The sequence below is a fragment of the Ochlerotatus camptorhynchus genome, unplaced genomic scaffold (genome assembly GCF_037179485.1).
Source record: "Ochlerotatus camptorhynchus isolate MF236.1 unplaced genomic scaffold, CSIRO-AGI_Acam_v1.1 ptg000115l, whole genome shotgun sequence".
In the NCBI taxonomy this organism is placed as follows: Eukaryota; Metazoa; Arthropoda; class Insecta; order Diptera; family Culicidae; genus Ochlerotatus; species Ochlerotatus camptorhynchus.
In genome coordinates, this window is record NW_027040605.1 from 95,449 (window position 1) to 167,537 (window position 72,089).

General features: G+C 39.1%; 1 long non-coding RNA gene and 1 pseudogene across 1 annotated transcript; both read right to left on the reverse strand.

The window, feature by feature from the left end:
* Window positions 1–25,254: 25,254 nt before the first annotated feature.
* On the reverse strand, window positions 25,255–25,565 carry LOC135699766 (uncharacterized). Its single transcript, XR_010517531.1, has 3 exons — window positions 25,515–25,565; window positions 25,383–25,450; window positions 25,255–25,319 (listed from the first exon to the last, which is right to left on the reverse strand). It is a non-coding gene; the product is annotated as an uncharacterized LOC135699766 (long non-coding RNA).
* Window positions 25,566–28,219: 2,654 nt separating this feature from the next.
* On the reverse strand, window positions 28,220–37,471 carry LOC135699769 (protein quick-to-court-like; annotated as a pseudogene).
* Between the last annotated feature and the right edge of the window lie 34,618 nt (window positions 37,472–72,089).

The following is a 72,089-nucleotide window of genomic DNA, read 5'->3' on the forward strand; positions in this document are numbered from 1 at the left end:
ATCAGGAATTCTTCCGAATTATCATATATTATACCGAAGGCCTTCGATTAAAAGAAGAATTGAAATCGAGCTCTCCATATATATCCTTTTTCCATCAAATTGAACAGAAATTGTTCTAGACATTTTTGGTCAGTAAGAATGTATTTACAAAATGTCATAATGATCAGGAATCATATAGAAGACTTTCAAATCATCAAAAATTTGAATAAAACCCGTTGAATACTATCCAACAATGTCAGTTTCATCAATAATTCATTCGAATTATCATAAATGATACGAAGACCTACGATCGGAGATTGAAACCGAGTTCCCCATATATTCCCTGGTCATATCAGAGTGAGTCCTGCTGCTTATCTTTGGTCTATAAGAATGTATTTTCAAAATTTAGCATTGATCAGGAGCCATGTAGACGATCTTCAAATGATCTTGAAATAAAACCATTTGAATATTCTTACATCATATGAGATTGGTCAGGAATTCTTCCGAATAATAAGAAATTATTTCGAGGATTTCCAACTTATAGAAAAATTTATATTGTGTTCTCCATATATAAGCTTCTCATATCAAGTCTTCTTCCGAAGATCTTCGGTCAGTTAGAATGTATTTTCACAATATAAAGATGGTTAGTCGAAGGCTTTCAAATAATCTAAAATTGAAATTCAATCTTTTGAATATTATCGCCCCATATGAGGTTGATCAGGAATTCCTCCAATTTATCAGAATTTATATCGAAGACTTACGACTTACAGGAAATTGAAATCGATTATCCATATATTCGCTCATCATATCAAAGTGATCAGGAATTATTATGATGATCGTCGGTCAGATAGAATGTAGCAAAAATTCGAATATTCAAAGGATTTTATTTCAATTTCTGACCGTTTACAGATCTTCGGCATGATTCCTGATCAACACTATATTATGAAAATACGTTCTTATTGACTGAAGATCTTCAGAAGACTTGCTGATCTATTTGTTATAAAAGGGGCGCCGGTGGTGTAGTGGTAAGCGTGATTATCTCTCATCCCAAAAGGCCAGAGGTTCAATCCAAGTCGGCACCACCGGGGTTTTCTGAGGAATAAAATTTCTTATCACACCTTCCTTCGGAAGGGAAGTTAAACCGTTGGTCTCCAGTCCATGAGTTGATGGGTCGATATGTAGGGTCCAGGGGTGGAAACTACCTCCCTGGTGTCGGTAGCACTGGTACTCAGTACGGAAACAAACCAAGGATTTTTTTTTTGTATGAGAAAGAAATATTTGGAGAACTCGATTTAAATTTTTTTCTATTAGTCCAAGGTCTTCGATATAATTTTTGATAGTTCGGAAGTATTCCTAATCAACCTCATATGATGAGAGAATATTCAAAGGAATTATTTTTAATGTTTAATCATTTGAAAATCTACGATTCTTATATTTTGAAATGCATTCTTACTGACCGAAGATCTTCATAAGAATTTTTAATAATTTCGATTTGATAAGGAAATATTATATTAATTTATCAATTTATTTATTTATTTAGTCGTTAATCAAAAGCAAAGATTATATTATGATATCCTTACTTATGATCTATGATTTCGCAGTGCTTGGAATTATTTTTCAATTTTAGCGGTGACATATTTAGGTCTATCATTTCACAGTTTTCATTATAAATAGATATCATCTGACTTATCGGTCCATATTTCGCGTAGTTAGTGCGGTGGCGATCTACCGCGAACAAATGTCTATTACGAAATTTTCGAAAAGGTGCATAAAAATTAAGTCTTGATAATAAATAACCTGAGTCAATGCGTTGCGAAGCTATATTGTTTACGGAATAGACCATATATGTTATACCGATGCTCTTTCAATACCTGAATGTTGATTAACAAGCAACATGCTTCATAAGATAGGAGAAGAAATGCTGTCCATCCCAATTAACTCATATAGTAAAAACTACTTTTGGATTGACTCTATTCGTTCAATTGTGTAAGGTGTCAAGTGGAAACCAAAACGTTTTCTAAAATAAAATTGCTTTATAAAATAAATATGAATTGCCTGCACTAAGAATTATTGTGTTGTAATGATCCACAAATGCTTATTTAGAATCTAGAAACTTTTATCAAACAAACTTTTACAACACCACGTCTAAAAAAACATGTACTTCATCATAAGCACTTTGAGCTTTTTCAAAATAAGAGAGATATCGTTAACGTACAAAATGAAAAGAAGAGGTCCCAAGTGCGAGCCCTGAGGAACTCTTGACAGGACTTGAAATGAATTAGATTTTTTCTAACAATTTTCTGACGGTCCGTTCCCAAGTATCACTTGCAACATCGTTCTTGACAAATAAAAGAAATCCCAGTTGTGAATAAGTTCTCTATTAATTGCTTGCAAAACGTGTTGTTTTATACCCGTTGTATTGTTTTTGTGAAGTTTTCAACCTTTCTAACATGCTGTTTATCTTGAAGTTATAATTCGGTATTGAATGTCTCAATAATCTGTTTATAACATATTTATAAAAAAAAATTGGTGAAAACTTGCTAGCCTTATATACAACATCTTTTCGTATGTCAGTTTTAGAAACGTGAACAAATATGAATACATCTTATATATAACTTATTTAAAACATGAAAGTAATAAGTTATATTGCAGTGGTACACATGACAAGCAAATTTTCATCAAATTCCATCAGTTATAAATGTGTTATAAACAGGTAATTACACAGCAAAAAAATAATTTTGATATCACGTCAAAGTGGATGCACTACAATCATGTCGAAAATATGGTGTAATGTTACTTGCTAAAAAGGACAAAATTATCATTAATACAATGCATGAACTGACATTACGCTGCTTTTACTGCATTTGTTTATTTATGTGGTCATAAAAATTACATGAAATTTTCGACATGATTGTAGTGCATCCACTTTGATGTGATATCAAAATTATTTTTTTGCTGTGTAGGAGTTGCAATACCGAATTATAACTTCATTATATGATGCAAATAATGTTCTTGTTTTTCGAATACATTTCATTCATGTTTTTATCATCACAAGTACGGTGTGTAGAATAGAAACGTAAGATAACTAAAAATAAGTTGACATTCTATTTTTTCCCAAAAAAAAAGATGTTTGCAAAAATTGGGAATTTTATCCAGAATATGATGTACAATTCTTTTAATAGTATCAAGCTTTTTCTAAAGAGCCCATGAGTTTTTTGAAAGTAGAATGTAAAGATTCACCAAAAAATTGCATCTGCATTGGGAGTATGAGATCTCATTTTATGCCCTTTTTTCGCACAATTAAATACCCCAGAATAATAACTTTTGTTAATTGATGATGGAAACATAAACAAAATCCATTCGTTGGAAGGATGAAATTTATTTACAACATGCCCAAATTAGTAGTTTGCGTTATAGTTATAATTGAGTTGCGCTAGTCAATTATATATACCATGACATATGTGTTTTATATAGACATCACCTTTTGCGCTTTTATCGTGTGACAAGACCAAGTCAAAATCTTGAAAGCGATTCTGCTGATTTTTACTTGATTTATTTGGTTTAATCTTAAAAAAACATTTTTTTTTAATATACTGCAATGTCTCATTTACACCAATGACTGCGAGCAGAATGCTCTCATTTTTTGAATCAGAAATGAATGATATCAGCATTGTGTTGATTGAAAATGCCATAGATATGAATTTTAATTTCAGGAGGAAATTGAGATACTATTTATTCGGCTATTTGGAAGAATATTTCAATAAAAGTATTACAATCATAATCTGTGGCGAATATAAAAGTTTCACCTGCTATATTTATTTTCACCCACACACGCTCAAATTCTTTAGATTCAGATTGGATAATGAATACCTAATTATTTTTTTATGAAATTGCGACGTACTATTCATGTGATTGAAATTCTTACAATAAACCAGAATTACAATAAAAAGTGTTTCGAAGGAAATTTTTCTGATCAGCCGTAAGGCTTCTATATAATTTCTGATGATTCGAAAGAATTTTATATGATGGGAGAATTTGGAATAATTCCTGATCATTCTAATATGGTGGGATACGATGTAGATTAAATTTTTGGTTATTTGAAGGTCTTTGGCATTATTCCTGAAATTTTTAAATACATTCTAACTGAAAAGATCTTTAGATGAATTTATGATCAATTTGACATGATAAGAAAATATACGGAGAACTCGATATCAATTTCCGATCAGCCGTAAAGCTTCCAACTAACTTCTGATAATTCGGAAGAATTTCGAAATAATTCCTGACTATCGTTGTATTTTGAAATACATTCTATCTGCCCGAAGATCTTCAGAAGGATTTCTGATCAATTTGATATATTGATGGAATATATGGAGAACAATTTCAATTTCCGATTAGTCATACGTGTTAGTTACAATTTCTGATAATTCGGGAGAATTCCTGATCAATTTGATGTGATGAATATACGGAGAATTGATTTCAATTTCCGATCAGTCGTAGATTTTCGATTTAATTTCTGATAATTCGGAAGAATTCCTGATCACTTTGATATGATGAAGAAATATACAAAGACCTCGATTTCAATTTCCGATCAGTATTTGGTCTTTTTTTATAATTTCTGCTGATTCGGAAGAATTCCTTATAAATCTAATATGATGAGGGAATATATAGGGAACTCAATTTTAATTTCCAATTAGCCGTATGTGTTCGATATAATTTCTGATAATTCGGAAGTATAGCCGATCAACCTGATATGATAAAGATATACTTATATGGAAAAATCGATGGCAATTCTTCTATAAGTCGAAGGCCTTGAATATGATTTCTGATAATTCGGAAGAATTCATGATCACTTTGCTAGGGTGTATATGGATCATTCGATTTCAATTTCCGATCAGTCGTTGGTCTTCGATATAATTTCTGATAATTCGGAAGATGTCCTGATCAAACTCGATTTCAATTTCCCACCATTCGTAAGTATTCGATACAATTTTTGATCATACGAAAGAATTCCTGATCAATTTGATATGGTAAGGGAATAAGGAAAACTCGATTTTAATTTCTGATCGGGAAGTTTTTTTTTATAATTTCTGATAATTCGAAAGAATTCCTGATCAACCTGATATGATAAAGATATATATGGAAAACTCGGTTGCAACTGTTATATTAATCGAAGACCTTCAATTAATATTTTTTCTGATAATTCGGAAGAATTCCTGATCACTTTGAAAGGGTACATATGGAGAAATCGATTTCAAATTCCGATCAGTCGTAGGATTTCCATATGACTTCTTATCATTCGGAAGAATTCCGAAATAATTCCTGATCATCCTTGTATTCTGAAATACGTTCTAACTGCCCGAAGATCTTCAGAAGGATTTCTGATGAATTTGATATGTTGATGGAATGATATAATTTCTGATATTGAAGTTGATATCTGTGATTTCAGTTCGAGACAATTTTGAGATTTTGGTTTCCAGTAGTTTCAGGGAAAACTGACTCATTCCGGTACAGAACCAAGTAAATTAGTTTGCAAGTTTTATTGAATGGATAACCGATCCCTTCAAATACATAATCCTATGGTTCCTATTGCCATTCTTGAGTTTCGCAAATATGTTGCCATATTTCTGAACACTGCAACGATAAAAATTGAAATTATTGTACTTTCATCTTGAAACTATTGTATAATTGGGGTTTTCATTCCCAAGTTTCGATATTATTTTCCCAGGTTTCATGAACTACAAAAATATAAGAATTGAAAGATCGGTGATTTCTGCGCAAAATATGTTTTGAAATTGCGATTTCTAGCAGATTGATGTAGAATAGACTCTTGCCAGTACAGAACCTTGCAAGTTCGTTCCTATAGCCATTCCAGATTTTTGAAAGACCTCAATGGACCAGCAACAACAATATAAGAAATAGAATATCTGTGAATTTATCCCGGAACAATGTTGAAATTGCGATTTTCAGAAGCTTTATGAAGAACTGCCCTTCCCGAAAACCTTGCAGATTGGTGCCTATGAACATTCATGAGATGGGAAAATATTTTTCCAGGTTTCTGGAAAACCTAAGAATCCACTGCAAAGAATTGAAATATCTGTGACTTCAGTCCGAGAGTATTTCGCAATTTTAGTTTCGGTTTCGGTTCAGAACCCTGCAGTATGTTTCAAATAACTATTTATTAGTTATGGAAATATTTGTCTTCAGTTATGTGCGTTTCTTTTTTCTTATGATCGATTATTTATTACGTGTTCTTTGGCTTAGAACCTTTCAATATAACGTGTCTATATATAATGAAAACTGTGAAATGATAGACCTAAATATGTCACCGCTAAAATTGAAAAATAATTCCAAGCACTGCGAAATCATAGATCATAAGTAAGGATATCATAATATAATCTTTGCTTTTGATTAACGACTAAATAAATAAATAAATTGATAAATTAATATAATATTTCCTTATCAAATCGAAATTATTAAAAATTCTTATGAAGATCTTCGGTCAGTAAGAATGCATTTCAAAATATAAGAATCGTAGATTTTCAAATGATTAAACATTAAAAATAATTCCTTTGAATATTCTCTCATCATATGAGGTTGATTAGGAATACTTCCGAACTATCAAAAATTATATCGAAGACCTTGGACTAATAGAAAAAAATTTAAATCGAGTTCTCCAAATATTTCTTTCTCATACAAAAAAAAAATCCTTGGTTTGTTTCCGTACTGAGTACCAGTGCTACCGACACCAGGGAGGTAGTTTCCACCCCTGGACCCTACATATCGACCCATCAACTCATGGACTGGAGACCAACGGTTTAACTTCCCTTCCGAAGGAAGGTGTGATAAGAAATTTTATTCCTCAGAAAACCCCGGTGGTGCCGACTTGGATTGAACCTCTGGCCTTTTGGGATGAGAGATAATCACGCTTACCACTACACCACCGGCGCCCCTTTTATAACAAATAGATCAGCAAGTCTTCTGAAGATCTTCAGTCAATAAGAACGTATTTTCATAATATAGTGTTGATCAGGAATCATGCCGAAGATCTGTAAACGGTCAGAAATTGAAATAAAATCCTTTGAATATTCGAATTTTTGCTACATTCTATCTGACCGACGATCATCATAATAATTCCTGATCACTTTGATATGATGAGCGAATATATGGATAATCGATTTCAATTTCCTGTAAGTCGTAAGTCTTCGATATAAATTCTGATAAATTGGAGGAATTCCTGATCAACCTCATATGGGGCGATAATATTCAAAAGATTGAATTTCAATTTTAGATTATTTGAAAGCCTTCGACTAACCATCTTTATATTGTGAAAATACATTCTAACTGACCGAAGATCTTCGGAAGAAGACTTGATATGAGAAGCTTATATATGGAGAACACAATATAAATTTTTCTATAAGTTGGAAATCCTCGAAATAATTTCTTATTATTCGGAAGAATTCCTGACCAATCTCATATGATGTAAGAATATTCAAATGGTTTTATTTCAAGATCATTTGAAGATCGTCTACATGGCTCCTGATCAATGCTAAATTTTGAAAATACATTCTTATAGACCAAAGATAAGCAGCAGGACTCACTCTGATATGACCAGGGAATATATGGGGAACTCGGTTTCAATCTCCGATCGTAGGTCTTCGTATCATTTATGATAATTCGAATGAATTATTGATGAAACTGACATTGTTGGATAGTATTCAACGGGTTTTATTCAAATTTTTGATGATTTGAAAGTCTTCTATATGATTCCTGATCATTATGACATTTTGTAAATACATTCTTACTGACCAAAAATGTCTAGAACAATTTCTGTTCAATTTGATGGAAAAAGGATATATATGGAGAGCTCGATTTCAATTCTTCTTTTAATCGAAGGCCTTCGGTATAATATATGATAATTCGGAAGAATTCCTGATCACTTTGATATGATGAATATATGGAAAACTCGATTTGAATTTCCGATCAGTCTTAGGCCTTTGATATAATGTATGATAATTCGGAAGAATTCCTGGTCAATTTGATATGGTCATGGAATAAGAAGAACTCGATTTCAATTTCTGATCAGATATAGTTTTTTTTTTTAAATAATTTCTGATAATTCGAAAGAATTCCTGATCACTTGATTTGATTGAGATACATATGGAAACTCGGTTGCAATTGTTCTATTAGTCGAAGACCTTCAATATAATTTCTGATAATCCGGAAGAATTTCTGAACACTTTGATAGGGTTCATATCAGGCATAACATTTGATAACGGCACAAAAGCATTTGTAAACAAACTTTTTAAGACCCTTTACACGCGAACCAAAGTACGCCCACGCAAACCAATACCACTTTCGAACAGGTGCCCCTATCCGATGATGTTGTTGGTTTGCGTGAGCGTACTTCGATTGTTTACAAAAGCTTTTGTGCCGTTATCAAATGTTATGCCTGATATGGTGAAATCGATTTCAATTTCCAATCAGTCATAGGGTTTCCATATATCTTCCGATAACTCGGTAGAACTTCGAAATAATTCCTGATCATCCTTGTATTTTGAAATACATTCGAACTGCCCGAAGATCTTCAGAAGGATTTCTGATTAATTTGATATGTTGATGGAATATATGGAGAACTCAATTTCAATTTCCTATTAGTCATACGTGTTCGATATTAATTCTGATAATTTGGGAGAAATCCTGATCAATATGGAGAACTCGATTTCAATTTCCGATATAATTTCTTATTATTCGGAATAATTCCTGATCAATATGATATGATGATGGAATTAAAGGAGAATTTGATTTCAATTTCCAATCAATCGAAGGGTTTCCATATAACTTCTGATAGTTTGGAAGAATTTCTGACCATCCTTGTATTTTGAAATATATTCTAACTGCCCGAATGTCTACAGAAGGATTTCTGGTCAATTTGATGTGTTGATGGAATATATGGAGAACTCATTTTCAATTTCCGATTAGTCATACGTTTTATATATAATTTGTGATTATTCGGAAGAATTAATAATCAATTTGATGTGATGAGGGAATATGCAGAATTCGATTTCAATTCCCGATACGTCGTAGGTCTTCGATAGATAAGATTTTGAAGAACTCCTGTTCAGTTTGATATGATGAAAGAATACATGGAGATCTCAATTTCAATTTCCGATCCGTCGTAGGTCTTCGATATAATTTTTGACATTTCGGAAGAATTCCTGATCAATTTGATATGATGAGCGAACAAGCGAAAAAGGACACGTGGACCTACGAACATGTGATCCGGTAGCAAAGGAACAAGAAAATGTGGCAACGTTGTAAAACAAATGCGTAATTGCTGATTGCTTCTTTACTATGTTCGTGACGAATTTACAGCGAGAATGTTTGGCGCATGGTTTGGAAATTGAAAAACCATGCTACAAATTTTCGAGAATCATATGTTTATGTATACCATCATGTTGTGCAGACTCTGCAGAATGTCTTGGTATAAAAATATGGTATACTTTCTTGGGAAATTCCCGGGAAAACATAGGCGCAAGATTGCATTTCCTTGCGCGCACATATACACTCACGTGCATATTCTCTTTGGGTGGAAATGCCACTTTCCCGGAAAAAGCACACGACTTGAAGTTGAATGCACTTTTCCACCCACATTTTACACCACTAGGATAACAAAATCCTTGGCTACAATCGGACGGAATTCGTTTCCCGATATTCACTTTCCTTCACAGGATTTTCGGGACGTTTCCTGGAAAACCACCCAAATCACAGACAAACGGCTCAAAATGTCCGAACGATGGCCTTAAGCTTAAGAGCATAGATCCGGAAATTTCGTAGAATTTCAGGAAATCCCATAAAAATCATGAACATTTATAGCAGTGTAAATGGATGTAATGTCAGCCTTTAATGCCCCTAATTTGGGCCCATATATAAATTCAGCAATCGACTAAATTTTCAATAGCAACCAAAAATATCCATTAGTACTGTCCCAACGACGCGTTCATCTAGATAAAATTGATAAATAGCAGAGTTCTGGGATTTTATTTAAATCTTCAAGGAATTTTGTAGAAGTCCTACCAAAATTGTACAAGCTTGTCGATTTTCAACATACTTCATAGAACTTCAGGGTTTACTTGGGGAACTTACTGAAAGTTTTGGGAACTTTGTTTCGCCCAGATGTTTAAGAAAAATACGTAGAATAGGTTCAAGTTCTTCCGTGAAGCTTGGAGAAGGTTCTGAGATCTTGGTCAAAATAGATATAAATTTGAAAGAAGTTTATGCAACTTCGTAGAAGTTGACATAATTTTCAAGAAGAAAGGATAAGGGAACTTTGTAGATCATTAAGGGGGTATTCCCAATCTTTTGCCTTTTTTCGGCCTGTTTTTCAATTAATTTTTTTCAAGGAAAATGAATAGTAATGCGCCTAACTCTTTGGGATTCTTGTTTATTGAACATTAAAGTTTACAAATAAAAATTTTTCGACATAAAAAAAGACATTATTGACGTCACAAAATGGCGGCAAACAGACCCCTGTTCGCCGCAAACGCCTGGACGGGCGAAGACTTTTCTCGGAACGGCTTCATCTGAAACAGATTTCGTGATGAAATTAATAATCTGCATAAGATTCTCTGGAGCTTCTCCCGTTGGCAGCAAAAAATCTTGCAAATTAACAAAATGGCGGCCATATGAAAAAACAGGCGATTTTTAGCCCGCTTTTTTGCAGCTTTAAGGTGCTTCAAACAATGTTAAATGTTAATATTTTTGGCTGAAAGTGGGAGAAGCTCCAAAGAATTTAATAAGGAACAAAATGCGCAAAGATTCAAGTCAATATCTCTTATAGTTTCTGAGAAAAATCTTCGCCCGATAAAAAAATGTGGTTTCGAGAAAAACGCGTTTAAAGTTTTGACTTTAGTTAAAACCATTTGGGGGTTCTTGCCATTAGTCAGCTATGCCTGGACACCGAATTCGCTGATCGGAAAACGGCTTGGGGGGATGAAAGTATATAGTCTAAAGTACAAAAAAACGTGAAAAAAAAAATTTGATTTTTTGAAAAAAAAGATCGGGAATACCCCCTTAAGAAACATTAGAGCATCTGCTCCTCAGGATTTTTTGGTGGCAAATGCGACCACGGGGTGAAATGCTACGGTGCTCCTCCCAACATCCTTCAAACCCATTCTCGAAGTCCTGTCCATAAAATGCTTCAAGTTTGACGTTAAATTGGCATATTTTAATAAATCAAAACTTTCTGCATATGTGAAAAAGAATGAATTCTCCATGTTCCTACGACCAGTGCCACAAGGCGTGGGATAATTTCACCGATCAGGTTGATTTATGTAGCAATATACACTTTGCAACCATTATAACCTGCAATTATCGATGGTGTGGGTGTAACCGAAGGCGTAGTCCCGACAAACCAATTTAAATAATTTCATACAACTTATTGAGGATGGCTAGTTTGCAGAATGATTCATGAGCTTCAACTATGGTTGCAATTATGGCACACACCCCAGGACCGGGACCGGGACAAACATCTTGATCTTCAAAGTTCACCACTTGCCATGTGGATTCCGTGTAGTTCTTTGATGTTGTGTAGTTTGAAAGTAGGTTTTCCTCGACCATATTTTTTCCCCCTAACCGAAGCACTAATCGTAACCGCAACCGGCAGAGCCAGCCAACTTTGAAATGTGCATAAAGTTTTCCGCTCTCGAACGCTACGGTTTTCCGCTTTGCTTTCACCCGTACGCCGTGAATGAGAATAACTCAATAGGTGGGTAAAATTTTCCTCGCATTTCCAAATCAACGATCTTTTAGGATCTTGATTTTCCTCACATACAAGAAGTTTTTCCTGGAAAAACGAGGAAATTTTTTCCCACTCACTGAGCAACTCCACTTTTTGCATTTTTAAGTTGAATTTGGCTCAATTTTGGGTAACTCTCATCGACCGTGTATGTACGTATGGCCGACGTTTTATGTGGTCCATCAAAGTCTCGTCCCGCCGGTTGTCGTCATCCTCGTCGTTGGCATCGTGCAGGGAATAAATGTATATGTTAGTGTAATAAATTTTGCACCTTCTCCTGCCAACTGCTACATCCATCGTCATCATCATCATTGTATCCACGGAGGAAGACTGCTGCCATTGCTACTCAAAAGAACATCGTACATAAACATTACTTCCCAAACAAGAACAGGCAGCTGTATCCGGTACTACCGATGGATGTGCCGGGGCCGGGATCGGGTCATGTGGAAACACATTGGCTGCTGGCTACCGTCGTCGCTTCGGGGCACATTAGCGGTTACGCTTCGAAGAATTTTCGCTCAACCGGTATACTAGGACACAGGACACACAGAAACACCGCAACAAGATTTGAAAATCGATACATTGATGGCGTGAAGTGGATCGAAACCGCACACATACAACATCTGATGAGATGGACGGAGGAAGAAAACACGGTAAAAGTCTTTGAAACTGACGAATGGCTGACGACCGTCGGACCGTCGACGATGACGACGATGGACAGTCAGTGGAACACAAACGGGTTCAAGCTCACGGGCGAGTGCAAGGAGCAACGTTGCTGATCAACTGACCGAGATTGAGCTCTACACCGCACCGGTCGAAGTGAAGTGGTTGCTGTAGCTAATATCCCACAGTCAGTCGTGGTTGGAGGCGGTTTCGGTCGTTGATTCAATCTGCTCGGATCCTGGAACGAGGGGTGTTTTAGTGCGGGTCAGTTTTGTAGTAAGCTTAAGCATGGTTGGGCTAAGGATGGAAGAGATTCGTTTGAAGTGTTCCAAATTTTTCCTAATAGAAATTCAGACCCATCGATTTAATTTAATTGAATAAATTGAGAATTTGATCGGTCCTAGAAAAAGATATCCAGTTGGATTATTGTTGAAATAGCATGATAGGGTTACGGGATGTAATGTTAGCCTAGCCGCTCACTTCGGCCTATCAAGTAAATAACTAATTTATTCAGCAATAATAGAGTAGAGAACTACTTCGGCCTAATCGCTGATTTTGGGCCTATCGAGCAGAAAACTTCAAATAAATCCATGATTTCAGAGTTAACAAGTCAATTAGGCGTTTGGTACGATAATGTAGTTAATAAGCCATCGAATGAAGTCAATGAGAACGCGTAATATGAAGGTTTGCACACATAATTCCCAAAAAACAAAAGAAGTTCTCCGACCGAATCAATTTTTATCTTTATCCGATAGGCCGAAGTGAATTCATTGGCATTTCAAAGGCGTTTCAAAGCGTTAGGCCAATTTTAGAATCCGTAGGCTGGCGTCAAGAAGCAGTGTTAGACTTTTAACAATATCTCAATAATTTGTTTCTCTTTATCAAATCTTACGTACCGGAAAGGTAAATAAATTTGGAAGCCATCAGTAATAATAACATTGCGTTTGGTGCTTAAAGGGCGAACACGAAATTATTGCGACACCGAAAATGTCATGCCAATTCTCTTATAATGTTTAGAATCAAACCAAAATTTTAGGGTAGTTTTATACATATATTTACTTCAAAAATCAAAAGAAAAGTTAATCGATGGAGCCTTGAGTGTTTGAACGCATTTTCGCTTGATGCCCTCCATCAAAGTCTTTACAGTGTCATCCGGTACCAGTTTCTCAGTTTTTTTTCCATTTTCTTAACATGTCCTTCTCGTCTTTGACTGTCTTCTTGCTCTTCCGAAGTTCCCGCTTCATTATTGCCCAGTACTGCTCCACCGAGCGCAGCTCCGGACAGTTTGGCGGATTCATGTCCTTTGGAACAAAATGGACAGAATTGGCCTCATACCACTCCAGGACACTTTTAGAATAGTGGCGTGATGCCAAATCTGGCCAAAATATCGGAGCTTTGTCGTGCTGCTGCAAGAACGGCAAAAGGCGCTTCTCAAGGCACTCAGATTTGTAGATCTCGCCATTTACTGTGCCCTTTGTCACGAAAGGCTCACTCCTCAGTGCGCAAGAGCAGATGGCCTGCCAAATGAGATATTTGGAGGCGAACTTCGACATTTTCTTCTTCTTAAATTTGTCGTCCACATCGAACTTGCTCTTGCCGGTGAAAAACTCCAACCCCGGAATTTGCTTAAAATCGGATTTTATATACGTTTCGTCGTTCATCACACAGCAGCCATATTTTGTCAGCATCTTCTCGTAGAGTTTCCGTGCCCGAGTTTTAGCCGTCGATTGTTGCCGCTCATCGCGGTTTGGGAAGTTCTGTACCTTGTATGTATGTAGTCCAGCTCTCTTCTTTGCATTCTGGACGTAGCTCTGCGACATGCCTATCTTTTTAGCCAAATCACGGCTTGAGACGTTGGGATTTGCTTCAATCATCCGCTTCACCTTTCCCTCCGTCTTTTTGTTCTCCGGTCCCGGTTTTCTTCCAGCTCCTTTGCCGTGGTCCAACGTCAACCGCTCCTGGAACCGCTTCAACACTCTGGAGACGGTTGAATGGTGAATGTTCAACATTTTTCCCAACTGCCGGTGCGACAGGTCAGGAAATTCCAGGTGTTTGGAAAGAATTTGTTCTCTCAACTCGCGTTGGTTCACCTCCATTTTCGTTGAATCGAAAAACACGACATCGAGTTTGACAGCATGTACACAATACACATCAATGAGAAAGTGTGCAAAATTTGGTTGATTTTTACCCAATGGTAAAAAAGTTATGCCCTGTTGAATGTGTCGCAATAATTTCGTGTTCGCCCTTTAGCTGCGCTAGATTAAGAAAGACTAAGTGCGGGTTGTGCTTAATGGTAGTTGACCCTATATAAAAGTAATGAAAAACTAATATCACATCTGCTGTAAAATTGTAATCCGTAAATTAATTGCCTATTTTTGGGACACATTTAGTACGTTTATTGCTCTGTTCTAAAGAATTTTTATCAGCGAAATTTTCATATTTTTCGATTTCTAGCCGCCATGATCTTGCCGTATTATTCCACTAACGAAAATCTACATAGCGGTGGTCATCAAAAAACCTGATAATTTCGTGAATTGAAAGGACTTACCTTTTTGTAACATTGTATTTTCATTGTGAGATTCAATACAATATGCCCTTTAAAACTATGGGCCGAACCTTAGGGACTTCATTTTGAGACGTGTTTTTTAATTATGGCCTGCGAAATTTATATGATGACTTTATATTAGTATAGGTGAAACCATTTGGGCAGACGACGAGTCTGCAACTCTTCACTCATGTAGGAAAATCCCATAATTAAATGTCGGTTGGTTTTTACCTTTTCACTCCACGGAAAAGTCCCGAAGGTAAAACGGTTCCAAACGGCACGTCAATTCGCGTCTACAAAGCTTCTGTAACTGTTCACTCCTGTGGAGGAAATCCGATAAGCAAACGTCATTGGATGCGTGAAACCTGGCGTTTTTTTTTCTTTTTCGGTCGCTCTACCGAAAAATCCCATAGCCAAGTGTCAATCTACGCGGGAAAATTTCATGACCGTAGGCGAACTAGTTTTCTAAAAGTTCGCCTCCCCGTGTCATATGATAACAAAAGACTACCAGCTGAAACATGGACACAGCTGGGTGGCGTAGCCTGGGCAATGTTGCCAGTCCAGCAATAGCAAAGTGAAGAGGTGCGATGCGAACACTGGCGCAGTAACCATAGTACGGTAATAGAGGAAATGCTTCACCAAAGCCGGCGTCTGTTCACCATGGAGGTGCGGCTCAAACGGCGTCTGTTCTCCATGTTAGGAGCGGCTGATCACCGTCCTAGTGGCAGCGTGGGACTCTAAACAGAGCTGTTCACGATGGTCCCCCAGCGAGACAGGGGGTTGGGGCAGGCCAAACAAGCCGCCCTAAAAAAAACAAAGTTGCAAATACTTAAGAAAGAAATACGGATCGGAAAAAATCGGCACAGACCTACGCGACGAAATAAGGACTACGATTGGAAACTCGGAACATGGAACTGCAAATCGCTCGGCCTTACGGAATGCGATAGGTTAATCTAAGACAAACTTCAACCACGCAACTTCGAAGTTGTAGCACTGCAGGAACTTTGCTGGACAAAAGGTATGGAAAAGCGGGTATCGAGCGGCTACTTTTTACCAGAGCTGTGGCACCACCAACGAGGTGGGAACCGGCTTTGTAGTGCTGGGTAAGATGCGCCAACGCGTGATTGGTTGGCAGCGGATCAACGCGAGGATGTGCAAGTTGATGATTAAGGGCCGTTTCTTCAACTACAGCATCATCAACGTGCACTACCCACACGAAGGGAGACCCGACGACGAGAAAGAAGCGTTCTATGCGCAGCTGGTGCAGGTGTACGACGGCTGTTCGCAACGGAACGTCAAAATCGTCATCAACGACATGAACGTAAGGATATCCACAAAGCCACCTGGAGATCACCTGACCAACACACAGAAAACCATATCGCCGCCAAGCTAGCCGAGCTTCTCAATTAAATTTTCTAGGTCTGATCTACAAATATTTGAAAAAAAAAAAGGTTTGATACATAGGGGAAATGGATGTAATGCCGGCCTTAATGCTTCTAATTTGGGCCCATATATAAATTGTTGTTGTTGAAATTGTTGACTATAGTTGACTTGTTCAGGGCGTTGATGATGGGTTCATTGGAGTCCCTCTGATTGATTAGGTGAAGTCATGACACATGCTTGAGCCAGTGCTTGGAGCAGCGATTGTTCCGCCAGACCTATCCAAAGCTCCCCAGCAAGCGAACGAATGACGAATCGATCCTCCGAATGCCTACTTACCACGAACATCGATTGAATCTTGTCCATCGAACCCGTTCCAGTTATTTTGGCTATCTCCCTTAGCTGCCCAAAAGCACCAAAACCAAAACAAAACAAAACCTCAACAAAACGAATCATAACCAAGATGAAGATATGATTTGGCAACCCGTGGTGGGAATTTGAGTTTCTATAATTATACCAACCCAGTGGTGGAAAATCGAGTTTTGTTGGGTTTCTAAACTAAATAGAGACCCGTCCGGGGCGTCATTTAACGACCGAAATGAGAACTAGCGGTGGAGATGCTCTTATAACTTAAAAATAATCATCTGGATTCACTGCCAAACATTCCGTGTGTGGCACATAATACATTTAGATAAAAAAGATACACGGCAAATGAACCCAACTCACACCCGAGTCCCACCCACTCAAACTCATTTGAACCAATTTTGCTACTTATTTGATAATTACTCCTCGTGCTCCATCGGTATCACCCAGAATTTCTGTTCTCTTCGATGATTGTGCTAAATCCACACGGCCATGTTGGATATGCGATACGCTGGTCCCATCGTGTTACCCTCAGGCGTTATGCTTATTGTTGCCCATTTACTTACACGCCATTTTACAAGAGATCGATGCTCCAGCTAATTCTCAGAATTTTAAATGTCGCATTACACTCAACCATAGTGCGTACTAAAAAACACTGGTACATATTTTAAACAATTATAAAGCACTATAAAGCTGAATTTCACTGAGCCCGATATTCTCCACCACTTTCACTGGGCATGGTTGCCAGATCTCCAATAACAGAACTCGGTGGAACGATTCAGGAAAGTAATTCATATTTTCTTTTTTTTTTTCCTTTATTTAACGTCGGTCTCTGTTCCGCAATCTAGTGCCAATCACCGAAGGACATCGATTGCCATCCATTGAGGGCAATCGAATGTGCAGGAAGGCAGCTTCCACACCTGCGTAGGATATCGCACCCATTCAACAACACACATGGGCCGGGACCAACGGCCTTACTTCCCTTCCGAAGGAAGACGTGACCAGAGATTGTTTGCCTCAGAAAAATCCCACCGACCTCGGCTGGGATTGAACCAGACCCATTGGGGTGAGAAAGCAGTAACGCTTACCACTAAACCACCGGCGTCGGCAAGTAATTCATATGTTAAGACAAAAGTGACGTATGCCTTAGCCGGTTCGGAAGACATTGTTAACTGCCTTCGGGGATTTAATTTCATTTTAGTACCTTCATGTAACCGATAATGATCGATCGTCGCACGGAGGGGTGTTTGGTAAATCTAGCTGGCCACAACCCATTTTTTTTTCGAAGGGGGCTAACTGTAAATGAAGTAGTACATTGAACACGTTAATAAAAGGTGAACAATACCCTATACTTGTTTTATCTTTTACGTATCTGTTCGCTTGCTGTAGCAGTTCAAAGTTGACTTTCGAGTTGGTCGTGTTATTTCGTGCAATTTTGTTTCGCGTCGTTGAGGATTCTGTTCTGCTAGTCAATTCAAGTTATTTTGTTGAAGAGGCATCTAAGATGCACTCTATTCAGGCAGGTAAGAAGAAGTTTTGGAAGCCTTAATTGTATAAAACTCCATATGGCATACATAGCTAAGTGAACGCTAGTGAATTTGAGCATCACTACCCAGAAGCGGCGGCAGCAATCATCAACAATACATATGTCGATGACTTTTGGACAGCAGAGATACGATCGAAGATAGTTGATAGTTGAAGAGGTACGCATAATATACGGCAAGGCTGGATTTGAAATCCGGAATTGGCAATCTAACTCCGAAGAAATTCTGCGACGGGTCGGGGTAGACGCCAACGACGCAGCGAAACGTTTTTCTGTGGAAAAGTTAACGATAGCGGAACGAGTTCTGGGAATGACGTGGAATCCTGTAGATGGCATGTTTATATTTACTGCACAGTTCCGTGACGACCTGCTTTCTCTACTATCGAGGGAAATTGTGCCAACAAAAAGGCAAGTTCTCCGAGTGGTCATGAGCCACTTTGATCCGCTTGGTATAGTGGCAACCTACACAGTACATGGCAAAATTTTGATCCAGGACGTGTGGAGATCAGGTGTGAAATGGGACGACCCGATTACGCATGAGGATTTCACAAACTGGAAGCGCTGGGTAAAGTTGGTGTCGAACCTATCGGAGGTTCAAATACCGAGGTGCTACTTTCCAAACTATAGTGTGGAAAGTTACAAGTTCATCGAAGTTCATATTTTCGTTGACGCGAGCTTGATGGCGTATTGTGCAGTAGCGTACTTTAGAATTGTCGACGGTGGGATGCCACGTTGTGCACTCGTGGCCAGTGATGGAAAAGTTCATCAAAGTTCCCTATGACTCGCGAACTTTTCCCTTGGTGAACTTCGTGAAATATCGCGAACTTTTCCAACACTGCTCGTGGCTGCAAAAACGAAAGTGACTCCGCTGAAACCTCAGTCGATTCCACGCAACGAACTGAATGCCGGGGTGATTCGAGTAAGACTTCTGAAGAGCGCCGAGGAGAATCATTCAATACCAATTAGAAAACGGTACATCTGGACCGATTCAACTACTGTTTTGTCTTTGTTGGTAGCGGATCCACGAAAATACAAACCATATGTAGCCTTCAGGGTAGCAGAGATCCTATCGGAGACTAGTATCGATGAGTGGAATTATGTCCCCTCGGGATTGAACATTGCAGACAAAGGCACCAAATGGGGAAGCGGTCCATGTTTCGATCCTGAAACTCCATGGTTCAATGGTCCGGAATTTTTGAGTCGACCGGAAAGCGAATGGCCAAATCAGAAGATCACGTTGTCGAAACCTCAAGAGGAAGTCAGAGCTGTTCACCCCCATAGAGCAGCACTACCGTTCAACGGAATTCTCCCGTTGGGAAGATCTACTGAGAAGCATAGGTTACGTGTACCATTTTGTTAACCGCTGCAGAGTGAAGGAGAGAAAACTGACACATGGTAGAGTTACATCGTTAGAGCTGGAAGACTACTCAGCCGCTGAAGCAAGTCTGTGGCGTATGGTTCAAATCCAAGAGTATCCGGAAGAACTCGCCATTATACAGAAGAAGAACTCAGAATTGCAGGGGGATCAGCAGAAGTTCCTGAACAAATCCAATCCACTTGCCAAGCTATCGCCATTCATAAATGAAGAAGGTGTGCTGCGGATGCAAAGTCGGATTAACGCAGCTACGGCTTATTATTCGTTCGATATTCGGAACCCGGTGATCGTTCCAAAGAATAACCACGTTACCAAGCTACTGATCCACAAGTATCATCAACGTTATGGTCATGCCAACGCGGACACTGTTGTTAATGAGCTACGACAACGTTATTACATACCCAAAATACGCTTCGTCGTTAGGAAGGTGGTTAAACAATGTATGTGGTGTAAAGTTAACCACGCGAAGCCGGAGGAGCCGAGAACGGCTGCCCTTCCACATCCGAGAGTTAAGCCCTATGTTCGGCCATTTACATTCACGGATCTGGACTATTTTGGACCCATGATCGTCAAGTGAGGACGGAGCAACGAAAAACGGTGGGTGGCGCTATTTACCTGCTTAACCGTTCGCGCGGTACATGTTGAGGTGGTGCACTCTTTGTCAACAGTTTCATGTAAGATGGCTATTCGTCGGTTTGTGGCACGAAGAGGCGCTCCACAGAAAATTTACAGTGATAATGGCACCAATTATCGAGGAGCTGCCCGTGAGTTAGCGAATGAAATCAAGGTTACAATCATGACATTGCAGTAACGTTTACCAATGCAGAAACTGAGTGGATTTTCAATCCTCCTTCCGCTCCACATATGGGTGGAGTATGGGAGCGGAAAGTACGTTCCATTAAGGAGACTTCAATCTTTGCCACAATAATCGACTAGACGATGAAGAGTTGGTGCCCTTCTTAGCGGAAGCAGAGATGATAGTGAACTCTCATCCTCTTAAATTCGTTCTGTTGGAGGATTCGACGGAAGAAGCGATTACTCCGAACAACTTTCTCCTCATGAGCTCAAGTGGAGCGAATGCCCCTTCAAGAATTCCCATCGATGACGAGGTTTCTTTAAGAACAAACTGGAAATTGATGGAGAATCTACTAAATCAATTTTGGAAACGGTGGATTCAGGCGTATCTACCCACAATAGCCAGGAGGACCAAGTGGTTCAACGACGTTCGTCCACTACAGGATGGAGATCCAGTCGTCATTGTGGACGAAACGGTTCGCAACGGATGGTTGCGAGGTCGGGTCGTTAAGACATACCCGGGAACGGACGGTCAGGTGAGAAAGGTCGATGTTCAAACTTCGTCGGGAGTTCTACAAAGCCCAGCGATCAAAGTAGCCCTTCTGGACGTCCTAGATAGCACTAAGGCCAATCAAGGGTAAAGCATTACGGGTGGGGGTGTTGCGGAATTTGATCGATTCAGTATCTACTCAGCTCGGACGAATGTCGACTAGCAACGTCGAATATTTTTGATAGCGAACCGATGTAAACAGAATAACGCGTGCAATTACAGATAAAATATTTCTATGGAAGCACCGATAGAATTAGTTTAAACTTAACTGCAACTATTAAAATACTTGATAAATAATTTGACCCATATCATCATTAAATAACCTAACCTCAAAACTAAATAATTGGCTTGGAATTCTCACGAACCGAATTGTTACTGTTAGAAAACTAATTTGTAAGTCTAATAATTGTTATGCCAGAATGTTGAACTAAAGCTTAATATAATTACAGTCGAGTTGCGCAAAACCGAACTACGGAAATACATCGTAGTAATTTAAATACTTTGACGACAGTAATCATTTGATTTTAAATACTTTAATCGGTATTGAAAGTCATCAACATATAATTAACGTATTAATGTATTTATTGCACTTTAGAGTGTATTTAAAGCTAGGGGCATCCCACTCTACACTTCATACCTATTATCAATAAAATATTTGTAAATCCCGCGTAAGTATTCTTAGGTATTTTTAAGTATTTTAAACCATGGCTATAAATTTCCATCGAAGTAACACTTATTTTTTGATGACCGGTTGCTAGTGTATGTGTTTGTTGTTGACTTGTTGTTTTCGGTCGACTTGTATTTTTACAAATAGGAGTGTTAAGTATTTTCATTATGAGTATAAATTAGTATTATTTAAGTTATATTTTTCAGCGATTCAGCTTGTAAAAATGCTTCAAGGGCTGGTTACAAATAATAATGTTTTCAATACAAGTTTAACGGTATTTACCGATCGACTGAACTCAAAGTGTGTATTGGCTCACAAATACCCTCTCGGTGTACAAAGATGATGAGTATTGGTATATTCAGATACATGCGTGCATTAGCTGACCGGAGCAAAATTTGCGATGGCATGAGAGAGACAACTAGCACTTGTCTCTCTCTCTCTCTCTCTCTCTCTCTCTCTCTCTCTCTCTCTCTCTCTCTCTCTCTCTCTCTCTCTCTCTCTCTCTCTCTCTCTCTCTCTCTCTCTCTCTCTCTCTTTCTCTCTCTCTCTCTCTCTCTCTCTCTCTCTCTCTCTCTCTCTCTCTCTCTCTCTCTCTCTCTCTCTCTCTCTCTCTCTCTCTCTCTCTCTCTCTCTCTCTCTCTCTCTCTCTCTCTCTCTCTCTCTCTCTCTCTCTCTCTCTCTCTCCCTCTCGTACCTTCGCAAAATCTCACGTTGCGCGTGAAACATCGCTCAGGGCGGAATTCACCTTATTTCTAAACATGTTAATTACCTAGCAGTGAATCATCTGACTACGATTTTGTTTTTGTAGTATCGAGGATCTGAAGCCATGAAAACGTGTTGCAGGCCTGAGCAAATGCAGGAAGAAAAGTTTGTCGATCTACCGGGTGTTGAATGGGAATGATCGTGATTCGTTTCTGACCGGAAGGTTTTGGCCCTTTTGACTCTCCTTTTGAATTAACTACTGTATTGATTATTTTGAAAAATTAATGCAATTATTATATCACATTTAACACAACGTTTTACTTGTTTAAATTATACGTAGGAAAATAAAGAAAACTAAACCCGTTCATTTAAATAATTCTGACTATGTTGCTTATACTGTGTCCAGTGGCCTTTATGGTTTATTATCTACTGTAATAAGCATGTTCTGCGTTTAGAAGGTGGAAAGCTACGAGATCTGCGTTTCCGCAATACGCCCATATTCTCGTTTAAAATACTGTCCGGACGTAAACGAGAATATGGGTGATAGTATAGTCACATGGTTTCGTACATCCAATTATGTTCTTATCAGGCATTGTCATAATCACACAGCGAAGAACCGAGCGGAAAAAGAACAACACAAAATTCACTATTAGATTGGATACACAAATCATGGAACTCGAACGAGTAACAACAAAAGGTTTCAATGCCTATCAAAATTAATTCTTTCTGGTACATGGTGAACAGATTACACCGCAAATGGTCCAGGAAACCTATAGCTGTTCACGCTTCTAATCAAATTAATGCTAATTGTTTAACAAATTAACCAATATCCACACAAAACGCCTGACATTGGATAAACAAGCAAATCACATTGACATAGCAACCAAGCAAATAAACTAACGCTAGAAATTTTTCTTAAGTATTTTTAAGTATTTTTGGGTATCTTAGATATCACTAAGATTTTTATATGTATATTAGGAAAAATACAAAGTTTAGAGTGGGATGCCCCTAGATTTAAAGTAATGAAAGCAATAATGACAAGATTTTAAATATCTGGTCAGTAGGCTGCGTTGTATTGAAAGACTAGTGCGTGCCCCTCGGCATGTGGTCATAGTATCATTAGATAGGTGGCAAAACATCATAAGTAGCAGTTTAAGGACTTTTTTCGGTGTATCAAAAAGGAGAAAAAAGTGGTGAAAAGTTGATCTCAATATTCAAAGTTACACCCATGCACGGTGCTGATAGTTGAGTTTTTGAATGAAAATATGCCATGGTCTTAGTACTATTATGAAGGTGTCAACACATGTTCGGTAATAGTTTAACATTATTTTTTAGTGTAAAAAAGGAGGAAAATGATGGACAGCTACTCTAGCTACTCCCATTTGCGGAACTGTGAACTGGTATAAATCTTAAAATGTACCATGTTTAGGCCATAGTGCTGCTTAAAAGGTGTCAAAATACCTTTCGTAGCAGTTTTAAGCATATTTTTCAGTGTAACAAGAGGAGGAAAAAGTGGTGGAAAGTTACGGTCATTATCGAATGTTACACCCATGAACGGTACTGGTAAATGGTTTTTAGTCTGAACATATTCCATGTATATACCGTCGTACATAGTGATATTAAAATGATATCTGAAATAGATACAACGTTAAAACAGTTTTGACCTGCTAGATTTATCAAATAACCCTTTGTGCGTCATTCGTAGCTTGGTACGCCACAGTGGTTCCCCTTAGAACAAAAGTTGGCCAAAACCTCAAAATTGCTGTAAATAGGCAAAAAACAGTTGAAATAGATGTTTTTTATCTGTACGAAGAAAACTTGACAATCAAGACGTCACAAAAAGGAGTATAGTAGAACAAAAACCAATGCACAATGGTCCCAAAGCCGTATTTAGGAAGACAAATATGTTTGCGCCCAAACCGTCAGTTTTAGGAATATGGTTTATTAAGGAAAGTTGCTTCATATTTTTTGTTCAATCTTTTTATGTTCGTAAAATTAGGGTGGTCCATAAAATTGGTGAATTAAGTATACAAACTTTTTTATTCTTTGAGATAGACCAAAGCAGTGCTGTAAACAGTTGTAGAACAATCAATTCAAACCAACTTTGTTGAAGACACATTGTTTTTATCTGTTATGGTTCATGAGTTATGATTTTTTTAAACAAACAGGTTAGGGTGGCTACTAAAATCGGTTTTCTTTGAATATCTTTTCATGCGTTAATTTTTCGTAAAAACATTGTTCTGATTACATTTAGAACTTTTGAAGACGCATATTTTTGCTCAAGAAACTAGGTTACTATCTTTTTTGATTTGAAAGTTAAAGGCTATTTTCTTCGAAAAAATGGCTCTTTTCAATTGGCAATATCTCAAAATGGAGCAAACCAATTTTCAAACATTTAATTTCATTGGAAATTTTTTTTTCTTTATTATAGAGATTTTTAGCTATATGGCTAGTTCATCTCTTTATTGGAAACATCGTTTTTTCTTCATTTTTGGTAAAAAATAAACAGCAAGAGCTTTTTCTGTTTAAAGCATTTAATTTAATTTAAAAGAAGTAAGATTTTTCAGCATAACTAGCCATAACTTTTCAAATAAAACAGATATCAACTTAACAAAAATATGCGTCATAAAAAGTTCTTGAAGTGTCACGCATAAAAATTTCACGAGAAATGAACGTATAAAAATATATTTAAAGAATGCCGATTGTCTAGGGGCCACCCTAACCAGCTTGTTAAAAAAATATAACTCATGAACCATAAGAGATAGATATTGTTCGCACCCCTCCGGTGCGAATGAAAAACGATTTTCAAAAGTAGGTCTTTTGACGGACAAACTCAACTAAAATATATTCAAAATTAACAACTATTTACATTAAACAAACTTACAATCGACAACTTACAATTTAGTTTTTCAACGCCTGCAACTCCTCAATGCCAATCAACCTTCGGCGGGCTTAGCGAGGTCCTATCAATTAATTAAATAAAAGACACTGAACAACATGTCACCTTTACATAATATTTAACTTACGGTAATTGAACAGTAATACACTAAATGAAAACATATCTGCTTCCCGCGGTACAACAGTGGCGAACAATCTATGATTTCACAATATTTAAAAATCTACAAATAAACTAACAAACTACAAATTACACAACTTACTAGGTACAATAATCGGCACAAAACATATTTAGCAACAACAAAAACACATCTATCGCGATGGAGTCTATACTCTCCTGCTGGGGTAAAACAGCTGCTGGGGTAAACAAAACAAAGTAGTGCGAAAGCGATGGCCGTGTTCAGCTTATCCCACTCACTATCGCACCTCTGTGTGCATACATTCATATATGCGCCTCACTGCTACAGCGACGGCAAGAAACGTCAAAAACGGGCGCATCATTGGGGCGCGTTCACGGTAGTTATGCTACCGCAACCCTTTCAGGCCTGACTGCAACGGCAACAGATATATATTGCGTGTGTGTATGTGTGTGCGTGTTGACGTGCTTAGAAAAAGGCATTGTGAAGCTTACTACGGTATACATCGCAGATTATATAACTTAGAAACGGATATTTTCCAAAGAACACTTAACTTGTTATTCCTAATTTCAACACTTTTCGCAAAAAATAGCAAAACACATAAAAGCCTATCTGAAAGCTAATTTTTCTAGCTATCTTTTGATTACTAAGAGATAGTGGGCGGATGTGTCCGTCATATGTTTTGCTTAGTCTAAATGTGAAAAAAGTATATTTGTGCAATTTTTTTATTAGAAACCATCACTTAAAACAGCGCAGACACTCTTTTGTACCATCCATTTGATGTGAAATAAGCCGAAGAACATTTCTTCTGAAGCAACGAAGTTGATAAACACATTATTTTTTGCTATATTTGAGCAAAACAGTAACAAGAAACATTACGATTTTTTTCAAAAATGTGTGATATCGCTACACTATAACAACCATAAAAAAATATGTTATCAACAGAACTGCACAAATCATTCAATTTAAGATACTCTTAATTTGTAAAAATGATAAAAAAATATTGAATTAAAAAAATATCAACTTTAATGTTTGAGGTTTTGGCCAGCCAGGAACCACTGTGGTACGGTAGCCTTAGAGCGACCGTTTTTGCTTACTGAGCAGAAGATCGTGGGTTAGAACCCAAGCCCCTTTACATTACTTAGTTGATAGGGTTATCTTTATGTATTATAAAATTTGCTACATGTACCCCTGGAAGAAGCTCTTTCGACTTGACTACACAGTGTAGATGTAGGTTTTTTTTTATAACTTCGCAATGGGAAGGAACGATGTAAAAATGATTGTAAAATTTTTTAATAGGAACTTCTATATTATTATTACTTGATCGAATGTTTCATACTTTTCACAATTATTAGGTTTTTTGATACGAATAAACCGTATTAATTTCATAGCAAGTGTTGCAATGTTTCATAAAATACAAGAATGTTACGAGCTGCATAATTTTGCCAATTTGAACGAAACGCTACTTATATGGTACGAATTTATTTCGTAGCAGAAAACAACGAATGGTTTCGTGGGGCAAACGCACAAAAAGCATAAAAGAAATTTTATTTTCAGTGTAATTGAGGAACTACCCTCTAATAAATACTGGAAAATGGTAGAGCTTACATGTATTTTTGGCTGTAATATTTTAGTAGACATGGATCAAAATTCGACGCAAGCATTATTGATCATAGAAAAAATAAAACGTATGTAACTAACGGGAAAGCTATGCAGTGCAGCGATAAGGCATTCACCGAACGAACAGTACGCTCGAGGGTGCATAATGAATCGTGATATAATTTTCCGGTCACAGATTTTACAATTTTATTACACGTTCCTGCCGTGCATCCATAACGGTGGAAAAAATGGAAGCACCCAGCAACAACGAAGCAGGAACTCTTTTTTACTTCTTTGAAATAAAAATTAAAAACAGGAAACGGGGCCAAACCTCGGAGAACAGATGCACCAGCCAGCTGTCAGCTCGTTTTAGGAAATGATCACAGCTTGAGTCCCTTATCCACCCAATGCATTGGATTAAAGTTTCATTGAAATGAATTGAAACAGAACCGTGTATTTATGTTGCGCATTTCTGAAAATATCCACTCCAAATCCTGTTAGCAGTTCACCGGTTGGTCACATTGGGAAAAGTCCACCACTATTCATTAATTTTGCTGTTTTTATAACCCTGTTCAAAACCCATCCAAGCCGAGTGCCGCTATGTAGCACCAACTCCACAACCTGTAACTTTGTCTACAGAAAAGAACAATATGAATGTATGTGACCAAATCTGACATTCCGTGCTGCTAGAGACACAGCCATCGACAGGAGCCGGTGGCTTCAGCGAAAGCTTTGAACCAAAGTAGGAAGGAAATCCAACTTGTGAAACAATCCATACCAAAGAGACGACGGATTTTAAAACATGGATAGATCCACCTAGTTGCTCTTTTTCAACCTTTCTCAGACAATCATCATTCTCAATTTGCAATGTTCAGATCAGCGGTTTTCAACTTCGGTTGATCTATTTCCGGGTGTTAATTTTTCAATCATCTTCAGAAGTAACTCTTACGAAACGTAAGCAGCAAACGTGAGCCGATGGGCGCTTTTTTCCTGCTTGATTCCTACCAGCAGAAAGAGTGCTCTTTCAGTTTTACACTTGGCCAACCGACCGACAACCGGCGACCAACGATGGATGGCGAGGGTAAAAGCACTCTCGGTTGCGTTTTGCCGAGCTTGTACCTACTTCCCTTATGCGTCCGACGTTTTCTCCCCCAACGTTGTTGCAGTGCTGACTGCAACCCAATTCAACGCCAGTGGGTAATTGTGAATGCACTGAGCTGCATAAATTTAAATTACGCCACCCATTTCGGGTTTCTGAGGTACGATCCTAGCGGAATCCAGTGCTGGAACAGGAGGAGGCTGACGGAGTGGATGTTTTGCGCTTCGTTAACCGGACAAGCACCCTGGTAAAGGCATTCTTGTGATGGTAAAACGATTGAATTTGGGTTGGTGGATGTTTTTTTTTATTCTTCACCGGGAAAGAAAAATCGAGGATGGCTAATCAAACTCGATGAAGCTCTTGAAATTGAAATTAAATTCCCAGCCCCAGTAAATCAAATTATGGCTTTGTGGGCTTTGATTGGCATTCGGGCAATCAAGCTTTGTGCCTTGAAGGGGATCTTCTGCAAAGAAGTTCCATTTCCATGGATATTCGTTCACAAAAGTCTGCTACTTTGCTTGATTGTTACATCCTTCGCTCTCTATGATGGTTAACTACTCTGCAGAAAAAAAAATCGTTTTACAGTAGCATTCATGGCAGTTCATCACCAGCAAAGGAAAGGGGCGAAACATTCTGATAACATCCACCAAGTCAGCCGCGGCATGAGGTTTCTCTTTATGGTTTCAGACTTCATGCGATGAACCCCGGAGAGTATGTAGACTAGTCTGGAGCCATTGTTGGTTGAAGCAAAACCATAGTAGAATAGCAGCCACATCAAACACTCATCGCGCTGCAACTGCAACCACTTTTGGCCTCTGCAGGTTGTTATTATTGGTGTTATTGTTGTTGTTAACATGGACCCGTTCGGATTTTGCATAACGCAAGAGCGTGTTGGGAATAAGCTAGCTTCACATTTGAGGTCGTTTTTTTGAGGGGGTATTCAAAAATGCAATGTTTGTGTAGCGTAATATTAGAACGACCCTTTCTTAAGATACTCAGGCAGTTCCACGCCAAATAGCGAAAAAAAAACTAATTTTAGTTTTAACTCTCCGAATTCCATGAAACTTCGCATACACTTTCCCCTCGAAGAGCGCGATTAATACGTACAGCGTGAAACGAATTCGCGTAAATGGAGTACACGTAGCAAATGGGATTTGACCTAATAGGGACCAACATGGATTAATATCTCGCGATCCTGAACATATAGAAGGTTACTGTCTTGGGCAAAGTTGTTCAGTGGATCAAGAACTATAGGTTGAAGGACAGAATTTTGGAATTTTCTCACTACGCGGCGCTAGTGTGCATGAATTAATTTGTTTTTTTTTTTATATTAATTTATTTGTACAGGCTCAATCGAATAAACTTTACAGAGCCGAGTTATCATTTGCATTATACATGATTAATGTCTTAAATCTAGAGTTAAAGGAATTGAACCGATTACTCGCGGTTGTCTCGAGGTTAGTGGAGATTTACAATTTTTTGGATGGGGAAAGGGAGAAGGAGGTTTGAAATATGATTTATTATACAAATATTTAATTAATCCTAAAACATGAACTTATTTCTATTCATCTTGAAAACAAACATAAAAAAAACTACACGCACAATACACAAACTAAACACAAGGTTAATCAAACTTACAATCTAAGGTTAGTATTCTTAAAGTAAACATATATGAGTTTCATAAACTCCAGATCACGTCTAGCCAAAATATCCCGAACTGGAACATTAGGTTGTCTACCTCGAGCCCGAAGGGAATCGCACAGCTCAGATCTGACTCCACGATGCTCAGCACAAGACCAAAGGATGTGATCACAGAGATTGCTGTCTCCCAGCCCAACACGAAACAAGTGAGCGTTTAACGAATAGTGATTGGACATGAGGCGAGACATCAGACGAATGAAGTTTCGACCCACATCCAACCCCTTGAACCAAGGACTCTTCGACACCTTAGGGATGATCGAGAATAGCCATCGTCCCAAACTTCCTTCACTCCATTTATTTTGCCAGCTGGCGAGCGACTGTTGACGATAAATGAAGAAAAATTCATTGTAGGCGATTTGTCGATCGTAAATACCGCCTTGCATAGCGCCCACCTTAGCAAGTGAGTCCGCCTTCTCATTGCCCGGAATCGAGCAATGAGATGGGACCCATGCAAAGGTGATGACAAAAGATCTTAAAGATAAAGCACTCAGAAGCTCTCGTATTTTCATGAGAAAATACGAGGAATGCTTTACCGGCCTCATGGATCGAATAGCCTCGACAGAACTGAGACTATCCGTAAAAATAAAATAATGATCTGGTGCAAGTGAGGCGATCGTTTCTAGCGTATAATGTATTGCCGCCAGTTCAGCAACATATACGGAACAAGGAGCATGAAGCATTCGAGAGGCGCTATGAAATTCGTTAAAAATACCAAAACCAGCGGACGACTCTATTAGTGATCCATCTGTGAAGAACGATCTTGCGGAATCAACTTGGCCAAACTTTGCAGCGTAAATTGACGGAACAATCATGGAACGATGATGTTCTGGGATCCCACGAATCTCCCGCGTCATAGATAAATCAAAACTAACTGAATTGCCGAAGTCGGAGAAGCATACACGATGAGGATTATGCTGTGAAGGGCTGACATCCTGTGTTATGTACACGTAGTACAATGACATAAAACGAGTTTGAAGGTTCAGCTCAAGAAGCTTTTCAAAGTTTTCGATTACCAGTGGGTTCATAACTTCGCAACGGGTGAGGAGCCTGAGGGACAATTCCGAGAACCGATCCGATAGTGGCAACATGCCCGCCAACACTTCTAGACTCATCGTATGAGTCGAGTGCATGCATCCTAACGCGATACGAAGACAACGATACTGTTTACGTTCCAGTTTGATGATGTGAGTTTTAGCCGCCGACTGGAAACAAAAACTACCGTATTCTAAAACCGATAAAATCGTTGTCCGGTACAACGTTAGAAGATCTTGCGGATGGGCTCCCCACCACGTTCCGGTAATTGTTCGGAGAAAATTGATCCTTTGTTGGCATTTTCGTCTCAGATACTCAATGTGGGATCTCCAGGTGCATTTTGAATCGAACCAGACCCCAAGATATTTGAAGGACATAGAATGAGTGATCGGCCCAAAAGTTGAAGCTTCGGTTGTGCTGGGCTATGCTTCCTAGAAAAAACGACCAACTCAGTTTTCTCCGTGGAGAATTCGATACCTAGCTGGATAGCCCAAGTAGACAAATTGTCTAAGGTATCCTGTAAGGGTCCTTGCAGGTCGGCCTCTCTGGGCCCTGTCATAGACACTACGCCATCATCTGCAAGTTGTCTCAACGTGCAGTTGTCATGAGCCCTGGGGGAGACCCATGTAACTAAATCGAGAAGCTGTAGAGTTTCCATGAGAAAAGCTCATATGTTTCTCTGACAGTAAATTGTACAAACAGTTATTAATTAATGGGGAAAGTCATGAATTAATTGTGCCCTTGTTTTTGTGATATCTTGAAATCCTTGCCATCTAGGAAGTTGCTGTCTTGGGCGAAGTTGTTCAGTAGATCAAGACCTAATATTTGCTGTACAGAAGTTCGGATTTTTCTCACTACGCGGTGCTAGTAAGCACGTATTTGTGATTTCCTTGTTTATTGATATCTTGAAATTTTTGCTATCTAGGACGTTGCTGTCTTGGGCAAAGTTGTTCAGTGGATCAAGACCTTATGGTTGGTGGACAGAGGTTTGAAATTTCCTCACTACGTGGTGCTAGTGTGCTTGAATTTGTGATTTCCTTGTTTATGTCATATCCTGAAATAATTTCCATCTAGGACCAATGCACCAAGACCTCATGGCTGATGGACAGAAGTTTTGATTTTTTTTTCTCACTACGCGGCGCTAGTGTGCATGTAATAGTGATTTCCTTGTTTTTGTTGATATCTTAAAATCCGTTCCATTTAGGAGACCGCTGCCTTGAGCAAAGTTGTTCAGTGCATCATGAACAAAAGGTTGGTGGACATAATTTCGGTATTTTCTCACAACATGGCGCTAGTGTAAATGTGTTGATGATGTCCTATTTTACGTGAAATCTTGAAATCCTTGCCATCTAGGAAGTTGCTGTCTTCGACAAAGTTGTTCAGTGGATCGAGACCTAATGGTTGTTAGACAGAAGTTCGAAATGTTCTCACTACGCGGTGCTAGTGTACTTGAATTTGTGATTTCCTTGTTTATGCCATATCCTGAAATCCTTGCCATCTAGGAAGTGGTTGTCTTCGGCAAAGTTTTTTAGTGGACCAAAACCTTATCGTTGATGGACAGAATTTCGGAATTTCTCTGCTTGAATTTGTGATTTTTTTTATGAAATCCTTGCCATCTAGGAAGTTTATTCGGCAAAGTTGTTCATAGGATTAAGACATTATGGTTGGTGGACAGAAGTTCGGAAATTTTGCTTAAATTTTAAGTCCCTTGTTTATATCATATCTTGATATTCTTTCGATCCAGGAAGTTACTGTCTTCGACGAAGTTGTTGGTGGACAGCAGTTCGGAAATTTGTTGTGGGCTTGAATTGGTGATGTTACACTTTATTGTTACACGTCACATGTTACACGTTACATTTTACATGTTATTTGTTTTATGTTACGTGTCGTATGTTACTTGTTACATGCTAGATTTCAAATGTTACGTGTCATATATAACATGTTTCATTATACACGTTGCATGTTTCATGTTTCTTGTTACATGTTTCATGTAACATTTAACATGTTATATGCTACATATTACATGCTATATGTTACATGGTTCAAGTTACATGTTACATGGTTTATGCTCTATGCTTTATATTTTATGATTTTGTATCTGGTTTTTTTTTGTTATGTTTTTTGTTTGATTTTTCATGGTTCATGTTTTGTGTTTAAACGTATATTTTACGTTTTGTGTTTTACTTTATAGGTTCTTCGTTTTATGTTCAACGTTACATAACAGTTATATATAAAATGTTATTCGCTAAAAGTGAAAAGTTTGTTTCCTTGTATTTTTTTCTATTCTTCTAGGTGTAGAAGAATTTAAATTTTTTTTTTGATTTTTCAGTGCAAAATTACACCTAAATGTTGACTCTCTATGCCTTTGAGACCCGAAAATGTTTGGAATGAGACCCCAGGTTAAATATTTTATTGCTGGTCTCATATGAAAAGAGAGGACCTAAGCTTTTGTTTTTTGGGTGTTTCAGCGAACTATTTTTTATATTTTTTTTTCTACCAGGAAAACCGTGCGTATTTTCATTGAATGTTATGTTCTTGATATATTTTGATTTTTCAACCATCACGTTCACTGTTCGCAGTATGAGCTGTCCATATACCAAGTGGATAACTTAAGGGGGATCGGAGGTTGGCAAATGTTCACGGTTGGTACAAAAATGTTTGAATGTACATGGATGATTATCCATGGAGGACGAGGAAGGGGTCTAAAACCTCTCAAAAACTGTTGAACGTATGGAATATTATGCTAACGTGACGTAATCACTTGATTTTTAAAAGTGATGTTCACAATATTTTTGCTTCCAGCACCAGCACGCTGTCTGTCTTGGGCCGGTCCTCCTAAAAGGGCATTAGGTCTTGATCCACAGCACAACTTCCCCCAAGACAGCAACTTTCTAGATGGCAAGGATTTCAAGATATAACACGAGCAAGGAAATCACAAATTCAAGCACACTAGCGCCACGTAGTGAGAAAATTCCGAACTCCTGTCCACCAATCGTTAGGTCTTGATTCAATGAACAACTTCCTTATGGTTTTCATGCCATGGATTTCATGTCGCTTTGTCAGAGTGGGGTTATACAACAAGCGGAGTGAGGTGAAGATTTGTCGGTGGTGTGTGCTGGAAAAGGTGTGCGTGCTGAGATGAAATGGAGCGATATGAGAAAAAAAGGTTTGCTCAGGCAAATTGCCGTGCAGCTGTGAATTTGGTTGGAGGAAAATATGCATGGAAGCTTCTCTAATACACTCCCGGACAGTGTGTGGTCGGGATACATACATGTATTGATTTGGTGAGTGTGGTCCAGTTGAGGTTTGTATCATGATTTTCGTTTGCTTCCCGGCGGGTTTGATCGGTTTGTAAGGTCTGATGTCGTGATCGCCGCCATCGAAAATGCAGGTTTGACACTCGGTCGATTAGATTTCGATGCGTTGTATGTAGGTGTGTGTTAGTTTTTTGTATATTTTCAGCCGCGTGTGATCCGTGTGCTACGCTTTATTTGTAGTAAGGTTTAGTTTGAAGTTTTATTAATAATGTATTATGGTATTATTGAGGTACGATATTGCTTTCGAACGTGCGGGCAAACGGTTTGAAAAATGTGAAATACAAAAGCATTCTTTTCGGTAGAATATGACTTTTGCTCGACCCAGGTTGAAACACATGTTTGAGTCTTGCTGGGAAAGGATGATAAAGGGTGATACGGTCAAAATTTGGTCAATATCAACTTGACGTATTTCTTTCAATTTTGCATTTAAAAAACCTGAACACCCCTCATTTTGAAGGTGTGTGTGTGTAGAATGTTGCTCCTATTTTGATTTTGGAATTCACTCTTCAGTTGTCAAAATGCCGTCCAAGCAAGAAGAGCAGCGTATCAAAATTTTGCTCGCGCATCGCGAAAATCCGAGCTACTCGCACGCAAAGTTGGCAAAATCGCTAAAAGTTGCCAAATCAACCGTTACAAATGTAATTAAAGTGTTTGGGGAACGTTTGTCGACAGCCAGGAAGTCTGGATCGGGGGGAAATCGAAAACCGGAAGCCGCTGAGACGACAAAGAGAGTTGCCGGTAGTTTCAAGCGAAACCCTAACCTCTCTCTCCGAGATGCCGCAAATAAGCTGGGTGTATCGTCTACAACCGTGCATCGAGCCAAAAAACGAGCTGGACTATCGACTTACAAGAAGGTAGTGACTCCAAATCGCGATGATAAACAAAATACGACGGCCAAAGCGCGATCCCGGAGGCTGTACACGACGATGCTGACGAAGTTTGACTGCGTGGTAATGGACGACGAAACCTACGTCAAAGCCGACTACAAGCAGCTTCCGGGACAGGAGTTTTGTACGGCAAAAGGAAGGGGAAAGGTAGCAGATGTTTTCAAGCACATGAAACTGTCAAAGTTCGCAAAGAAATATCTGGTTTGGCAAGCCATCTGTACCTGTGGCTTGAAAAGCAGCATTTTCATAGCTTCCGGGACTGTCAACCAAGAAATTTACGTGAAAGAGTGTTTGAATAAACGTCTGCTGCCTTTCTTGAAGAAACACGGTTGTTCCGTACTGTTTTGGCCGGATTTGGCATCTTGCCATTACGGTAAAAAGGCCATGGAGTGGTACGCCGTCAACAACGTGCAGGTGGTTCCCAAGGACAAGAACCCTCCCAACACGCCAGAGCTCCACCCAATTGAGAAATACTGGGCTATTGTCAAGCGGAACCTAAAGAAGACCAAAAAAACTGCTAAGGGCGAGCAGCAGTTCAAGGCAAACTGGCTTTCTGCGGCGAAGAAGGTGGACAAGGTGGCTGTACAAAATCTGATGGCAGGGGTCAAGCGTAAGGCCCGGCAATTCGGATTTGGAAAAGCGGAAGCCTAACTGAATATTTTTCCTGAATTTTATACTAATTGAACTTGAAAAAGAAATTTAATTTGATTTTTTAAATAAACGATTTCACCGATTTACACGCGTTTTCCCTTGACCAAATTTTGACCGTATCACCCTTTAAGATCTATCCCAGGCCACTTTGTAGAAAATCGTATCAGAGAGAACTCGGGCGTAACGGTACGGAAAAAGTAATTAATAGGAGAAATGGATGTAATGCCGGCCTAAACGCCCCTAATTTGGGCCCATACATAAATTCAGCAATCGACTAAGATTCCAATAGCGACCAAAAATATTCATTAGAACCGTCACAATGACGCGTTCATCTAGATAAAATTGATAAATAGCAGATTTTTAACGATGGGCCCAATCTTAGATCCATAGGCCAACATTAGAGCCGTTTTCCCAATATTAAAATTGCTTCATCCGGATTGAAAAACAATGTTGACTGCTTTCGGGGGCGTAATTTTATTTTAAATGATTTTTATCGTCGGTAGTGTGAAAATCAGCCGATATTAAATCTAAGCAAATCACCCACGACCGACGCAACTAATACATGTTTAACTTACCCGTGCAGCAGCTTGAATCTAAATAACCTTTCAACATCTGTTAGGAAATGAGTCTGAAAAGTCATGGCCTACCTAGTTATTAACCATCTCATATCTTCCCTCTCCTTCGGTATAAAAGTTATTTTTTAACAATAATTAATTATAAGAGTTACTGAATGCTGTCAGTTTTAATTTAACGAACACCATAGTGCCACCCATCTTTCTATTGGCATAAGGTTTATAATAAAAAAATGTATGGAGAGTTGATTTTATTACCATATTTTTTTAATCGTTATCAGGGAAAACAATATTTTATAGTTTTGTTCCGCAAAACACATGTCCTGAACCACAAGTGTCAATAACCAGTATTTCCCATTTTTTCATAAATACAAAAACAAATCGGCGGTATCGGCTGCGTCTAGAATTAAAACTCACTTTGACAACGTTAATCGACTGGTGATTTTCACAGTAGTCTGGAACCAGATCACAGTATCTGCCTTGACTCGGACAATTTCTGCAGCAAAGTCTCAACGCGATCATTGTTGGACATGCGATTCTGCTGTTCGTCTGCCTTTTTTTTTTTAGACTTTATTATTGAGATTTTTAGCCGTAGGCTAGTTCATCTCGTTGTTCATCTGCCTGTTTCTGTTTAACTAGCTCCGCAATGCGAGTTTCGTACATCTTGACAAGCCGCTGCTTCTCGGCATCATCTCATCGTCCTTTCCGCAAGCACGATCCTGCGTGTGTACGTACGAATATTTGGAATGGATTGACGAGGTCGTAATGTCCTCGAAATGTCCCGAATCGGCAAACGATCTCTGCATCTCCGCTGTGGACATCTTGTCCACGAACTGCACCTGGTGGATGCTATAATTGTGCAGATCATGCCGGGGGCTGGCTTTGCTACACTCGTCCGTTTGATCCACAATCGGTGAAATGTCCTAAGAGCTGGGCGTGTTTGCATCGTTTGTGGCGTTCTCTCGCACCGTTACGGCATCACTGGAGTTTGAACGTTCCTCCGGAGAACTGAGCGATGCTTTGAAGAGCCGCAGCTCAACAAGCTCTTTGGTAAGTCTTAGAATTTCAGGTCTATGCGAGCCTGCGAGAGCAGCTCCTTCAGTCGTCTGGTCTGGCGCTGAGCCCGCTGGGTTGGGGTAAGGTAGTCCTACCCCGTCTGTCCGGCATGGCTCAAGCAATGTACTACGTATTTTAACTTACGGACACTGAACGTGATGCCATTCATTGCGGGCCACTAGGAGGAAACGATATTTTGCAAATCCGTCCTCACTCGGTTTTCTCAGAACGGCCGTCCCGGTACCGGTTGCGTTCAAATTTTCAATTTTCCTTGCAAGTGGGGGATCTCCAAGATTCCAGGTTCGTCTCCTGGCAGGATCGCCAGAAATGTGAAAATTCGCCGATATTGATTATGGGCAAATCACTCACGACGCAGCTAATACATGTTCTACTTACCCGTGCAGCAGCTTGAATCTATATGACCTTTCCAACCAACTGTCAGGAAATGTGTATGAAAAGTCATGGCCTACCTAGTTATTATCCATCTCATAGGTAGGAGCTTGGTGTGATGTAAATGGTACGGTGGCTTTAGAGCAACCGGTTTTTGCCTACTGAGCAGAAGATCATGGGTTAGCACCCAAGCTTGAAATGATCTATCCCGGGCCTCTATTGTAAAAAAACTATTACTGATATAATTCTGATATTATATATATAGATGGTATTTGTCAATAATGTTATTTAGTATTACTTCTGCGTGATGTCAATGATTTAAAAAGTTTAAGATGCTAATGTCAAATAACAGACTAAAGAGGTAATTTTCATACAATAGATGAGGAGATGAAAGTATAGAATTGATAGTTCCGTTAGAGTACGGCAGTTTGAAATTTTCATTTAGCGAGTAGAAAGCGAGCTAGGCCAACTCTAGGAAGGTACAAATCGGTTTTAGCAGCACCTACCCTACCCGTGTCCCTTGAGATCGTCAAGTCGACGATGACAGGAGCACATACAGTGGTAGAGGTAACAATAGCTTCAATTTCCAAACTTACGACTGGATGCCTTCCTTCAGATAGCAACTTGAGTGCGGTAAAAATCGATAGAATTGTTTCAAACACATCGTCGGTACGTGAGCGGGTCGGCGATCATCTCTTTTTGCCAGTGTGGTTGCGGGAGGGGGAATACCTCTCACCATCCCTCTCCAACGGAATAGTTTGGTAAAGAGAAATGATCAAAACCGATTTGTATCTTCCGAAAGTTGTCCTAGCTCGCTTTCTACTCTCTAAATGAAAATTTCGCACTGCCGTACTCTAACGGAAATATCAATTCTTTACTTTCATCCATCTACCGTATAAAAATAACCACTTAAGTCTGTTTTTCGAAATTAGCATCTTCAACTATAATTTTATTTGTTATCATGACTGCATGGAAACAACAGCTACTCGATGATTAAAACGGAGCTCGTTTGCCTTGTGTCAAACGTTTTGCTTACTGAGCAGAAGACCGTGGATTCAATCTCAACTTCCTTCGCGTTATATGATCGTTAGGCCATCAATTTAGCGTACCGTTTACCAAAACGAACCCTGCTGCAAACCCAACTCTCTTATCCAACATCCCAGTGATTCCTCGTGGAAGTGCAGATGTGTTCTCGGCTTCCATCAAAGCGAGTGTCACGTCAACACATTCCTACCAATTCCTTTCTTGACCTGTGTTCGGGCGCGGTCGGCACTGGTATTGCCTAGTTTGAGATCAGCAGTTTTTACACATTGAGGCTGATTGCTAGTCCCTCGGCGTGTAGTTCTATTGAGGGATTCGTCACCGTGGACGAGTTTTAACCCGGTCTGGTTGGTGAATTAGCCCGGGAAAGTGCTGATAATGTGTCCTTCGCAAGTTTTGGTGGTGATTTGGTGGCAGTGAATCAGCAAGTTTTTCGCCTCGTTCGATACCCCCAAGACTGGACGGGGTGTAACTGGTGGCCGCAACGGTTCCTGGGGAAAGCACTAGACGCGAACATCCTCCCAAATGCCATGGCAGTGCAAGAAAATAAACAAGTAGCGGATGCATCTAACGGAACTTTAAGAGCAAAATAATCATTACCAACATAGGAGAAATTTCGGTAAGATCCTTTCATTGCATTATTTTATGATTCTTCAATATTGTACAAATATTTACACATTACACACAACTACACATAGTAACTCGGAGGGTTTGGTACGGTATGTCCACATATCCTTCCACCCCTGGAGATTCAAGAAATGTTCTTATTAATTTCAAAGAATCATCTTTGCGGCAAATACAACGCAGTAGGCCTGGCCGTATTGATGTTTATATCATTTATTTATTTATTTATTTATTTATTCATCTGACCTTTTGTCGTCTTAATGAATGTGATGGGGGAAAAGCCAATTAAAATGGCGTAAAAACCCCATATCTTTTCACAATACAGTACAAACATTACAAAACAAGCACATCCGTGAACATAACATAAAGTGAACATGGCTTCAAATATCAACTGTAGTCAAAAACTTAAAAAAAAAATTATAATTCTATCAGCTTCTTTGGACATCCATCATCCGAAGCAATCCTTTCACAATAACGAATCTCACTCGATCCATTAATGCAATTCAGTCAGTCTACGCTTAAATGTTGCCACAGTAGAGTTGAAGTCGAAGAGGATGTAGAATTCGTTGAACCTAGTCGACATAAAGCGGACAGGATCATGAAGGCCGCACAAGGAGTTGCGGGGCTCAAGCAGCAAAAAGTTCCGTTGGTGAAGTAATCGTTCAGGAACATAAAGATTAAGTTGACCTAGTAACTCCGGTGCATCAGTTTCTACTGTGAGAAGTTTAGCTACAAACACCGCTTAGGCATCATTTCGTCTCTGCTCAAGCGTCTGCAGTCCCAATAATCTGCATCGATCTCCATATTGTGGCAGGTTTAACGGATCTCGCCACGGAAGGCGTCGTAGGGCATATCACACAAATTTTCTCTGAATTGCTTCGATCCTACCAGTCCAGGTTGACTGGTACGGGCACCATACAACAGAGTTGGATTCCAGAATCGATCGCACCAGTGCGCAGTACAGAGACCGGAGGCAGAGAGGATCGGTAAATTCGCAGGATATTTTGAACATAAATCCCAGCTGTCGGTTGGCTCTACAGATAATGTCGTTGTTGTGCGATCGGAAGGTCAGCGCTGAATCCAGGATGACACCAAGATCACGAACTTGAAGACAACGCTCAAGGGACTGACCATTAATTGAATAATCATACGTAATCGGGTTGAGCTTGCGATGAAACGATATAACGTTACATTTGTGGATGCTCAACGTCCGCATGTTCCGGGTGCACCAATCAGCAAAACTATTCAGCAGCCATTGTAGAGCATAACAGTCCTCGATACCTTTAATGATCATGTATATTTAGACACGGCAGCCAGATGGTAGTACGAGACAAAGCTCGTTGATGAAGAGTGAGAATAACAAAGGACCCAAGTTGCTACCCTGTGGTACGCCAGATAAGTTTGAAAATTGTTCCGAATATTCAAATCCGATATTAACGGTGAGGCTATGATCCGTAGGGTATGATCCAAACCAGCTAACAAGATCCGCATTCTTCCTAGACGTTTCAGTAATATCCCGTGGTCAACTCTATCGAAAGCTGATTTCAAATCAGTGTATGCGGTGTCGATCAGAGCACCAGCATCAATGTTGCGTATGCAAAACGAAATAAACTGGACGAGATTGGTAGATGTTGATCTTTTGGGGCAGAAACCGTGCTGATCCGTAGAAATATAATTCTTGCAGGAGTCGTCATATCTCAGATATGCTGTAAACATCAATTAGACAAGAATTGATTAGATAAGATGGAGGCAGATTGCTAGTCCCAAGCATCGTCTATTGGTTCTTTGTGTAATTACAGCTGAACCGTGGGCGATCAATCATTTTCATGATCATGCTCATGCTCAGGCCATAGGCTGGTTCATTTCTTAGCATACGTTGTATGAAATTATGGAAAAAGATTCCTTTATCTATTTACCTTAATGGTAAAAATTTTCATGTATGGATTCCAGCGGAAGGCAATTTTAATTCTTTTGGTCCCTATAATCCCCACTGTGAATTGATATGTGCAGTCAGTCTAAGCTAAACTATACACTTGAATGGGCCAGTGTAGTATGAAATCGCAACCAAATGAGTTATAATTGCTTGGAGAATGATCAGAACCTCCCAAGTAACATTGCAAGTTTTATCGAGGTTATAAAGCATGCTATAAGTCTAAATCATAGTCTACAGAACCCTTATAAAACCGAAATTGTTACTTGGGCTGATTTGGAATATTTTAACCACCCTTATATATATGCTGCTTTACATAAATAATTTGATAATAAAAAATAACACTAGAGATTTGACCCTTGGCTGCAGGTCTCGTGAATAGACATGGATCGCTATTTTAAAGCTTTTTAATTACTGTTTAATATAGAATGCCTACGTTAGTGTAGTGCTATTAATCTCCCTATCAAAATTCAAATTATGAGCACCGTAGAGCCACACTCTGTGTTTTCACTGAAGCTACACTCGAGAGCGCTTTAAAGTGTGCTTTCAGTGAAAAAAAAAGTGTGGCTCTACGGTGCTCATAATTTGAACTTTGATAGGGAGATTAATAGCACCGAATCATCTATTTTAAGATGCGTTAACTGAAAATTCAAGTGGATTTAAGGTAGGCATTCAATATTAAAAAGTAACGAAAAAGTTCCTAAATAGCGATTCATCTCTGCTCGTTAATAAAGATAACCAACCAACCAATCAACCGAGATATTAGATAAAATTAAAGATATCCAGAGTAAATTAGAATAAAAAATCTCGGAGCAAACTGTTAGCTTTCGCTGTTTAGATTCTATACCGGTTCTGAGAAGCCTCAATGCTAAAACTGGTGGTTTCAGAATGATTTAGCCAATAGCCAATCCGGCATCGAAAAGCAAAGGTTAGTGCACTGGAGCAGCTTCGATGTTACGTTCCGTTTCCGGTCCTTCCCTTCACCAAAGCCACTACCAACGCCACTACCACGAACAGCGTGTTGCCGGTCGCATTAATGAGTGTTAATGATAATGACATCCCATGGCTCACTCCGCTCATCTCCTTCCTTCAGCCAGTTCGACGCGTTGGTGTGGTCAAAGTGCGGTTAGTCCACAGGGAATCACCAGTCACCAGCCAGTTGATGATGACTTGACAGCCTGTTTGGACCTAGACTTTTCCGTGTTCTAACCGCCCTAGGATAGGAGGGGCGGCGCGCTTAACCTGGCTGCTGCTGCTGCTACCAAGTGATAATGAAAATGACACTCGCATAATGAGTCTGACGAGGCTCATTAAATATTAGCACTCATCGCTTCTTGTCGGAAACATGCGAACCAGGCAAGTAACAAGACGATAGTCTTTTGCTTGTCGTCTTCTTGTTGAAACAAGACTATTTGCGTCAAATGAGCTTTTCTTTATGCTAATGACTTTGAGGGGAAGTTGATAATCGGACAGAGGAGTGCATTATGACGATATCAATTTTAAATTTCTAAACTTTAAGATCGCAATCAGAAGCGGTTCGGTTGATTCTCCCGTTCAACGACAGCAGATTCCCAGTGGGCCAAACGACCATCGGATCCGATATTTTAGAAATCCCCTTAGCACACAAAAACACGAATAAATAATGCATTCAACAAGGGAAAAATTTCATCCAGCATCGGAAGAACTCTTCTTCTCATGCTCGTCGAGAGAGAATGTGAAAAAAAAACTCTGTGGCACTCAGCAGAAGGGAGTCTTCATGTTTTATTCAGTAGCGGTTCTCTCGTGCCTCGTGTGCTTTCCGTGGTCGATTACGTTCGGTCGTTTTCCGGAGCAAGCTTTTTCCTTCCAGCCATAGCCGGCCATCATTCTCAGCAGCCAACTCGCCAACAGAAAGACGACAGTTGACCGGAAAACCGAGCCGTGAAATGGTGAACCATTCTCACACGTTTGCACTCGTTCGCCCATGGTGATACGTTCTTTCTCGGTCTAGATGAGTTACCAGCAGTTGAGATGAGATCTTTCGATTGCATGCTGGTCACCCTACCTTCGGTTAACCAGCAGCCAACGGATTGGGAATGCTGGACTTTACAAGTCGTGTACCAGTTTATTGTGGTAAACAACAAACAAGGAGCTTCGGAGCATTTTAAACTGATGTTCTCAGTGGGTCGATTGGTTATATAGTATGTTGTGTTGTGGCACATCAGTGTTGCTTGGAACGGATTTCCAGAAGCGATGTTTATTTTGCTTACAGCAGCGATTATGTAAACCAAAGCAATCTTGAAGGTGTTAATCTATGAGTATCTGTTTCTACAGCCTCAGAACAAGAAGCCAGGAGCTTTTACAGCTCATCATAATTCATCATCAGCCGGCGGCCATGGCTTGAGCAAACTTGAACATGCTGAGGTAGGACAATTTTCCGCTGGGATTACCATTCAGCGCAACAGTTTCCCTTCTTCTGATCCTCCTAAACTGCAATAAAATGTAGCTACTTTCTAGCGAAAGCTGTTAAACTTTCTCCTCAAGTACCCGGGGTAAGTCTAATTTTTCTTGCTTTCTCTAATGCTTCATAAAAGCAGAAGCACTCCCTGTGGTGACTAACACGGTTGTTGGAATTCCTTGTACATGCTGCCCAGAGCAATAAAAATGAATTACTGGCTCAGTTTTTAGTACGCGTAGCAACTCCCTCAATTTACAGCCATGAGTTGAATCCGCTATGCAGGAATTTCCATTCGACTACTACAATCAAAAACAAATCATAACAATCTCATCATCGCAGCCCCAACCTGATTCATGATTCCTCCCTCCCAAAAAACAGCGAAAAAAGTTCAACCTCATCTCGGCTCGGCTAATTCAATTTCCCATCTCCGGGATTGTTTGGGATTTTCTGTTTCTCCTGTATATCCAGGAAGAAACAAAAGCGCACCCATATTGTTGTGCGGAAACAGGAACAAACTCTCCAACATAATAGCAATAATAATTCTACCACCTGGCGAGAGATGGCGAAAACTCAATTCAATAAGTCAGCGATGGAAGCGAAATTGCATTTTCTGGTGTGTTCCCACAAAGCGAAAACAGACTCGTAGTCACGTAGCACACCTAGGTTTAGATATAGCCTAGTAGTGGCTGTGGGTGGTGTCGTGATGAAACGACCAAAGGGTAGCAATATACGAAGACTTCCAGCTGTGAGTGGTAGTGTGCCTTCCTGATATTCACGTGGAATGCAAACGTAGGAATTTATTCAATTTTCTTCCAGTTTTTTTTTACAGTCTGCGGTGGTTCATCAGATGAATCTTTTTTTTAGTATCCGCGAATGAATTAGAGAAGCTGAATGTAAGTCAATCAAAACTCCAAATTCCTATTGATAAGATGTCAATGAATGGTTTTGAAAAAAAAAAGTGGAGTGGTTCCGGATCTTCAGGATCATCCCATGGTCATAAGGGTCTATATTCTGGTCACAACTTTGAATTAATTCTAATGAGAGGTTTTGAAAAAAATTGCGGGGCTCTAGGATTAGTTTCATAAATTGACCACTTTTACGGATGTTTCGGATGTTTTAGTGGACCGGTTCATGGTTGCCAGTGACCAAATTTCGGTCATAACTTCACATTAATTATGATAAGACTTCTATGAGAGGCTTCAAAAAAACCGGGGAATTTAGGATTAGTTTCATGAATTTACAACTTTTACGGATGTTTCGGATTTTGCGGTGAACCAAAGCGTGCTCTCCAAGGTCTATACTCCGGTCTTCGAATTCATTCTGATAAGCCGTCTATGAGTGGTTTAGAAAAATACGCGGCGCTATAGGATGAGTTTCATGCCTTGACCACTTTCACGGATATTCCGGATCTTCGAGTGGACCATCCCGTAGCCCCCAGTGTCCATATTGCGGTTACAACCCTGAATCCATTCTGATAAGGTATTTATGAGTGGTTACAAAAAAAAAAGTTAAGCACGAGGATCAGTTTAATGAATTGACCACTTTTTTGGACGTTCCGAATCTTCTAGAGGACCATCCCGTAGTTCACAGCGTCCATATTCCGATCACAACCTCGTATTCATTCTGATAGGACGTTTATGAGTGGTTTCGAAAAAAAAACACGGAGCTCTAGGATCAGTTTCATGAATTGACCACTTTTACGGTCGTTCCGGATCTTCTAGTGGGCCATCTATTAGTCCCCAGCGTCCATATTCTGGTCACAACTCTGAATTCATTTTGATAAAACGTCTATGAGTGGTTTCGAAAAATTTGAGGAGCTCTAGGATCAGTTTCATGAATTGACCACTTTTACGGATATTCCGGATCTTCCGGAGAACCATCCCGTGGTCCTCAGGATGCATTGTCCGGTCACAACTTCAAAATAATTCTGATAAGACGTCTATGAGTGGTTTATAAAAAAAACACGGAGCTACATGATCAGTTTCACGAATTTACCACTTTAACGGACGTTCCGGATCTTCTAGTGGGCCATTCCATAGTCCCCAGTGTCCATATTCTTGTCACAACTCCGAAATTATTCTGATAAGACGTCTATGAGTGGTTCAAAAAAAAAAAAAACACGGAGCTACAGGATCAGTTTCATGAATTTACTACTTTAACGAACGTTCCGGATCTGCACCATCCCGTAGTCCCCAGCGTCCATATTCTGGTCACAACTCCGAATTCATTCTGATAAAACGTCTATGAGTGGTTTCGAAAAATTTGCGGAGCTCTAGGATCAGTTTCATGAATTGACCATTTTTACGGATGTTCCGGATCTTCCGGTGAACCATCCTGTAGTCTCCAGAGTCCAAATTTCAGGCAAAACCCTGAACTAATTGTTATTTGACGTCTATGAGTGGTTTCGAAAAAACATGGAGCTCTAAAATCAGTTCCATAAATTGACCACTTTTACGGATATTCCAGATCTTCCGGTGGACCATCCTGTTGTTCCTAGAGGCCCAATTCCAGTCAAAACTCCGAATTAATTTTAATAAGATGTCTATGAGTGGTTTCAAAAAAAAAAAAAACACGGAGCGCTAGGATCAGTTTCATGAATTGACCACTTTTACGGATGTGCCAGGTCTTCAGGAGGACCATACTTCTGACTTTCCGGATGCAATATTGTCCCAAAAGGAGGTCATCTATCTTGTTAATAACTTTTCATAAGACACCAAGAAGTTATCTCTTCAAATTACCCTACAATAAGTTTTTGTCTCCAATTAGCTCTTATACCATATGCTACGTGTATTCGTTAATGCCGGTTCCTATTAACCGTACTATAGGAATCTTCACTGTACGTTAGTGTGATTTGTTTGTCGAATTTTGCTCTATCATGTATTCAAATAATGCAGTTCTTGATTACTTTCAAAGGAATGTCTCCAGTGTCACAATTTATTTAAAACCGGTTACGGACTGATTTAGCACATGCTAGCTTTCACCCACCTCGAATCAGCGCATACCAAACTAGAGTACGCAGTATTGCTGATCATTTTGGAATCTTCCTGAAATTCTTAGAATTATCCTAAATTCATCGGAAATTATTGGATGTTCCTGCGAAAAATTCGTGGAACTGCTATAAAGTTTTCTGATCATCCTCCAAGTAATCAGATCATCCCTGAAAATTATGAAATTGCTAAAAATCTTAAAAACTTCTCTGAAATTCGGTGAACTTCCTAAACATCTCAGAACTACAGTATTTGGAAATTCCATGAGGTCATAGTTTAGTTAATTGAACTGAACTGAGATTCATTGGCCATCTCTGACGTTCTCGAAGCAATCTGAAAGTGAAATTCTCATGAGGGTCATTCCATCTCAAGTGACCGAGTCAGTTGCATCGACCCTCTTCGATTTGAACCAAACTTGGTGGAACGACTTATTTTAGGCCAACAATCAAAAATCCAACATTTTGTACCCATCGACTCACCCCCCGGTTCAGGAGACTGCCCCCACTTTTTTCTGATCTTCAAGAAACAGCATTTTTCTTTTGAACATATCTCTGGACCAAATTATGCTATAGACAGGATTGGGCACTCATTTTAAAGGCTTTTTAACGTGCAATCAAATGGCGTATTCAGAATTTTTATGCTGTGTTGCCAACTTGGAGATTTTTGCAATTTAAAACTTAAAATGCAAATATCTCAAAATGCCCCCACTAATTTTGATAGCAATAAAATTGTTTGGCAGACATTTTTACATAAGAATCACCTAACCACCAAAAACCACTTTTTTCGTTTGGGAGATATGGATTTTTAAAGATTTAATGTTTTAAAAAAGTTCCATTACTGTACAACCCTACAATATGAAACGTTGGACAATCCTTGAAAGTTGATAGAAACGATGAAACCTGTAAGTTAGATGAGGATCTAATCTTTCTTTCATTTTATACAGATTTGTTTCGACAGTGTTGCCATCTAGAAAATAGCACAGTTTAGTATCCCTTTTTTCAAATGTGCATGAGCGGCTGCACAGATTTACACTGGGGGCAAGACAGCTTTTGATCATGAGTTAGAACGGAGTTAATTTTGAGTTACTCTGAGTAACTCGAGCTGCTCAAAATACTGTTTGTATTGACTTAGTAGCCATGTTTTTTTCGTTCTGTTTGGTTGTGCCCTCCCCCCAGTTGTCAAACAACAATACATTCTAACCCCGTTTCATACCGGAACATCATTCTCAAATTCCGTAACTGTTCGTCCTCTGGAATGTACTCTAGCTCATCACCAACAGATTCTATACGTTTAATTGTTCCATACCGTTTTCAGACTAGCCTTCTAGTTGGACAAATTTACTAGAAAACGTTTGATTTACCTGGCCCTTGAATAAACCACGGCTCTAAAAATGCAGCAATGTAGCAGTTTCAGGGTTACAGTTTATATTCAATTATTTTTTATTATTCCACCTGGACATTGTATGTTATACATTAATGAAATTGCAGTGAGAAATGTCCTATTGTTGATATTTGCAAAATGTCATTGGCTGGGATTTAATGAAAATACTGGCATTCATTTATTCATATTAATCATTTTATTACTCGATTATTCAAAGAAAAAGATCCCATCCTTCATGAATAGGTAACTCATCCTCTCCTTGGTTCAGTACATTTTTATACCTATGATCTTGACTTTTTTACCTAGGGGATGAGTACTTAAGGGGGTTAGATTTTGATAAGTTCTTTAGTGGGAATGACACTGATGAAGACTGCACATTGTAGTCGAAATACGTATCTGTCATGGATACCAAAATTAATTAAGTGGAATTAAATGGAAGATAAACCCTTTTGCTGTTTTATTTAGCATTCCGCTAACAACCCAATTTCATTACTTCATTATGATGGCTACCAAGCCTTTGGGGATTTTCCTTATTAGAGATTTGTATAGATTTTTCTCCTTTAGCTTACTTAAATCTTTGGTTTTTATTAGTTAGGTAGGTTCCGATTCAACACATTGTAGTTTCATTTTTATACCTATGATCTTGACTTTTTTACCTAGGGGATGAGTACTTAAGGGGGTTAGATTTTGATAAGTTCTTTAGTGGGAATGACACTGATGAAGACTGCACATTGTAGTCGAAATACGTATCTGTCATGGATACCAAAATTAATTAAGTGGAATTAAATGGAAGATAAACCCTTTTGCTGTTTTATGATGACAGATGATGTTTATTCAAAATGTTTTCACTTGTTGACGTAAGACTACTTTGATCACTTTTGAGTAATTATGAGTAACTCAAATTTACTCAATGCAAAAATATTAACTCGAAGTACAGCTGGCTTGCCCCTAGGATTTACACGCATCTGGCAGAAAAGTTCCGCTTTTATTTTCAAATATCAACAAGTTTGTCAAGGCCTACTTGATACTAAAAAGAAACTGTATTTACGGACTGGGACGGGACCCGACAATCGGGTGGCAATTTGGAGCCAATTTGCTGTCAAACTGGAGCCAGCTGCTGATTGGTCGATTTGGCAGTAGCAACCGTAGCAGCCAGTGAATAAAAGGGAACATACCAATATGATTACCAGTGATGCCGAAATCAACGAAGTGTCAAATGTTTTGATGTTGATCCCGGATATTGGTTGCTGTAAAGTTGTTGTCTGGTTTTAATATTTAAAAATTTATTAGTTAACATTGCATTTTGTGTTTTAAAATTTAGTGGAATTGTTACAATCAAATAAGAACTGGTTTCGGCTGCATATATTAATTTGTAGATCCAAAACATAAATCTTCATAACAATTTAAATAACTTTCTGCAATCTTGGCAACACGAAACGACACCGTCAATCATCATGAAAAATTTGCAATGAGGTATGCATAACAAATATCAATAACAACAATATTCTCGATTGTCGTGTCCCGTCCCAGTTTACGGATAGTGTCTGAGAAGTGTCAGTTGGAATTGCGATTCACTTTCAGTCGTTACTATCTGGTTAAAAATGGCGTGTTCGATTGGATTGTACTTAAAAAGAAAATGGACTATCGCAAAACAGCATTGGTACTCCCGTCAGTTCTCATCTCGGGAATGGAATCTTTTCCAACTTCGATCCGATGTTCTCAGTTTGAAAACTGTGTGTGAAAGCCACGCGAATTAGTTCGGACGGTCTTATGCAGCTAAGCAGAAGCAATGCTGTAACCCGTTAAAAGTGCATTCAAATATTCGCCGAAGAAATTTGAAAACAATTTCCAAACAATTTTACGACGATTTTAATCATCGCAAAATCTGCGTTCAATGCGATAAGGCAGTAAGGGAAAAGGCTTTGCAAGAGGAATCGTATAAGGGACCTCATGCTGAAAATGGTAAGTTTGCGAATGGTAGTGAAATAATACGTTTCCTGTGCAAAAAATTACATTGAATTACAAAAGACTATTTTTCGGCAGATGGAGCTGGGATTACTTGTCCAGCCGATGCGTGGGAGGATGTAGACATACCGGGTAAGGAAAATGCCATTTGGGGGGTTGTGGGTCTTAAATTGTATGCTTTGTTTTTCACGCTGTTACTTATTTAACACAGAGGTTGAAGATGACAGCGATGATGTCGAAGATCCCGCTAGAAATGAATTGACATTTTCAAGTTTGAACACCATGCTTGAGTCACTTGGTCAATCACCGATTCGTAGACATAAGGTGAACCGATCGATGAAATATCCCACAGGAAAGTACTCCAATGCTTCAAAAGCGTTGGAAACTGCATTTGCCGCAGCTCTCGGCGAAGATTGCTTTATGGAAGAAAAAAATCACAGACTGGACAATACGAGGCAGATGGAGAGGAGATAATCAAGCAGCTGAAAGAAAAGTTTCAGATTTGTCCGAAAGATAGCGATAAAATCCAAGTCTTATCAGTTTTGCCCAAATCCTGGACTGTGCGCAAAATTCAGAGTAAGCTAAATTAATTTAGAACAGAGTTTACCCAAGTAACAATCTAAATGCTTGGAAAATTTATTCTTATTTTATCATTGTGTTATCATAGCATCCCTTGCAGCCTATGGTTGTATTACGGTTTTGTGTGCTTGTCATAAAATCAGGCCGTCAAGTCGAATATAAAACTGTTTTATGACTACTAAATTAAAACTCAGACTTCATAGTTTTAATGGTAGCTGTAAGGTGGCTCTATATCACTGCTTATAACTGCAGAATAAAACCAAAACAAAACATACAATTATGTTTTATGGCATACTTTTTATGACCGATATAAAACTTGAAGCAGTCTTAGACCTTCATAAAAACCTCATTACAACCATCATCTTTATCAGAGGCCTAAGATTTACAGATAAGAAATATACTACAACAATAACAAAAAATACTCTGAAAATTGTTACCAATATAAAAAAAAAAACAAATCTATTGAGATACGTGAAATGAAAACCCCTTCAGTGTTTTTAAACACGATGAAAATGAGACAATCGCCATTATGAAACTCCTGGAGTATCTACAGTTATGGGCTCCCTCATTCAACATAAGGCACAGTGTGGTGAATGAGCTTTTAAAATATTGAATAAGCGGCTTTCCGATACACTTCCGACAGATCCACGAACCCTTCTTAAAACAACGCAGACAGTTTCACTAAATCCGGTTGGAGATGGTCAGTATTTGCATCACGGCTTCACACCTTGTATTGTAAAAGCTTTTAAAGGATCCAATAAGCATTTCTTACATTTTGATTACAAGAGAAAATAGGAGGATCGCTTGGAATGTTGACTTTTTGACAGGTTGCCATGGTTTTTGTTTTGTTTTGATTCGCTGTACCGAATAAAACCAGCAAGCTATTATAGAGCTTAGATATAACTTAACGTTCTCAATTCGGACTACGAAATGCTAAGATACAACCATTAGGTTTATGTTATGCTATAGAATTCCAATCTAGGAGAATATGTTATATTGAGGTATTTTTAAGGAGTAGCAAGTTATAACGAAAAAAAATGTCGCCGTATGAACAAATTTAACACAGTATGAATAATTACGCTTTAATTGATAGGCGATAAAACACTTTCACACATCTGTGTATAATTAAATAATAAATGACTGGTTATTACTCAACAGTAGTAACAGTTTTGTACTAAATAGATAATCTTTTAATGACTCTTTAATGCATGGTGCAAATGCATACAAATTAAAAATATCCCTATTTTTTAGTATTCATATGGCGCACTGAATTTATGCTCCTATTTGGAATAATAATCACCACAAATATTGCACGGCATGCTGTGAAGCATATACAGATTGGTTTAAAATTGTAATAAAGTCGTTTTATTTTCAATATACAATAATATCAGGAATTATTACCAACTGACAAGGATCATAATTCCACATCAAACATCGAAAGAATAAAACCACAATAAAATATTTCTCAATATTAACTATCATCCAAAAACCCCAACTTAAAACCTTCAAGGTTGTCAAAATGTTTTGCGTATCATGTTTTATCAACTTCTTCAGGAGCGATTTATGCGGTTGTAATATAGTTTTATGGTAGTCATCAAAAGGTTGTTAAAACTTTCAGACCTGGAGGAGGTTTTATGTTTGCATTTTTGACAACCACGTGTAGAGTGTGATAAAACTAACATAAAACCTTTGCTCCTAAGGTAGTTTGCATATCAAGTTATAATGAATGCATTAAAACTGGGCCAATTGGCCATGACATGGCTGTATAGCGGTTCTCAGGCGGTTGTTAAAGCAATGTGGTCGTCAGTGAAGGTTTTATAATTTGGTTGTATCAACTGCTATAGAACTTCAATAAAACAAAAATTGTTGCTTGGGTAGAATTAATTGATTGCATTTGGTGATCTACAGGCGAGTTCGAGTGTTCCGAAAGATTAGTTCGAAATATGAAAAAGTGCGTTGAACAGAAAGGTGTTCTCTGTTCACCTATCCAAGAAAAGGTCACCCTATTTCAGAAGACGTTGTGCATACGGTTTTATCATTTTACCGTGAAGCTGATGTAAGCAAAGAGTTAGCCGGAAAGAAGGAATTCAAGAGTGTTCAAGAAGGAAACTCTCGTTATCTGAAGCAAAAGCGGTTGGTGCTGGCAAATCTCAGGGAAACTTTCTCTTTCTTTAAAGAAAAGTTTCCCAAAATCGACATTGGGTTTTCAAAATTTGCTGAGCTACGGCTACCTGAGTATGTGCTGGCTGGAGCTGCAAGAACACACACAGTTTGCGTATGCGTGGTTCACTAAAAATTTTTAACTCAAATTTTTGAGTGCTAAGTTCAACGAAATTCAAGGGCAAGTAGAAGGTACGAAAGCATTCTCTTCGTACAGAGACGTACTGAAGCAGAACCTCTGTGATCCACCATCGAAGCCATGCTTTTTGAATAAGTGTGCCAATGCAGTTTGTGGCGATTTGAATTCGATTAGAAAAACGATTTGGTCATATTTGGACGATAACTCTATCAAGGAAATAACGTGCAAGTAATGGACTCAACAAGATCGGTGCAGTTTGGAAACGAAAGTCAGTGATGCAGAAGCTTTCATTGATGCATTTCTTGAAGCTATCCCAGAGGTCCGAAAACACGATTATATTGCTGCAAAACAGGCAGACTTCTATAAAAAATACTCGGGACAATCTGCAGGAAGGAGAAGTTCTTGTTGTTGCGGACTTTTCCGAAAATTATTCGTTTGTGTTCCAAGACAGCGTACAAGGAGTTCACTATAACAACCTGCAAGCCACTGTCCATCCATTCGCCGCCTATTTCTTAGAGCAAGAAAAGGTTGTTCCATTAAACTGTATTATTATCTCCGACGTTCTTGAGCATTCCACAGCTATCTTCCACAGTTTCCAGAGGCAGTTTATGGCATTCCTGAAATCTCGGCTCTCACATTTGACTAAAATTATATACTTTTCTGATGGTGCTGGTTCGCAATATAATAACCGATTCAACGTCATCAACTTGCTCTACCATCGGAAAGACTTCGAAGTTCCGGCTGAGTGGCATTATTTTGCCACGGCACACGGCAAAGGCCCTAGTGACGGTTTAGGAGGTACCTTGAAAAGATTGGCAACGAGAGCCAGTCTACAGGGTACAACGATACAAATGCCAAAAGAGTTATACGAATGGGCACTGTCAAATCGCAATTTGAATGTACAATTTGTGACATCGGAGCAATGCAATACGAATAAGCAGGATTTAGAAGCCCGATTCGCTCTAGCACGACCCATTCCTAGAATTCACGGAATGCATTGTGCCACCCCTACCGGTGAAGATACTGTTCTTATGAAAACGATTTCTTGTTCAGAAACGGGTTCATGTTTCAAAGTAATTTCAAAAAAGTGTTCAAATTCACTACCCAAATCTAAGGCAAAACGGAAGAAGTAATTACTCATGCTGCTCAATGTATTAGATGATATTTGTTCAATAAATGATAGCAATAAGTAGGATAGAAACACAGCTGCTTTAATTTAGAATCAAATATGTTTTTGAATATTTCAAAAGTTTCTTTAAAATAATCAGTAAATAAAGAAACACAAAACCATGTAACACGAAATACATTTCCGAACGCAAAAAAATAAAGTGTTGGAAATAAGAAAAATCATCAAGATCTTACCTCTGTATTCCGTAGTCTGTTCATGAATCTTCCCCAAAATCCTTGGTAATGTCTCTCATTCCTCGGATCTGCTTTAAAGTTCCTAAAAAATGTGTGAACCACTCTGATGTTCTCTAATCATTAACGAAGTTTGTGGGACTTCCTTGGGGATGTTTCTGGAATAGCCCTGAAATTATTGAAGCTGCCCTGAAGATCCCTTAACTTGAATTTATCGGAGCTTCTGTGAAGTTTCCGGAATTGTTCTCATTTTTTTTTTACGTCTAATGACCTTAATTTTTGAAACTTCTTGATATTTTTTGCTATTTTCTTACCCTAAAATTCTCGAAATTTATCTGCAGCTCTCATAGCTTTCCTGACATTTTTGCAATTTTCGTGATATTCATGGAACTACTTTGCGGATCTCAGAACTGTCACAAACTTCATGTTACTTCCATTAAAATCGTAATAAGATTTGAAGATGGGCTACAAAATGGTGAGCTGACAACCTGGAAGGAACGGAATACCTAGCCCTGGTCCTCACAAGTTCCTACTTCACGCCTCCACGAGTCATATGATAACAAAAGACTACCAGCTGAAACATGGACACAGATGGGTGGCGTAGTCTGAGCAATGTTTCCAGTCCGGCAATAGAAAAGTGAAGAGGTGCAACGCGAACACTGGCGCGGTAACCATAGTACGGTGATAGAGGAAATGCTTCACCAAACCTGAGCGTCTGTTCCCCATGTTAGGAGCGGCTGATCACCGTCTTAGTGCCAGCGTGGGACTTTCAACAGAGCTGTGCACGATGGTCCCCAGGCCCAACAAGCCGCCCTGAAAAAAAACATAAAGTTGCAAATACTGAAGAAAGAAATACGGATCGCAACAATCGGCACAGACCTATGCGACTAAATAAGGACTACGATTGGAAACTCGGAACATGGAACTGCAAATCGCTCGGCTTCCCGGGCTGCGATAGGTTAATCTATGACGAACTTCAACCACGCAACTTCGAAGTCGTAGGCAGGAACTTTGCTAGACGGGACAAAAGGTATGGAAAAGCGGACATCGAGCGGCTACTTTCTACCAGAGCTGTGGCATCACCAACGAGCTGGGAACCAGCATTGTAGTGCTGGGTAAGATGCGCCAACGCGTTATTGGTTGGCAGCCGATCAACGCGAGGATGTGCAAGTCGAGGGTTAAGGGCCGTTTCTTCAACTACAGTATCATCAACGTGCACTACCCACACGAAGGGAGACCCGACAACGAGCGTTCTATGCGCAGCTGGAGCAGGTGTACGACGGCTGTTCGCAACGGGACGTCAAAATCGTCATCGGCGACATGAACGCTCGAGTATGACGGGAGGCAATGTATAGACCGGCAATCGGGCCAAACAGCCTGCATGCCGTATCGACGTACGGGACGCCGGAGTTGCCCAGGACTACGCGCAGCAGCTGGAAGTTGCACTACCTACGGAAGAGCAGCTTGGCGCAGCGTCTCTTGAAGATGGCTGGAGGGACATCCGTTCAGCCATAGGTAGCTGCAGCGGCACTAAGTACTGCAATCCCGGACCGAAGAAATGACTGGTTTGACGGCGAATGCAAGCTGTTAGTAGAGGAGAAGAATGCAGCACAGGCGAGAATGTTGCAACACCGCACGAGATTGAATGTGGAGCGATACAGACAAGCGCAGAACAGACAAAACTCGGTATTCCGAAGAAAGAAGCGTCAGCAGGAAGACCGAGATCCCGAGGCGATGGAAAATCTGTACCACGTAAACGACACACGGAAGTTCTACGAGAAGCTAAATAGTTCGCGCAAAAGCTACGTGCCGCAAGCCGATAAGTGCACGGACTTGGACGGTAACCTTCTCACGAACGAGTGTGAGGTGATTGAGAGGTGGAAGCAGTACTATGACGAGCACATCAACGGTGAAGCAGCAGAAAACGAAGGTGGCACGGCAACAGACCTTGGAGCACGCGCAGAAGACGACAGGCTACCGGCCCCTGATCTTCAAGAAGTTGAGGAGGAGATCGGTCGGCTGAAGAACAACAAAGCAACTGGTGTAGATCAACTACCAAGTGAGCTATTGAAATACGGTGGTGAAGCACTGGCTAGAGCGCTGCACTGGGTAATTGCCAAGATTTGGTAGGAGGAGATATTACCGGATGGAAGGTGTCGTATGCCCAATCTACAAAAAGGGCGACAAGTTGGATTGCTGCAACTACCGCGCGATCACACTGCTGAGCGCCGCCTACAAGGTACTCTCCCAAATTCTATGCCGCCGTCTGTCACCATTTGCAAGAGAGTTCGTGGGGCAATGCCAGGCGGGATTCATGGGTGCCCGCGCTACCACGGACCAAATTTTCGCGATTCGGCAGGTTCTGCAGAAATGCCGCGAATACAACGTGCCCACACATCATTTGTTCATCGATTTCAAATCCGCATACGACACAATCGATCGAGATCAGCTATGGCAGATTATGCACGATTACGGACTTCCGGATAAACTGACGCGATTGGTCAAGGCGACGATGGATCGAGTGATGTGCGTTGTTCGAGTATCGGGGACACTCTCGAGTCCCTTTAAATCTCGAAGGGGGTTACGGCAAGGTGATGCGCGTTATAAGGTGTGATCAGAAGAGCTGAGATAGACACGAGTGGCACGATCTTCAGGATGTCCATCCAGCTTCATGGCTTCGCCGATGACATCGATATCATGGCACGGAACTTTGAGACGATGGCGGAAACGTACATCATACTGAAGGCAGAAGCTAGGCGGATTGGACTTGCCATCAACGCATCAAAGACAAAATACATGAAAGGAAGAGGTTCTAGGGAAGACAATGTTAGCCTCCCACCCCGAGTTCAGATTGACGGTGACGAAATCGAGGTGGTCGATTAGTTTGTGTGTTTGGTGACCGCCGAAAATGATACCAGCAGAGAAATTCAAAGACGCATTATGGCAGGGAATCGTGCCTACTTTGGACTCCGGAGGACACTCCGGTCGAATAAAATTCACCGCCGCACGAAGTTGACTGTCTACAAGACGCTGATTAGACCGGTGGTCTTCTGCGGCCACGAGACCTGGACTATGCTCGTGGAGGACCAATGCGCCCTTGGTGCTGTAGAACGGAAGGTGTTACGTACTATCTACGGTAGAGGAAAAAAGGATGACGGAACGTGGAGGGAGGCGAATGAACCACGAATTGTACCTGCTGCAGGGAGAACCATTGCAAAAATTGGGCGACTACGGTGGGCTGGGCACGTCGTAAGAATGCCGCATGACGACCTAGTGAAAATCGTTCTAGAAAGCGACCCAACAGGAACAAGAAGAGGGCAAAGTGGATCGACCAAGTAAAAGGCGACCTGCGGACCCTTCGCAGACTACGAGGCTGGCGAAGTGTGGCCATGGATCGAGTAGAGTGGAGACGACTTCTTCGGACAGCAGAGGGCAACAAGGCCTTAGTCTGATTGGTAAGGTAAGTATCATATGAAGAGATGAACTAGCCTTAGGCTAAACATCTCTCTAATAAAGAAAAAAAAAAAAAAAAAAATCATATGAAATTTTGGAAACCTCTGAAATTTTCCTGAATTTAGTGCATTGCATCTTGAAATAAAGATATTTAAACATCCCCGTAGATCTGGACATTTTTATGTTACCAGAATTGCACTGAACTTCTTAAACTACCACAATTAAAAAAAAACATGTTAATGAAACATAAAGTTTTCAAAATTTTCTTGAAATTCCTGAAACTTCATTAAAGGTCCCCAAAATATTCCTTATGTAACTTCCAACTTCCTTCAAGATTTCTGGACATTTTTCTTGGATCATCTGTAAATTTCTTGTAATTTGTTTTGGAATCCTCAAAATTTTCCTTAAGTAACACATTTTTTTCGGATGTTCATGGAATTTTATATAAGATATCTGACCTTTTTCAAACATCTTAAAACTTTTCTTGAAGTTCTATTAAAGATCCTGTAGTGTTCTTGGAGTTATTGGAACTGTCAGATAGTTCAGCAATTTTTCATCCAGTTCACAAAATTTTCTTGGAGTTTTTGGAACTGCCCTGTCGTACTGAGAACTTATCCTTAAGGACCTTTAAACTTCCTTAAAGTTCTAGATTTCCTGTAGACTTTGGAGCTTCCCTGAAGTTTTTGAAACTTCTCTTAATATTCCCTAAGGTTCTTGATACACCCTAGTTCAATATGTCCGCGCCCAGTAAAAAAAGAGTCAAATTGGGATGTGAATCTGGTTGCTCTTGAAATAACTATGAGTAACCACTATGGCAGACCTGGACGTATCTGCTTTTGTTAACAAAGATTAAACATTGGATTTATCGAAACTCTTAACACACTCCCACAAAAACTAACAACTTTCTGATTTGTTAGTTTACGGGAGTGGGAGTGCTAAGATTTTCGACAAATTGACGTTTGAATCTTTGCTTACAAAAGCAAATTTTATCGAGAGTTGGTATTTCGGCAACAAAATCTGATTTACTTAGCAATTCTTGATCATAACATTTCTGTGCATGGAATCTTGAAACAAATTAGGTGTTTAAATTTAATAAATTATTTCTTAGGAACTCATCCTTGGATATCTTTGAAAATTTTGACAAGGATTTGCTGAGCATCATTCCAAAAAGTCTACAGGATTCCAAGACTTTCTCATTGGCATTCCTTATATGCCAATAGTTTGCAGAATATGCAATGTTTTGACAGATTCAGTGATGGTGGTCGCTGGAAAAATTTTCGAATAATTTTGTAATTTTTAGGTTAGCTTAATTTTCTACCAAGGTTTGCTTCCCAAAGTGCATTGCGTTTAAACAATAATCTTGAAAAGGTTAACAATAATTTCAGAGTGTTGCATATGTTTCGTAAGCTCGAGAATAACACCGTACGCACTTCACTTACATGAATGAGATGCTCATTCCGTTGCATCAGATGCACATTTACAAGTGCATCAAAACCGAAAAGCTCACAATAGACAATGTCTGCCATCAATTCCTCCCTCACTCTCTTGCTCTAAATAGGGCGCTGCCACTCCAGCAATTCTGCAGAATCCATTTTGTCTCACGTCAGATTAAAATGTAGGTTGGTACACATCGGTATGGATGGATAGCTAGCAGAAGAATGCTAGCAGTTGCGATTGTCATCCTGTGGCTGGAGAGGGTGAAGCACGTGGGAGCAAACAAATGGTCATATGTCACTGCATATGCCATACACATTGTGCTGCCCTACAGGAGCGAAGGAAGATGCAATCTCTTTATTGTGTTTGTCACACAAAAACAAAATGCACGTTTGGAAAAATTCGATGTGGGAATTGGTCGTGGAATTTTGGAGCAGAGCGAGGAGATGAGTATTGCGGGACAGGTGTTATTCGAGTGCCGCACCATCCGGATTAGTGGATTAATATGGTTAAAAAGAACAAAACTCATCATCTATAACGTTGATGAGAACCACTGTTCCCATGTTCTTGAGAAAAAAAACCTTTTTTCACCTCCAAGGGGCAAAGATTAACACCAATTTACCCAGACCAGATCCCAACAAAAACAGAAAACTTTTCATTAAAGAACAGCCTTAACCTTATTAGAAGACGGACTAAAATGAATGAGGGTCTAAATTACGGGCTTACCCTGCCGGAAAACAAAGGAGAGCAACAAATGGTTGGCAAAATGTTTTCCCGGACCGCCTTGGGAATGGAACATCTTAAAGCTATCTGCCTCTCAACGACGCCTTAACGCCGCTTGGTGGCAAAGTGAGAATATCTCCCTTCTCGTCGTATGGCATCATGAAGGCGACGACGACAACGATGATGACGAGGTCAACACTTGGGACGTGAGAAGGTACCGATCGGCAGACGACCCCAGCGCGATTAGCAGAAGAGCGCTCACCGAGTTCAAGATGAAGAAGATTATGATCTACTTTTTCTGCTGGAACTGAAATGGGGTGATGTTGCACTGGAAAAAGATCCGCTTCCTGCTGCTACGAAATGCTCATCCTGGAGGAGACACACAACCGAGAACGAGCGCGTAATTAGTGTAGAAACAATTATCTGTCTGGGGGAGTTTCCCGTTGGATTTCACCCATGGGAAACTCTTTCGTGACTTGAAATTCAACTCATATGAACAAATCGAATAGCCCGCAGTGGCTTTAAACATTTCAGGATGAGATTAAAGTATTCGAGGCTTCCCACAATTTCCAATGCAACATAAAAACTTTGAACTTAAACAGATTGCGATTGAATCATCGAATCAGAAAGCTTACAATGGTTCATCAGTATCGAACTCTGATCTACTTTAAACGTGAATTCACCCTCCACTGTATTGAACCTGTCAACTTGAACTTGTCAGCCCTTCACTACCTGTATAAGCTTGGAAGGCGTCGCCTATTTCATCCTCCACTGCGGCTCTAGAATAGGCCATATTCTTCGCCCGTCCTTAGCGGCAATCTCCCGTGAACTTGAGTTTAGAAGAGTCTCCATTCTCATTGTCGTCAGCACCGTCGGTCGTCGTCGTCGTCATCATCTCGTTTGAAGAGGCCTTGTTGCCTGCACGCCGCATTCAATATGACGACCGAGATGAAATGAAAAAGAGCCACGCCGCTGCGCCTCACCACAGACACCGGCTAATCATACTTGAGCCTTCTAGTAGCAATCGTGTTTTTTTTTTTACGTTGAATCTTCAAACGAGATGCTCTTCTTCGTTCGATTGAAATCGTCGTCTCATGACACCTTTAAGTATAACTAGACGAAGGTAGGGTACACATAGGTGGAATGAATTTTATCGCTTTGTTCGGATCCTAACGTGATTTCTTGGAGCAGAGTTTCGACTGCTAGTTAAATATTCAAAGCGGTCGACAGAATTGCACATTTTGTTGGGATACTTTGTGGTGAGTTGAGGTTTGAAACCGGTAGTAAAATGAATGAAGAATCCCGCACACGCCCTGGAAGCGTAAAGCTAAGTTAATTTCGAAGAGTTTTGTCAACATGTATCTCTAGAGAGGATTGGCATCTTTTTTAGAAACCTATAAAAGCAAATGTGCTAGGACGACATTCGTACCATTTTCAGTTGGTGCCAATCTTTATGATTCCGGAAATGGAATTTATTTTAATTCGATTTGGTTTCCGATTTGTGTAAATGATTCATATACTAACCTTACCCAACTGAGGAATATCGTAAGAAACTTTAAGCATTACTTCAGAGTCGTATAACAGCTTCAATTATCAAATGGGTGCAGATCAAACTCGATTACCGGTAATTGACTTTTGTCACTACCGTCACCGATCATTCAGTAACGCAAAGTAGGGTAGAGAACTATTTATTTCCTAATCACCCATTTTGGGCCTAACTTTTTGGATCATTCCTGAAATTCTCGGAACAGCTCTGCAGTTCTCCAATATGACTAAAAATGCTTGAATCATCCTCGATAGTAATTAAACTGCCCTAAAAATCTCAGAACATTGCTGAGGTTTTCGGAAATTTGCTGAATGTTTCGGAACTTCTGAAAAGTTCCTGTAATTTCTTCGAAGTAAATTGAACTGCCCTGAGGTTTTCTGATCGTTCCTGAAGTTCTCAAAACTCTCCTGACGCTTTTGGTACAGCCCTGAATTAAATCGAACTGGCATGAACATCCACTGACAATTTCTGGACTTCTGTTCTAAAATATGTCTGAAGATTGCTTAAATTTTTGTGAGTTCTTTGGATCTCACAGATGGAACTTCTTAAATTTGCCTGGAACACATGGTGTTGTCTTGAATACAGTCGAGATTCCTATAGTGCGGATTCGTTCTTGCCGGATTCCTATAGTACTGATGCCTTTGGATTCCTATAGTACGGTCGATCCGGCATTAACGAATACACGTAGCATATGGGATTAGAGCTAATTGGGACCAAACACTGATTGTACGGCAATTTGAAGAGATAACGTCCTGATGCATTTTGAGAAGTTGTTAAGCAGAAAGTTGACCACCTTTTGGGACGATTCAGTTTCCGGTAGGACACAAGTCTAATCCTGTGAAAGATCCGGAATATCCGTAAAAGTGGCCAATTCATGAAACTGATCCTAGAGCTCCGCGGATTTTTCGAAACCACTCATAAACATCTTATCAGAATGAATTCGGAGTTGTGACCGGAACATGGACCCTGGAGACCACGGGATAGTTCACCGAAAGATCCGGAACATCCGTAAATGTGGTCAATTCATAAAACTGATCCTAGAGCTCCGCGTATTTTTTTAAACCACTCATAAACGTCTTATCAGAATGTATTCGAAGTTTTGACCGGAATATGTGCTCTGGTGACTACGGAATGGTTCACCGAAAGATCCGGAACATCCGTAAAAGCAGTCAATTCATGAATCTGATCCTAGAGCTCCGCGGATTTTTCGAAACCACTCATATACGTATTATCAGGATGAAATCGAAGTTGTGACCGGAATATGGGCCCTGGGGACCACGGGTTAGTTCACCGGAAGATCCGGAACATCCGTTAAAGTGGTCAATTCATGAAATTGATCCTAGAGCTCCGTGGTTTTTTGTAAACCACTCATAGACGTCTTATCAGAATGAATTCGGAGTTGTGACTGAAATATGGACTCTGAGGACCGCGGGATGATTCACCAGAAGAACTGGAATATCCGTAAAAGTGGTTAATTCATGAAACTGATCCTAGAGCTCTGTGGATTTTTCGAAACCACTCATTAACGTCTTATCAGAATGAATTTGGAGTTATGACCGAAAAATTTACTCTGGGGTCGAAATGGTCCACTATAATATCCGAAATATCCGTAAAAGTGGTCAGTTTATGAAACTGATCCTTTAGCTCCGCGGATTTTTTTGAAACCACTCAACCACGTCTTATCACAATAAATTCGGAGTTGTGTTCGCAAAATATACTCTGAGGACCACGGGATGGTTCACCGGAAGTTCCGAAACATCCTGAAAAGTGGTTAATTCATGAAACTAATTCTAGACCTCCGTGTTTTTTTCGAAACCGCTCATAGACGTCTTATCACAATTAATTCGGAGTTTTGACTGGAATATGGACTCTGGGGACTACAAGATGGTCCACCGAAAGATCCGGAACATCCGTTAAAGTGGTTAATTCATGAGACTGATCCTAGAGCTCCGTGAATTTTCTGAAAACACTCATAAACGTTTTATCAGAATAAATTTGGAGTTGTGACCGGAATAAGAACGCATAGACGAAAAATTGACCTTTGGGACCACGAGATGGTTCACCAGGAAGATCCTGAACACCCATAAAAAATTCAGTTCAAGAAGAACTTAGAGGTCCGCTTTTTTCGAAAGCACTCATTGGCGTCTTTTCAGAATTAATTTGGAGCTATGACCAGAAAATTGACCCTGGGGACCAATGCACAATGGTCCCAAAGCCGTATTTATGAAGACAAAAATATTAACACCAAAACCATCACTTTGACGTATATGGTGTCTTGGGGAAAGTTTCTTCGTTTTTTAAGCAGATTTGAAATTGGGGTGGTCCTTGAAATTGGTGAATTGAAAATTCAACCTTTTTTATTACTTGAGATAGACTAATGTAGTGTTATAAAAAGTTGTAGAACAATCAATTTGAACCAACTTTGCTAATGGCATCAAATTTGTATCTCTTATGCTTCATGACTTATGGTTATTTTAAACAAGTAGGTTAGATTGGCCCCTAGAAAATATTTCTTTAAATATTTTTATTGGTGTCAACGTATAAACAATATTTAAAGAAAGCCGATTTTCTAGGGGCCACCCTAACTCTCGTAAAAACATTGTTCTAAATACTTTTAGAACTTTTTGTGACGCATATTTTTGCAGAAGTCACTAATTTGATATCTCCTTTATTTAAAAGTTATGGCTAGTTTTTGATTAAAAAAAAGATTTCTTAAATAAAATTAAATATTTAAAACAAAAAACGCTCTCACAGTTTTTTCCACCAATAATGAAAAAAAAAACTATCTTTTAAATGAAATCAAAACTTTGATAATCAGTTTGCTCCATTAAGAGACATTGTCATTTAAATAGAACAATTTTTTCGAAGAAAATCTCCATTCATTTTCTTATAATAAAAAAAAAATAGCAGCTTGGTTGCTTGAGCAAAAATATGCGTCATCATAAGTTCTAAATGTAACCAAAACAAAGTTTTTACGAGAAATGAACTTATGAAAAGATATTCAAAGAAATCTATTTTTTACGGGCCATCCTAACCTGCTTGTTTAAAAAATCATAACTCATTAAGAGATATACATTTGGTGCCTTGAGCAAAATTGCTTTGAAGATCGGCCAAACAATATGAAGATACTTTCCCGAAGACACTATATACCTAAAACTTAAGGTTTGGGCGCAAACATTTTTGTCTTCCTAAATACGGCTTTGGGACCATTGTGCAGTGGATGGTCCTCCGAAAGATCCGAAACATTAGTAAAAAGGCTCAATTCATAGAACTGATCCAAGAACTCCGATTATTTTTTCGTAAACTCTCATAGACGTCTTATAATTATGAATTCGGAGTTATGATCGGAAAATAGACCCTGGGGATCATGAACGCTTCTTTGGAAAATAATAGACAACTCATCAGAATGAACTCGGAGTTGTGACTGGAAAATGGACCACAGCGTCCATTGATGGTCCTCTGGGATATCCGGAACATCCGTTAAAGTGGATAGGTCAAGAAAACTGATCTTACCACTCTGTGGTTTTTCAGCACTGCTCATAGACACATTTTTTTTATTAATTATCATGGCTGATTTCTAGGTGGCATTTAATTAGTAATAACTTCTAGACACTTTAAACGGAATTTTTGAATATTATTCCTTGGATTTCATGAACATATTTCCCTTGACTTATTGGAGATGTTTCTTTGGAGTTACAAGTTAACGAGGGACTAGCCTCAATGTTTATATTTTTAATTCATCACATCAAAATTTAATCAATAAGCCATTTGAAAACATCGTCTTATTGAGTTATTATTAATATTAATTTATGAGTGATTTTGAAAAAAAAAACAACCGTGGAGCTCTAGGATCAGTTTCATGAATTAATCACTTTAAATGATCTTCGGGTCTTTTAATGGACCATCCCGTGGTCCCAAGTATAAACTGTCTGGTCAAAACACCGATTTGATTGTGATATGATGTCTATGAGTGCTTTTTAAAAAATCGTGGAGCTCAAGGATCATTTAATGAATTGAGCACCTTTAGGGATGTTCCGGATCTTCCGATGGGCCAACTCGTAGTCTCCATAGTCCATATTCTGAACTCAACTCTGAATTCATTCAATTCATCAATTCGAATTCATCATCTTTAGTTTCAAAAAATTCGCTGAGCTCTAGGATCAGATTCATGAATTGACCACTTTTACGGATGTTACGGATCTTCCGGTGGACCATCCCATGGTTCTCTGGGTCCATTTTCAGGTCAAAACTCCAAATTAATTCTGATAAGACGTCTATGAGCGGTTTCGAAAAAACCGCGGAGCTCTAGAATTAGTTTTATGAATTGACCACTTTTACGGATATTCCGGGTCTTCCAGAGGATCAAACTCGTGACTTTCCGGATGTTTAATGTTCCCAAAAAGTGAAAATTTTTCTGTTTAATAACTTTTCAGGAGACACCAGGAAGTTATCTCTTCAAATTATCCTACAATAAGCGTTTGCCCCCAATTAGCTCTAATCCCATATGCTACGTGTATTCGTTAATGCCGGTTCCTATAGTGCGGTCCCTATTAACCGTACTATAAGAATCTTGACTGTATGTAGAAACTAACCTTAACAGAGCTTTAAATTTACCAGAAAGTCTGAATTAACTCGAGAATGCCCTGAAGATTTATGAGCTTTTCTGAAGATTCTAGACATAGCTTTAATGAGGTTCTGGAAACTTCTTGAAAGTATTCATCACTTTCCTCTAGTTTTTCGAACCTCTCGGATGTTTTCATGATGTTGTTTTGGATATCCCTGAAGTTCATTGAACTTCTTCTCCTGATGTGACCACCTTGAAGCTCTAAAAGCTTCCCTGAAATGCCTGAAATTTTACAGAAGATCCCTCATTATGATGTAGTCTGTTCCTAAAACTTACTTGAAATTCACAGTATTTCCTTTCATTCATTGGACCTTCTTACTACATTTTATTAGAACCACCTTAAAGATCTCTAATCTTTCCTGGTTCCTGATTTTCCTGGATTTTTCCTGAAATTGATGTCCCCCGACGTTTTTTGAACTTCCATGATTTTCTCGCAACTTCTGGGAAGTTTCAAATTTTTTCCTTATCTTCCCTAAACATCCCTCATGTTCTCTGGACTATCTTTTAATTTTAAAACTTCTCGAAATTTTCTTGAGAATCATGGAACTGCTCTCATGAGTTCGCAGAACTTCCTGAAGCTACTCAGCTTCCCTTAAGATATTTAAACTTAACTGAAGCTTTAGAAAGTTCTGTAAAGCTTCTGCATTTTTTCCCGAAATTAATGAAACTGCCCTGAAGATTCTTGATCTCCACTGCATTTCTAGAAATGTTCTAGCAATCTATACAACTGCCCTGAAGCTATTGGAACTTAACCTAAAAGGTCTTAAAACTTCTTCATAGTTGTAGACCTACTTAAAGTTCTCAAAACTATTCCGAAGTTTTTGTTTTGTTTTTTTTTTTAATTTTTGGAAGCTCCATGGAATTTTTAGAACTTTTTGAAGGTTTCCGCATTTTTCTCAGATATTAAGTTCAATTGTTTTTATTTTATTTTATTTTATTTGTTTTCAGCTGTTTTCATTATAGATTTCACAATGTTCATGTCGTACATGGGACTCAACACTTTGTTCTTAGAGCATCTGACAATTTATTGTATATTTTTTTTCCGATAGGTTGTCAATTATGTTCTTTAAAATGTCCGGATGCTTTCGAAGCTTCCCTAAAGCTCCCACATTTTCCGGATGTTTATGGAACTATCCTAAAGTTCTCAGAACCTTTCCAAAGCTTCCGTTCCTGGTTAGGTTATCTTTATTAGCGAGACTTTCAGCCAGAGGCTGGTTCATCTCTTGATGAATATTGGGGAATCCAGAAGGAGTCTCCCCTAGTGACATAGTTTGAAATAGCGGTGGGGAGCCAGTAGGGATCCCTAGTTATAGAGCTAATGAGGTGGGGTATCCAGAAGGGACCCACTAATTAAGAGGAGTGGACAGTCCAGAAGAGACCTACCTATAAACAGAGTATTTGTTTATCAGAGTTGGCTGTCTAGGTACTGTCGTAGTTAATAGATCTTCCGTTCCTGAAGATCTTTGCATTTACCTTAAGTATTCTTGAGTTTTTTTTAAGTTATGTATTTTTTTATGTTTTCGTACGTCGTTTGTTCAGTCTAAGCAGTTTCATGCAGTTATTTTATAAATTACATTTTATTGCCATGCCCAGCCACAAGGATTCACGAAAGTATTGCTATTTCGACAAATTGTGATTGCCCAGAACGTACGGTGCCCCATTGTCATGTATGGCTGAAAAAGGCAAAGCACTTCTGTTATTTGGCTTACCTCTTGAACCATAAATCCCCCACCTTTGCTGCGCCAGTGATGTCTCTTCATCTGGACTTTTGCATTAACCACAAAAAAAATAAATCCTGAAGGGTTAACAAAGTCCAAGCACATCTACAAAGTTCCTTAATCTTTACTTCTTGAAAATTTTCTCAACTTCTACGAAGTTTCATCAACTTCATCCAAGTTCCAAAATATTGTTTTCCAAGTTCTTTCCATTCGACCATGATCTCAGAACATCCATGACCGTCTTCAAACGACAGGAAATACCTGTCAACTTTTCTACGAATTTTCCTAAACATCGGGGTGAAACAAGTAGCGAATGTTATTGAGTTCGAACCTGGATCGGGTATCAAGATCGGCTGTGCTTGTTTTCTGACAAACGTCAGTTTGATAGTTTATTTTTAAAATCTACCTCAGGTTCAGGTTCGCGCTTACAAAAAGATCGGTGTCACAATGGGTTTGGAACTGGTTCCAACCCCGATAATAAACAAATTCGCTATAAGTTCTACAAATTTACAAATCAATCTCTGAAGTCCTAAGAAGTATGCTTAATTTCAACAGAGCTTCCTGAGATTCTGCGAAATTTCGTGAATTTCTGAGCAGTGCCAGGCAAAATAACGAAGAAAATAACTAATTTAAGATTTTACCTGCCCCAATTCCATGAAACTTCGCATAAGTGAACCAGGTTTGTGCTGGAGTTCATCCATTTACACTATCGCTTAATTTTTCAAAAATGCGTGTTCACTATTTCTTTAATAAATCACAGCCTGAATCCGGCTCATCATATCGTCTGAAAAATTTGCAGGAATCTTGATTGCCTTTTCAGAAACAATAAATACTTAGATTAAAATCAATACTAAACGTAAAAAATGAATTGTTGAAAACTTCAATATACAAATTTTAAATTTTTAGATCTGATGCCCATTTCACAATGGTCACTTCAGAATTAAATTACTGAACTTTTTTTTTTACGCAATATTTATGTAATTTGTGCATAGGAAACAATTTTCTAGACTTAACATTTCTGCATTTTAAAAACAATAAAAACTATTTGTGGAAAAAAAAGTTCAAAATTGTACAAATAGTTGATGTTCTACGATTTTAGTCAATTTTGAAGTGTCCATTGTGCCCACTTCAGAAGAGTTTGTTTTTTTTTTTATAATTGAAAGCAAACATAAGTTTATAATCATAAAAATGTACTTTTTTGTTGACACACTTTTTATTTTTTTTTTCGTTTTTGACAATCATTTTTTAAAATTTGTTTCAGTGTATATTTTTTCTGCAAAGACAATTGAATTTTCTACAGCTTTGTGTCAGGCATTATTAGAAGAGCAGTTTACGTGCTATGATTTATTGAAAAATGACGAATACACCATTTTGAAAAATTAGGCGTGAATTAAAATGACTGAATTATGGCACAAACATGGTTCGTTGTTCAGTTAGCAACTATCCAAAGTTTCATGGCATTCAGAAAGGTAAGAATAAAATTCATTCGTCAGTTGGCTCTTCTGCAAAATTCAGTGAGCTTGTACATTTTTGGCTGAACAAAGACGATGGTCCTTGAATTTGAAAAAAAAACAGCACTTTTACGAAGTTCCATGAATCGGTACGTAATTCGCTTAACATCTACAAAATTCTCGGAATTCCAATGAAGTTTGCACCACTCCTAAAAAGTTCCCTGAGCCTTTTTGAATTTAGTTTATTTTCTGAGAAGTTTCCTAAAATTGAATCATGTTTCTACGGAATTTCCTGATCTATTTGAAGTCTTAAGAAGTTAAGAAGGCTTAAAACGTTAAGAAGCATTAAGAAGTTAAGAAGTCTTTAGAAGTCTTGAGAACTTTCAATTTTTTTTTATACGTGAAGTTTACGATTTTCAGAGTCAGTGTTGGGAAAATTAAAAAAAAAAAATCAAATCCAATGCCCAAGAACACGCTTGATTTTCGTAGACAAAAATCAACAAGCAAACCACTGCGATTGATTTTACAAGCTGTGATATCGCAAATCGGAATATCAAGCTAACAAAACTCACCAACTGCAAATCTCACCAAACTGTGGTGAGATTGAGTTAAATGATTTTTGCTTTCCACCCGAACGCAACCGAAACTTCCATAACGGCTGGCAGCAGTCACTTCGTGTTTGCCATCGGTGAAAAGTAAAAAGAGGTAACAAACTATACATTCTCTTTCTATGAAAACGATGTGCAACGGAATCATTTTTGTGTCGAGTCAACTCTCAGCTTGATTTTTGCACGTTGTGAATAGTCTCGCAATATCAAAGGAGCTTGTAAAATCAATATCAAGCATGATATTTTGTTCCAATATCACGCGTGATATTGCGAGCGTATGAGAGTGTAAAAAATATCATTTGATTGATGATTTTGCCAACACTGTTCACAGTTGGTTGGAAATGGTATCTAACATGAAGCTTAAGTGTGATCATTTGTTACCTAAAGAAAGGTATCAACATGGTAGGTAGATAGTTCCGCTAGACTACTGTGGTATGAAAATTGAATAGAAGTTGAAAGTGGGTAAGAAGAGCCATTAATGCGACATGCGACAGTACTAGTCAAACGCACACTTCTTTACCTAACTTCCTCGCTGAGATGACTACGTTGGTCATGACGAGAGGAGCAATACAGTAGTTGTGTAAAGCAGAATTGCATTATAACACACCATCGACTGGAAATGCTTTCGGCGTAGTGATGAAACGTCGCTAGAACTATGCCACAGCCGCAGAAAGTATACGAGCAAGTCAAACGCTCACTTTATTGAATGTAGATTTGAAGAAATACTTCAAATATCCTCATCCATTAATGTATGAGTTAGGTAAAGAAGTGTGCGTTTGACTAGTACTGTGACGTTAATAGGACTTCGCTCATTTTCAACTTCTATTCAATTTTCATACTGCCCCACTCTAGCCAAACTGTCTACCTACCCTCTAGCTAATATATTATCACATTAAAGCTTCATGTTAGATAGCATTTCCTACCAACTCTGAGAATCTTAAGAAGTTATGAAGTCTTAAACGGTTAAGAAGTCTTTAGAAATTCGGAAGTTAAGAAGTCTTAAGAAGTTATGAAGCCTTAAGAAGTTTAGAAGTGCTCCGTAACGTGGGATCACCTTTTCGTGCTACGATACGGGATGTTAAGATCGACAACCGAGTCTTAGTCCTGACTACTTCAAACTACCGGAACAGGATTTTTCAGTAATCAAAGGAACACATCTTAGTCCCTGTTGCTTTTTATGCCTTGTTGATAGTGACAAGACTCGGATTTGTCCACCGAGGATGATCTTAGATGAAGTTAGGCTTCATTGGTGACGAACGGATACTTGAATTTCCTGAATCGAGTTCCACAGTGTGCGGATTGTGTCGAACGGCCAAGAGGTGTTTCAAGACTATATTCGGGACATTCCATGCAAGCTTTACCACAAATCGGATTACCCCGTGAAGCAAACCGTCTACAATTGCGACTTCCCTTTTGATACATCAGGCCAGCTTGTTGGGTTCACTTGGCCAGGTTTGGTGAGTTCGTTCCTTTTTGCCTTTATAATATTTTCATATTTAATTTCCGAGTACACTGCCCATAATCGCATATCAGTCCCATATGGATAGGAAATCAAGCAAAGGTGGGACTGATATGCGATTATGGGTAGTACAAGTGATACTACAAACATTTCCTACTCATTAAATACGCGTAAATCAAGCAATACAGCTTGATTGAAAGTTTCAGTACATTATTAATCCCACATTGAAATGAATTGAAGCGGGGCATATCGTATACGAAAATAGCTTCTGAATGCTTGCGTTTTTTAAAAGGGTTTTTCAAGTTGCGATAGAGATGTCACCTTCTAACTCCCGGATTTAAGCTTTTAGCAATTATTTATATAAAAAATGGTTGGAGGAGCATTCTATCCATAATGCCACTGCCAGTGAGTGGGAGTTAGGTTGTAAACACACACACACACACACACACACACACACACGCACACACACATACACACACACACACACACACACACACACACACACACACACACACACACACACACACACACACACACACACACACACACACACACACACACACACACACACACACACACACACACACACACACACACACACACACACACACACACACACACACACACACACACACACACACACACACACACACACACACACACACACACACACACACACACACACACACACACACACACACACACACACACACACACACACACACACACACACACACACACACACACACACACACACACACACACTTCCTTAAAGATCTC